At 41.2% G+C, this 58,656-nt stretch overlaps 2 protein-coding genes across 2 annotated transcripts; both read left to right on the plus strand.

Moving 5' to 3' along the window:
* Window positions 1–1,462: 1,462 nt before the first annotated feature.
* On the plus strand, window positions 1,463–30,326 carry nkd2b (NKD inhibitor of WNT signaling pathway 2b). The gene is made up of 10 exons (XM_034697863.1): window positions 1,463–1,780; window positions 1,889–1,915; window positions 2,029–2,120; window positions 25,362–25,422; window positions 26,092–26,219; window positions 27,892–27,987; window positions 28,160–28,301; window positions 28,567–28,624; window positions 28,754–28,878; window positions 28,997–30,326. The coding sequence occupies exons 1-10, from the start codon at window positions 1,756–1,758 to the stop codon at window positions 29,617–29,619; spliced, it is 1,377 nt and encodes a 458-aa protein (XP_034553754.1). The 5' UTR covers window positions 1,463–1,755; the 3' UTR covers window positions 29,620–30,326.
* Window positions 30,327–34,632: 4,306 nt separating this feature from the next.
* zgc:158766 (uncharacterized protein LOC100009641 homolog) lies at window positions 34,633–57,664 on the plus strand. Its single transcript, XM_034697014.1, is given in 7 exon segments — window positions 34,633–34,763; window positions 34,878–34,977; window positions 55,166–55,363; window positions 56,348–57,110; window positions 57,113–57,388; window positions 57,391–57,531; window positions 57,534–57,664. Coding segments are annotated over 4 exon segments (1,095 nt in total). The 5' UTR covers window positions 34,633–34,763; window positions 34,878–34,977; window positions 55,166–55,363; window positions 56,348–56,563.
* Window positions 57,665–58,656: the final 992 nt, after the last annotated feature.

The raw sequence follows: 58,656 nt of genomic DNA on the forward strand, positions 1-58,656 counted from the left end.
AAATGATTGCTGCAACTATAATAAAGTGGAAGAAACATTACAGACATATATTATTACATTTAACAAGGGTTGCAAAGGGGTGGAACATTTCAATTAAATTTCCGGGAATTTGGGAAATTTATGGGAATTGAGGGTAGTTAAATCGAAAGGGATCATATCCAAGCATAAATATTTGTTTTGTTAGAAGCAGACATCCATTCAAAATAATACAATTAAGACAGATGTATTTGTAAGTAGAACTTTATCAAGTGTTAAATATTTTATTGAACAATAAATTCTTTCATTGAAGAACAAAAACATGAATGTTTAGTTAAATATTACTCATCCCACCCAACCCATTCAAAAATAAACAAAAATGCAATCTCAACAAAGTCCCATTCAAAATGTTAAATGAAAAGGTGTCTTCTTGCATGAAATCTGGTTGTTTTAGTCAGGATTATGCTAAATAGATTTTCCCTAACTATATTTAAGTTCCCTATTAAGAGCCAACCTTCAATTTAGTAAATTCCTGGTTTATTCCAGTTAATTCAGAGATCCAGAGATCAGACTTGCAGAATCACTCCCGTGTTTTATGTCATTACTCAAGACACACTTTTACAGTGTGATTTTATTTAATTTTAGCTCTGATTTTAAGGGTCTGTTTTATAAGTTTGTAGGGTTTTAAAGCTTTTATTTCATTCTATTCTTAATCGCTTCATTTCGCTTTGCACTTCTTGTTTTTATTTCCCACTGTAAAGCACTTTGTTACTTGAATTGAAAAGTGCTATATAACCCTCCAAACATTATTCAATGGATTAATGAGGTCAGTTCATGTGCTCCTTTGGAGAAAATCACCTGTTCCATCAGAGGTAGCCCACAGCTGTTTCACAAGACCTGGGACCCCTGGATGGCCTATCTAGAGTCCGGTCAATACAATGTTCAAGTTATTGGTACTCGTACTTCATCTGTGTTCAAATATCAGCCACCTGTAGATGTGGGAGTAAAGTGTAAGGGGAAGATATGTATGTATGTGTATGTTACATTGAAGATTGTGGGTGCATCTCTCCTTGTAATGGCATGGTTTTGTTTTTTTGTTCTTTGTTTTTGTTTTTGTTTTTGTTTTGTTGTTGTACTCTATGGTGTTTTGTAAACTGTTTGTCCGAATAAGAATGAAGAAAAATGAATAAACAGAATTTTCAAAAAAAAAAAGAAAGAAGTATTATTATCATCATTAATTCCCATAAATTCCTGTTAATTCCAGTTGAAAGTTTCCAACTTTGAAAATTCCCAGAATTTTGCAACCCTACATTTAACTAATACACATTTCCAGCCACTTTTAATTGCAAACCTCTTCTTTATCCAATTATGTTTCCCCGTTTTCATTGTTTTTCTTTTTCTTTTATTTTGTTAAAAACCCCAACCGGAAGTACTGAATGTGTCGTGTCGGTCTTCACGCCCTGTGGTTTGTGTTGGGTTCAAAGCGCTTGAATTCCTCCTCAGTCGGACTTGAGGGCAGAGTGGAGACAGACGGAGAGCGCGTCCTCCTGTCTGCTTCAGAGCTCCTCATAGATCTCTTCTTGTAACAGATTGATCCTCCCGCACACAATCAGCTGATTCTTCAATGAACTCGCGGTTCGATTCCCTCCCCTTGGATGAAGTTGGAGTTTTCTTTTTGCAAAGCAAACACAATGTGACCATGCTGAGGCAGTGACTGTGTTATCCTTGTCCGATTTCGGAGTATCCGTATTGATCAAGGGAAGACAGAGGGACTTAAGAATGGGCAAACTTCAGTCTAAACATGGTAAGAATGTAGTAAATGTAATAAATTAATTCATATCTGTTATGATTTTCAGTCTAAGCTCGTACAGAAACTAACTGTTTGTTCTGCATCCCTGTTTCTGATCTGAAGCGTGTAAGCGCAGAGAAAACCCTGAAGGTAAAAAAAAACATTTAAAATAATAAACACTCATAATTAACAATCATGTGATTTAATGTGAGCTTTGAATTCACAGCTTACCTATTTAATGGTGTGTTTTCTTCACATCTCAGGGGACAGTTTTGTTGTGAACGCCTTCCTCCGGAGAGGGATGGAGGAATGTGAGAGGTACAGCGTGACGGATCACAAGCTGAAGAACATGCAGGTATCAGAGAGTTGATCTTTATTTCACATTTTTATTTGTCTTTTGTTAAAAGCAAGAACATATTGATGCTTTTTTTTTATTCAAGTGGCTGCTGGGCAATGAGAATGTGACATGTTTGTCATTCAAACAATGATTTCACCCCCTGTTGTGTTTAACACTCACACAAAGTAAAGTCACCCTTAGGTTAAAAAAAACCCTGTGCATGCTGTGTATATGTGTGTTTGCTGATGGTATATGTCTATAAAGCGCTTCAGAAGTTATCTGGGTGAAGCTGTTACACCCCCTCCTCCTGAAAGATGAGCTGAGAACCTCTCCACTTCAGGGGAAGCATGCTGTATTCACAGGCGTGTGTGAGGACATGCTGATGTCTTTGCAGAGCTGTAGCTTGTTGTTTTTTCTGTCGTGTCTGGCTCAGGCACAACGCTGCTGTGGTTATTCCCCTGCCAGCATCACTGGATGGGTTATGACAGCCATGAGCCCATGTGTGTGTGAGAGAGAGAGAGTGAGAGAGACAGAGAAGCGGCTTGGCACACACAGACTCGGTGGATGGAAAGGAGTCGTTTCTCAGACTGTGAGGGATATAAAGTTTGCTCTTGTGGCTGCTGGCATCATGACTCAGGGCTGTGTCTTTCTCCTCAATGCCTCCCATTCTGGTGCGGCTCCCTCTGTGGCATAGCATTACATCACTTCAATTAGTTCCTACTTTTAAAGGGGTCCCCGAATCTCGAGCTCTGTGGGAGAATCTGTGAGAAGTTCACTCAGAGGTGCTGAAGATGTGTGTGGTGGGTGGCTGTAATAGTGGAGGAGTTATAGATTATATCAGGGCCATAAAACGCCCACTCGTGGCAAATTAAAAGAGAACTTTACTCGGCTTCAGAGGAATCTGACTTCACACTCCCCTGAAGGGAAACCACCAAAGGCATAAGCTTGACACTTATTAGTAGGCGGGTCCCACCCTGACTTCTATCAAAGTCAGACTCCTGATTTATTCTGTGTCATTAGCTGGTTACATTACAGGCTCATTCAAGGACCAGAACTGGATAACTCATAATCTAAATATCAGGATCCCCCTTACATTTTCTGCTTTCTTTTACACTTGTGTCTGTAACAGCATGTGTCACCCCTGATATGTATGAGAAAATAGTAACATGAAATAATTAAATTTTAAAGCAAAACATCCTTGGTGTCTCATGTACTCCCATAGCTTTGTTGTTGGCTTATCATTCCATAAAGATAGGTTTTGGCTTCTTCTTATATATGTTAGAGATCTCCAGTAAACCAGCAAAACATTTTCCCATGTAGATTTTTGTATTGGGAAAACTAAGTTGTTGTAACACATTACTTTTGACTTGTTGAACAGAACTACATGACATCTTTAGAGAAAGATAATTATAATAACATGCTGTTACAAGACTCAAATTTTGGTCTTATAAAAACAGCAGACAAAAATAAAAATAATGCCGTTTTCAAAAGCAAAATCTAAGCCGTTAAATCTTCCTGCTTCTCAGGGTACATAGATTGAATGTGTGTCTCGCTACAGATACCTCCATCTTTGAATTGATTCATGTCTCTCTTACACCTCATATTGAGCAGCTGGTGAAGAGAAAAAACTGAAACAGGGTTTTTATTTTCAGGAATCAAATCCTGCCTTTCCTTTTAGTCCAAAAAGAGACAGGTAGCAGCTTCTTTTGTGTACGTGTTGGACTGTAGTGATGTCTTTTGTATTCACGCCTCTTCTCAGTGCTCTCATGCTCTGGACATATCGTGTCATGTAGCACCAAGGTTCATACCTAACTTATTACTGTTTGCTTTATGAACATGTTGGTTGGTCTTCCTCGTCTTCACGTAGACCAGCTTGCTTCCTTCTTACCTACACCAGACAGAAGAGTATAGGAGGAACTTAAAATCTTTGGTCCAGGGACCTTTTCTTAAGGCGTTTTTCGACCGCAGGAACTTTACCCCGGAACTAGGGACTTTACCCCTGAACTACGTGCGTTTCGACCAGAGGAACCAGGGTCTAAATTTAGTTACGGGGTAGATAATCTCCCCCCTGAAAAGCCCCTGCTTGGGGGGTAGTACTTTTCAAAGGTCCTGGGACTTTCAGTTGAAAGTAACAGTGTTTGTGGAGTTCACACAGTTGTTGAAACACAGAGGGAGTACCTGGGAATGCAAACTAGTTTAGTTATTTATTAAGATTTCAAAATATTATTTAATATAATTTTTTTTCTCCATATGTCACTGGCCTGATTTGCACAATCTACCCGGGACTTCAGCCCGCGGTCGCAACGCAGACAACAATGGGAGCACAGGAACCTTTTAGTTCAGGGTAAAGTAGTTCTGGGGGCTAAAAGACCCTGGAACTCTTGGTCGAAATGCACCTTTACTGTCTGTTCCAAAGCTCAAAACTGAGATGGGAAAAGACACTTCAGTTTGCTGCTCCCTTTACTCTGAGAAACCTACAAAAGAGCTGAAACTTAAGAATGGGATCTCATTAGATGCTTATAAGGTGCTTTCGGATGACTTGGAGGCAGACATATCTGGCTGTAGAAGTTCTTCTTGATATACCTGTGGTTGTGATCAACTTTTTTACTTTTAAATCTGTTGTTTGTGTTACAGACACCACTTGCAGTATGTTTGTATATATTTGGCTGCCTGTCTTGACCATGATGAAGATATTTTTAATCTCAATGAGTTCCTCAATGAGTTTTTCTGATGTTATATTATAGAGAATGAAATGATAATCAATTAACTTAAAGATAATTTACAGATTAATCAATAATGAAGCCCTGATGAAAAATATAGTGAACTGAATATATACTCTCTGGATATATGCTTAAGCAATATGGCTGCCTGCTGAAGTTCAGTGGCAGCCCCATTCATCAATCTAAAAAAAAGATGATGTCCCCACACTGTGAAATGCTGTAGTTTCCAAGAATGACTGTCATCATTAACAGATAAATCACAATAAGGGACAAAATGATCACATTCATCTTTGAACCCTGTCACTTTTGGCACACTGTAGTTAAGCCTCCACATCATCTTCCATCTTCCTGCTGCCCCATGATAGAAACTAATGACACCACTGCGTTTTTACATTTCAAATTTGACTCCAAAAACTCCCAGACAGGTCAAAAGTAATATGCAGTTTGTGTCAAACAGATTTGAAATATCACTGAAGAAGTACTCTGACTTTGAGCTACAACCTACGAGCTAAGCATACAGGTGCAGCTGATCAGACTGACGTCAGTGGGCAGCTGCATCACAAAAAGCCAGCAGAGCACTATTTTTGAGTGTGTGAGTTGCCTCAGACATGTGGCAGAAAACTTAGAAGCTGTCTCCTGCCTCTAAGACGGGGTTTCAGACCATTCTGGTGTGGCACTGCAACATTACTTTGAATAACACATTTAAAAGTCAAGTTCATTAAATAGAGTTAATTACATTCATTTATTCTCACATCAAGACACTGATAAGAACTGCTGTGCATCACTAATATGGGCTTGATAACAGTTTTGAAATGTTAAATTATGGAATTTAAAATATGTGATTACTCCCGATTAAAAACAAAATAATTTCACAGCCATGTTTGAAATCTAACAGACTGACTGAAGTTATCTCAGCTTTTCTGATTTGATTCAATGTTTATCTGTGTTGATGTGAATCAGGTTACACTTTAACATTTGCAGATGTTTAGAGTTTGGGCTTTTATGATTGGATATAAGAAAATATTAGTAATTGTGTCTTTTATTTTTTATTCATTTTAGACAGCTTTTCTTCTTCTGCGTGTTCGGGCGTGTAGTTGTCTAAAGAGAGTATTTTCAGTTATTCCTGGCTGTCTATGATGATGGTGATGATGATGAGCAGGGACCATTAAAATCACTTATGATTTCTTGCAGGAGGAGATTGGCCAAACACAGTGTTTAGCCCTGACCATCCCCCCCCCTCCTCATTGTCAAACGGGGGAGTAAGATTCCTGAGCTGTCTGGCTGTGACTTCAAAGCCCAGAGCTGGGAGTTATAAAAGAGCTCTGATATCAGTGGAGCCTCCAACCCTCACCCCTCTATCCCCTCACCATGTCATGTCCTGTCCTGGGGGAGGGGGGAAAGCACTTACACAGGCCCAACATCAGTTTGTGCAAACCTGTAAATCTTCTCAATAAAGCAGTCAGTGCTATTCAGCAACTCGTGAATGCTTTTGCTGCGCTTTAGCAAGAAATAACAAAGGATCAAAAGGATGCTAAGACATGTTTAAATATTGATATTGCTGCAAACCGTGATTCAAGATTGCAGCTGGCAGCTTGCCCTCGGCCTGTAATCCTATGGGCTCAGTAAAGTGTGGTTTGTGTGGCTAAAGAGAGCGTGATTCAGCAGGATGACTTGGCTCATCCTGGCAGCCCAATTTGACACTTGGTTGCAGGTGTTCAGGAGAGTCTTAAGGCTGGTGTAGTGAGGAAATATTCCAGGTGAGATCAAAGAGGCAGTCCAAAGTGTAGTCACCCTCCCCACCCTGTCAGAGCAGCCTCGTCTGGAGTTATTGAGTATGTAATGCAGAAAAATCCTAACCCTGTACTTATCCAAATAATGGAAGGGCTCTGTGAAGGTTCACTGTGTTTCACCTCTGGAAACATCAACACATCAGCAGTCCGAACCTCTCTCTCTCTCTCTCTCTCTCTCTCTCTCTCTCTCTCTCTCTCTCTCTCTCTCTCTCTCTCTCTCTCCTCTCTCTCTCTCTCTCACAGACACACACACACACTCACACAACCGCAGCGCTTCACTTCGGAGCTTCAAACAGACATGCATGGATGCCCAAATAATGACAGGCTAATTTAGCTTTTCAGCACCATCTTTTGTCTCAAAACTTCCCACAAACTTGGCCTGTGAAGAAGGAGCGTGTCAACATTTTAACCTCCACAACAAAGACCTTTATTATTCCACTTTCAAAGCCTTATAATATCACACTTGAAGTAACACAAAAAAAAGGCTCGTTTAGGGATTCATTTGCCAAAAGCTCTGAGACACAAATTTATTTTGACTTACGGAGAGTTACACAGCACTCAGCCCGCAATAATAAATTTACTTTAAGAGTAGAGTTCCCAAGCAGCTCACTAAACTAATTGTAGGCTAATGTTTTTTTAACATTCATTTGGAATCTGTGAATAAGACTTTCCCCTTATATAAAAATCCTCATTTGGTGATCCCGCTCAGAATGGATGTTATGTTTGGATCGTTTGCCTCTGCACATTTGGGTATATCTTCCAGTCCCAGTGTTCGTGTAGAGTGAGCCGTATTTGATTTGGATCTCAGGCTGGGATGTCTGTGTAATCTTAAGGCTGTGACCCTAAATGACATTTTTTCAGTACATGGCCACAAGTTTAAAATTGAGGTCATTTCTTTTTGAATCTGAACCAAAAAATGTGCATTCCCAGAAGTCTTCAGCAACATTTCCTGAACTTTAACCCCTGTGACTTTTAACCACAAAGGATGAGCTTCCCTCTTCCAGGGAGCGCTACATTTTGTCGGGGGGAGACAAAATGTTATGCTCATATATGTACTGCTTTTGAAGAGACTTGAAGGCATTTGGAGAGTTTGTTTTTTTCCACCTCTCTCTTTTTTTTCTTTTTTTTTGAAATTGGCTTCACAAGAAGGCGAGCTGTGAGCCTTCATCTCTGAATGAAAAGCATGTGGCTGGCATCCAGAACAGCGGGGTCTTTCAGCACGGCCCCGGCAGACATCTGTTCCTGGTTTGTACAGCAAAATCCTGGAGCAGGGAGGAGAGGGGCTGTGGTGGAAATGGGGTGGGAGAGGGAGAGGGAGAGAGAGAGGGTGGCGGGGAAAGAGGAAAGAAGAGGAGGAGGAGTGGGGTGTTTTCTTTTTCATGGGGGAGATATTTGAGGGGGTTGTGGGGGAAGGGGGCGTAATGAAGAGCCTCATCCGCCTCGTCCACTGCATTGTTTGGGGTGATGGAAGCTGACCATTGATCTCCCCTTACCCTCTATATTAACAGCTGTTGAACCTGCAAATTACAGACTTCTTTCTGTGTTTGTTGCCATTTGTCCAGAGCAAACATTCACCTCTCTGTCAGTGCAAACATCATCACCTGGTTGGCTGCGATGCTCATCACTTGTGCAAGATGCTTGTTTTACCCCTTCTTTCATGTTGGGGTGTTAAAGTGTGTATCACCACATGCCTTCATCACTCCTTTACTCTCTGTATGTTTGCAAGTAAATGACTGAGTTAAGTGTGGCCCTGGTCTAATGGAGTAAGACATGATAACACTGCAAGCAGATCAAATGTTTTTTCTGAGGGTATTTATACCGTCTCAAGTACTTTAAGAAGTTTGCACACTTTCTCCCATACCCCCCTGTGACCTGCACTCATGAAGAGAGTTATGCTTCTCTCTGGACATCAGGCAGAATCAAACAGCCATCACACATTGGTTAACAGTGATTATTTATCGCCAACCAGGGCCATATAACCTACTGGGAGGGGTTGGGGCAGAGTTAGCTGTAGGCAACTGGGGTTCCCTCCAACACTTATATTTGGGGGTTAAAAATAATAGTTTTTCACAGGTGATTGCGAAATCATATAACCATCTTAAAACCTTGGATATATTTGTTTATTTTGCACTTCAGTGTTGTGTTTTTCCAAACAAATTCATTACAACATATTACTACATTCAAATTTCCCTTCAGAGAACCGTATACCTTAAGCTTTAGGGCAGTTGCCCATATATCCATGCATCTTTCTCTTAGAGGAGATTGCATGAGTAGATTGAAACCGCTCTTCTGTTTGGTTAGTAAACATTTAGCTTCGGCTAGCAGCTAAGTTTAGCATAAATACTGAAAACAGTTATCCTGATTCTGTCCAACAATAAAATAAATCAGTCTTTGTGTTTTCCTAGATACGCTGAGACATTTAAGGCGTTTTTCAACCGCAGGAACTTTACCCCGGAACTAGGGACTTTACCCCTGAATTACGTGCGTTTCGACCGAAGGAACCAGGGTCTAAATTTAGTTCAGGGGTAGATAATCTCCCCCTTGAAAAGCCCCTGCTTGGGGGGTAGTACTTTTCAAAGGTCCTGGGACTTTCGGTTGAACGTTTGTGGAGTTTACACAGTTGTTGAAACACAGAGGGAGCTCCTGGGAATGCAAACTAGTTTAGTTTTTTATTAAGATTTTAAAACATTATTTAATGTATTTTTTTTTCTCCATACGTCACTGGCCTGATTTGCATAATGTACCTGGGACTTCAGCCCGCTGTCAAAATGCAGACAATAATGGGGGCACAGGAACCTTTTAGTTCAGGGTAAAGTAGTTCTGGGGGCTAAAAGACTCCGGAACTCTTGGTCAAAATGCACCTTTAGCTACTGCCCTCACTGTTGCTAGCTTGCAATGTAGATTTTCTTTTTAATGAATTAGCATTAGCAGAGCGACATAGACTCCTTGGATCCAACACACCTGTGTGCCACAGACTGCTCCTGTTAACCACCAACCAAGTACAAACTAGCTATGAGCTCAGCTAACTGTCTATTTACTGTATTTTTTTTAGTATGGTAAAGGTATGACCTATCCTATTCCAAATCTGATTGGCTTACCCATAGCCTGTCTAATGTTGCATGTGTGTGGTTATGCTGTAGTGGCATTTCCTCCACATGTTTAAAGGTGTGAATAATATGAAATAGCTGTTGCAGCTTAAAAGAGACATGTATATTTAGACATGAGAAATGACAGTCGCTCAGCTTCCTTCATCATTAGGACTTTTATCTGCAGACGTATTGAATAAAGCTCTTTGCCTTTGGAGCCATCTCTGTCCCATCATTGCTGCTTTGAAGTCACTCACTTCTTGTCACTGCTTTTCATGATATTCATGAGATATATATTTATGTGAACTTCAGAGAGATCAGCGTAGGTTTACAGGACCCCATCGCAGCAAGTCATCGATTATGAAACTGTGTGTAATTATCTCCTCTACCTGAATGGAGCGCGGGTTTTCAGTGACACCGCATGACTAGACGAGCACAGTAGCTGATGACAGCAGGGAGACCTCACTTCCCCCCTTCACTGGTAGGGTGCTGGAGGACTTCTGGGGGCAGCCCTGCTGAGGGTTAACGCTGGTCTGTGTCTTTGCTCTTGCTCCCTGCCAGGGAAAAGAAAATACCTGACGTTGGAGCCCAGTGCGCTTAGCGCTGACATTTTTGGCAAAGGCTGCTGGATCCTTGTCGGTGTTTGATCTTATGCTTCACCCAGCCAAGTAAAACACCGGGAGACTCAAAGGTTATTACATTTTAGTGTGTAAGGTATGTTTCCACATAAACCCCTGTTCCCCCCTCAGAAAGCTTTAGCTCTTTTCCAAGTGGACTTCATTTCGCAAGCTGCAGAGGAGCCAGGGGAATATCATATTTTTTCAGTTATGGTTGTTGGTGGTGTTATTATACGTTGTCATTTTAGGCTCTCTTAATTGATTATATTGTTTGAATTACATCTTAATAGAGTGTGATGCATGGTAAGAGAGGAAGTGGTAACTGGAACATTATCAGAAGAAACATTGCAGATCTTTTCTTTTCAGCGCTTTGTTGATGTAGAATTTGCAGATCAAACGGGAAACTGAATATTTTCTTGTTTGTTCAAAGTTGAAGTGGAGTTTGTCTTTTGGACACAAGTTTGTTGTCCTATGAATTCAGAGGAAACTTGAGACTGTCTACACAAAGGTCAGATGCTAACGTGACATATATTCCACAATAAAGCGCAGGGGAAACTAAATAGCAGTGTGCAGCACAATACAAAGATTGCCAGAAATGACTTAGAACATAAATCTTTGCCGTGAAGAGGTCTACTTTTGTTGTTTGCGTGGGGAAAAAAAACACAAAGGCAAGAACAAAACAGGAAAACTAGCGCCTCTTTCAAAGTTTAGGTGGTGGTGTGTTTTAGCGCTCCTTACTCACACACGTGTTCCGATAGCATGTTTTCGTTTCCTTTTGGCCTTTTGGTAAATTAAATTCCCCTTTGTGTGTTGCTCTTAAAAAAAACAAAACAAGCCTTCACAGTAACCCCTTAACGCTTCGAAACTTCATCCTTGCTCCACATTCCTGAACCTGACGCCCTGCTAGCTTTGAGACTGAAGAATGAAACACCACACACCACAAACCCTGCATGGCTTCCTGTATGCCTGACAAAAAAAGGAAAGAAGCCAAGCGGATGGCACTCATACTGCTGGCATGTAAGTCTTTGTTGTTATGTTGTGCTCTTACCGAACCTCTGCCTTTAAATAGCTGTTTACATAAAGATGTACAGATAAAGCATTCAGCTGAGGTGTGAGAATTTTATACTGAGATTAAGGAGTACTGCCATGTTTTGAGTGGTTAAGTAATACAAGGGATCAGTACCGTAAGTCAACCTGATGATCTAGGACCTTAGCTGTGCTCATAGGTGAACAGACTTTCCACAGAATCCTCGTCCCGTCTCCCAACTTCAGATGCAGGTTGCCATTGCAGGAGTTTTATCAAACCCACACCCAAACCCAGACCCCCGAGGAGTTAGGCATCTTCCTCTCTGCTCTAAGCTGATTTTTCCCCCTCTTTGGGACCCCAAGCCTGCACATGTGTAGGTATCGCTATTACTCAGCTCATAAAACGCCACAGTTCCATCTGAAAGTGGTTAGCTGTTGAAACACACTCGCAGCTTCAAAGCCTGGATCGGGGCTCTGCAGACAGCACAGGCCTGGCCTCCTTCTTCTGCACATCACATTCCTCTCTGATGGGGAATGGCTGCAAACTTGCTTTTGTTACACAAACCTGTTCCCGTCATCAGAACCCTCAGTGGGTCTCTGTTAAAAAAGACGTGGTTTATTTTTGTCAGAGGTGGTACATTTCAGGAGTTATATTTGGAGAATAATGATTGCAGAGCGATTCTACGTATGTGTTTAGAAGAACTAAGGATTCAGTGGATCTCACATTGTGTATTTATATACCCAAACACCTTTTGTGCTCTTTCTATATGCAACAGAGAGGGAGGGAGAGGATGAAACAGTGCTGAAAGAGGCCTCTGTTCTCATTTCCTCTGAAGGCAGCCTTCTTTTCTTCCCCCACCCATTTCTTTCCTGAGTCTGTCCACTTCAAAAGCTGACCTGGCCCTGTGTGCCATGTAACATGTTTACCTAAAGGCTCACTTCAAATAAACAGCAGTTCTCCTTGAGATGCCTGTCCCCCCCACCTCCACAAGAGTCTTTCAGAGACACCATCTGTTCAAAGGAGGTGCTTCACAAAGAAAACACACTCCTCTAAATCAGGATTTTATTCCTTTTTCAAGCTGGTGGGTGGCTTTTGCAGGATATGGCTTCATTAAAATGTGCTCACCAGAATGAGTGAGTTAAAAGCCGTGAAAAATCAAGTGTAAGGTCACCAATTTCTTTGTGAACTTCAGAGTTGTTTTTTCAGAATTTCCCGCTCGCCATCTTGTCATGTGCATGATTTTGTTATGCCTCGTCATGTTATTATGGTTGGGCAAAGTTTTTACTCTACCACTATCTGAGGTGGTATAAGTGGCGTAACCAAGCGGCAACCTCCGGTCTAAAACTATGAGTCCAATGCGGAAGTGCTAAAAACTGCAGTTCATCGAGGATCCGCTTGAGGCTGGCTCTGGAAGTACCCGAAGTCACATACACATGAATGGGAAAAAGACGATCTTTACAGCAGAAATAAACATGTTTACAGCCTGGTACAAAAGACGATGGATAGCTCATTTCTCGATCGGCACACACTGTAGGGGGGTGAATTTTTTTCTAACGTGGTACTTTCAAAGATATTGAGATTATGAGTCTTCCAATGAGAGGCACAGCTGACTTGATTGGCAGGTGGGAACACTGTAGCTGTTGGCTAGGAGGCTCAAAGCCCACCTCTTTACATCAAAATCGCTCGACAGCAGCAATATGGCTGCCACCGCCGATTGGCCTCAAAACACAATTCAGAAACCAATGGGTGAAGTCACGGATCCTACGTCCATATTTTATACAGTCTATGGGCGTAACAGAGGACAAACAGCATCTAAAGCCTCTTTCACGTATGTACCCCTGAAAATGTATAGAAAGTCTTGTTCACACATGTCCCTCACAGTGTGAAGTTTTCCCTGTTAGTTGAAGGGGTTGGTAAAGTCTTGAGAGGCAGGACATGACAACAAAAGCATGCTGTAGAAGCCACAGTGTAACGTTTACGATATAACAGTGGATGAGGCAACAGAGTCTGATGATTTATATAAATGCAATGTGCAGACATTCCTGCTGTTCTCGTCTTGAAAATGAAGTTTCTACCTATCCTGTTACATGTCACTCTGCAAGTTTTTACCAGTCGTGTGGTATAAACCTCATCACTTCACCCACTGCCACGTTCTCACATAACCTGACTCACCTGACTTCATGTGGACATTTTTGTAGGGGGCTAACAGGAAGAAATCAGAGCAAAGTTGTGATTACATTTTAGCTATTCACGTCCACAAATGCAGCAAACCCCTAATATTTGATGGAGTTTTGTGCATGTTTGAATACAGCTATGGTAACAGCAGTGTTGAAAGGATAGAACAGCTCTCTGTGTGTGCGTAAATCTTCCACTCTTTGTTTACTTGCAATAACTCTTTTGCTTCTGTAACGCCCTAACATCCCTGTAAAATCTCACTTTAGGACACTAAAATCACACCACTGTAAAAATGAGAAAGTCAAAGTCACAGTGAGGCTTTGTTTCAGGGCTGTATAATACGGACAATCGATGCACACCTTGGTTTACACAGTTTGCCACCTCTAAAGCATACCCTTTGAATTTTGTCTAGACCAGGGGTTCCAAAACTTTTCAGCCCGCGACCCCAAAATATAGATGCCAAAGACTTGCAACCCCCACTGTCTCTCAAAGTGATTTAATGTGGTTTCATTTAGCTGGTCTGCAGAAAATGACCCTACCTATATGAGCATGTGGCTGTGTTTCCTGTGCCGTTATGAATTAACCAGCTGCTACTGATGCTTGTGATAATTAACTGTTCACTAACCCTACACTTAGGAGTCATATGGCTAAAAAAAAGGCAGAAAACTCATTACATTTCATATTTTCAAGGTTTTATTTCAAAGTTAGCTACTATTTTTGTCGATATATTTTACTATAATGGATAAAATTTACTATTTTTAGATAACTTTTGTCATTGCATTTTTGTCAGTATTGTTTGGTTCACCACAAGTTAACAAATTATATATAAGTAATACAAAACCAACAAATAGAAGAAAAATAAATAAATAAATACAAATACAAACTTATAATAATAAACAGTACAAACAAGGATAAACAAAAGAAAACAAGGTAAATAAACAAAAATGAATAAATAATAATAATGCATATTTTTAGATAACTTAAAAAAAACTTTCTTGATGACAGCTCACGACCCCCCATTTGTGTCTTGCGACCCCCAAGGGGGTCCCGACCCACACTTTGGCAACCCCTGGTCTAGACCGTAAGATACAAAATGGGCTTCATCCTTTGTTGAAGATGACTGGAAACTAGTATCACTGACTATAACAAACAAGAAATGAAATTTTCTCAAGTGATTTCATTCTATTTAACGTTTTCCCCTGTTGGTCATTAGAAAGAAGGCAGCTTTGAGGCACTTACACATTGGCTTCCACTTTGAAACCAAGTGACTATGTCCTCTTCTTATCTTTGTTGAAAATTCAAAGAACAAAACCCCTTTGAGAAAACTGCTTTTGAAAGGTATAGACAGTAGACTTTCCTTCTTTCTCTTGAATAGCTGTCAGAGGCCTTCATGGCGTTTTCTTTTTCTTTTTTTAACAGGTACCTTTTTCTTTGTGTTCATAGGGGCTGACTGATCCTATCACTTAAAGAATTCCTATGAATCTAAATATCTGAACTTTGACCCACAGTGCTTTGAGAACTTCTCTATCCTGGCAATACCCGATTATCTACAGCTTTTAAGGTGTTATTGCACATCAGCCTTCTCTGCCTTTTGAAGCATCACTCGTCTTTGAAGAACTTTTATCAAACTTTTAAGTGTCACACTAATGCTTTCAAGTGGACTGCCTCCAGACGTACTTTGTGATAAAGAGCAAAACTCCATCAGACTTGTAGCTTTATACCTGAGATAAGATAAGAATATACAAGCAGCCAGGCTAAGCTAACTGAGCTCATGTTTAAGTACTCTTTCATATATAGCCTCACAGCCCTGGTTTCCAGTAATTATGGCTGTGAAAGCAGTAACTCTGTGTGCGCTCTGCTGAGCTGCCCTCTGCACCGTAGCCTTTTGATCTCTGCTTGTGCCATGGATGAATTACGTTGCAGAATTTCACACTGGGGAACAGTGTTTCAGACACACACAGCTAGTCTGTCAGGTCACTAAAGTGCACACATGGCAGTCCAAAAGGAAGAAGCACAGATGTTGCAGTCTAGCCGCCTGTGGCCTCAAATTTTGTATTTGGCATATTTCTGAAATGTGTCCCAAAAAAATGTAATTCATGGTTTACTCATAAGGCTCTGAAATCCTTGTCTTGTAGTTTAGTTTTCAAAAGAAATTCATCAGACCCTCATATCCTTTTATTTTCTGGACCAGTCATTTCCTTTGAGAATAATTCAATAGAAATATGAATGAGCTGCACATGATTTTGGTGCATCAGTAATGGGCTCATGTGCTCCTTTCCTTTTTCCTACATCTCATTTGTTCATACTTGTAGTGGGAAGTTGTGTCACATATGCCAAAGCGTTGCAACCAGTCGCCCTTTGGCAATGGTCCATTTGACATACCCAGGCTTCCTTCACATCATCCAAAGATCGTGGAGTCTCCTTTGCTTCCTGCACCCAGCAGGCGTGTATTTTAGGAATCCTCAGGAAAACACTTGGGGTTGACCCTGGGATGACCCCCCTGTCTGGTTCCAGGTCTGTGAGGAACTTCACATCTTGGAATTAAGCCTGTTCTTGCAGTGTCAAGAATTCTTGTGGTCTTTGAGGCTGGCAAACCCTACCGCACAGACGAGACAGCCAGTACCGCATAGTAAGAGAGAGTTACACAACAACACAGACAGAGGCAGGAGATAAAAGAGGTTCAGACACTTTCAATATGCAGCAGTTCTTTTTTTGTATGTCAGATTTAAGAGTGTGTCAAAAACTGTGCGGCAAAGCCAAGACACTTTTTTACCCTAACAATGTTGGCAGGATGGCCCAAAGCCTTAAATATATTTCCTCATAAGGAGGATCTGCTACAATTATGGAGACGAGTGGCGTCTCCTAGGACCTGAGGTTTGGCAAGTGTCACTGAAAATAGTCAGGCCATAGAAGATGAGTTATTAGGGGCTCTGCCCGTATGCTTGCCTGTCATACTTGGTTATTTGTTATATCCTGCTGCATTAAACTCTGTGTTTTTGCCGTCTCACTGGCGAGTCTGATTCTTTGTGAGAGCTAAATGTTATTAGTACAGAACAACAGCAGCCTGTCTGTTTGCCCAGTATGTCTCACAGATGGATGTGAGGGGAGTTCATGCTACATTACTGGCTGATTGGTCACGGGCGCAAAAGCACCTCTTATCAGGGTCAGTCATATGGATCTGTTCTTCTCTGCTTAAGTTACCCACAGGGAGCAGTAACAACTTGTGGACTGCAAAGCTTTGGTTTTGACCCTGAACCTGCTCTTATCCCGGTGGAAGACAGATTCAGGAAAACAGCAGGCAGCTCATTCACCAGACCACGACCCCTTGACAGCATGAGTGACTCAGATTTAAATGAGTAGCAAAAAAAGTCAGAATGGATTAGAGGGACAGCATCATTCAAGCTGTTACAGTTATTCCCAACAGGGGAGCTTGTACCCACAGGTCAAGCATTTTTCCAGAGGGTGTGAAAAGTTCATGTAACTCAAACAGAAAATGTTATTGGGCAAATATCCATACCTTTGAGGAGGTGGGGTTCTTTCTTAAGTTTATTCACAAGCCATCAATCAACATTAGCAGATTTAAGAACTAGTGAGCACACAGAACTGGTTATTATTTTACATTATTACCCGGCTTTCTTACTGGTCTTCCGGTTGTGTAAGAAGCTTGATTCTGATTGGCCAAAACCCCTTGACAACCCCTTGACAGTGGTTATTAACATTCACTAGCTAAAAGTAGCCCAACAGTAAAAACATTAGGTAACTGCTAATTAACTTTAGGCAGTTGCTAATGCATGTTGCACTTGAGAGTTGCTGCAGTCATCAAATAAGCACTCACTACAGCAAATTGGAAAGTTGGAAAGTAAGACGCGCTTAGGAACAGATGGGTGACGTCACAGATACTACGTCCATATTTCATACAGTCTATGGATAAAAGTCCCTGAAAAGAAGTCAGAAAATGAAGCAAAACTCAAAATGGCTAAGAGTGATAAGCAAAGGATATCAACTGCATTATAGTTTAAATTGGCCTGAAATCAAAGTACTAATTGTCGCTTTAAAGTGTAGTTTATAATCCATTCATCAGGACATATTTGAAACATGACAGGTGAAGAGGTACTTGAGCTCATCTCATAGAGCTCTGGGCAAAAGAAACCACTTTACATGTAAAGCTTGGGCAAAGTTGCTGCTCTTCCACACTGGCGCAGCTGTCCTTCCCCAACATGGTTTGTTTACATTTTTCAGTCACCCACAGGAGCACTGTAACGCCTGTAGCTCCACCAGCCTTCAACCGCAGAGCCTCGCCCCTATGAACTACCAGGCCTGGTTTTCAAAGCTGTGACTCAAATCCCTCTCAGCTTAACAAAACGATCAGTGAAAACAGTGGTGGTGGTGGTTATCTTACAGGTGAGAGCAATTATAACTGACATCTCAATGCAAGACAGACAGCTGGAAACCTGACACTGACTACAGTACACAAAAAAGAGCCCTTACAGGTGAGAGTGATTGTGTTGAAATGGTTTTCACCCAGCAAATACAGACAAGGCGGAGAAGTGTTTACAAAACCTTGACGACTGTAGCTGACAGACGAGTAGTTTGAAGAGTTGATTTATTCTGAACCCCGGGCTACATGAGATCATTGCAGCTGATCATTTTCAAATACCTCTCAGCTGGACACTTGTGGAGAGAACATGCCTTCTGAGAGGTGGAGAGGCTTTGGACCATAATGGGATTGGCGTAACATCCACCTCACCCACAACCTGGCATTCTGAGATCCTCTGTGTTGTTTAAAGGGCCTGTGGAATGTGGAACAAATCCCCTCAGCTTTATCGGCCTGGGCGCGCTCCCCATTGGCCGGGCTTAAGAGCCAGGGGCCTGCGCGGGAGCTTACAGAATTTCACATAGAGGCAAGAAACAGAGGAACATCCTGTTTCAGTCTAAATGCCTGTCTTACACTGGCTTTGATATGCCGTTGACCTGTGCACTTCTTTCTTGTTTGTCAGGGTGTGTATGTGTTTGAAATCTGGACTGTTTGAGTCTAGTCTAGTTTCTTTGTAAATCTTTGAAGCTTCTCAAATATGAAGACTTCTTACTTTCTTTTTATCATGTCACTATTAAGTATTTTTTTCTTTTGGCTGTTGGCTTGATGAAAAACTTTGTTTAGAGACCATAGACTATCAAATATGGAGGTAGTATCCGTGACGTCACCCATATTGCTGCTGTCGAGCGATTGTGACGTAAAGAGGCGGAGTTTGAGCCTCCTAGCCAACAGGTACAGTGTTCCCGCCTGTCAATCAATTCAGCTGTGCCTCTCATTGGAAGACTCGTAATCTCAATATCTCCGAAATTGCTACATTAGAAAAAAAATCACCCCCTACAGTGTGTGGCAATTGAGAAATGAGCTGTCCAGACTACACTCGTCTTTTGTATCAGGCTGTAAACATGTTTATTTCTTCTGCAAAGATCAGCTTTTTTTAATTGGTGTGTATGTGGTTTCCGGTACTTCCGGAGCCAGCCTCAAGCGGATCGTCGATGAACTGCAGTTTTTAGCACTTCCACACTGGACTCATTTTTAGACCGGAGGTTGCTGCTTGGTTAAGACAACTAGCATAACCACAGTACATGTACAATTCTGATAGACAGTTTACCTCACAGATAATTAGGTTAAAACTTTAATGCAAACTTTTAAGTCTGTAGATTTTACATGATGAAACCCAATTACCACATACACTTTCAAGATGGCATCACTTTTGACTGTTAATAGAACCCAATTTACTTACTTGAGCTGGAGCAGATCATTAAATGTTTGAGTTCATATAACACATGGCATTGGTCATATAAAAGTCCACACAGTGCCTATCCTGTTACACCATAAAGCCCTGTTACCCCTGAATCAAACCAGCACTCTCTCCATGGTCTAGTCATACAGCGTGTGGCACCACTTTTTGTGCATTACTTCATTGTTTTGTGTTGTGATACACTAATCCATAACAGACACTGTGTAATTATTTTTCCACTTACTAATAAGATACACAAATAGCGTTATGATCAACTACCTCTATGATTTCATTCATTTGCCTAACCCAGTTTCATGAGCGTCACTGGAATGAAGCACATGGTCTCATAGTCTCTACAGTAGCTGTCTGTGTGACAGCTGAGAGGACAGCTCTGTAACATCAGACTCATATCAAAGCCCACTTTATTGAAGGCAAGCTGATTACAGCATCGATGACAGATGCAGTGGGTCAGCCAGTGATGCTAATCTTTGTTTATGCCATCCAGCAGGTCATAATCAAAGTGAGGACAGGACAAGAGAGGCATGTAGAGTTTAGCAGATAGTCACTCCTGATTGAAGAGGAGCGGGTGACTTACGTCCTGCTCTTACATAGACAGACAAGCATGCTCATCTCTCCACACAGCTGTTGTTGTACTAGGACCGCAGAGGCTTCACCCCGGTGATTCATGTGCTGCCAAGGGAGAGGTCTTGCCTCCTGTTTGACCTCATAGAGAGAGTCCCGCTACCCTGAAAGGGCCATATCTGGGCCATCTCTGCCACATGGGACTGGTCCAGATGACAGGATGGCATTCTGCTCTGATCTCATTCCCATTCATTGAGAGACATTTAGATTAAAAAACACCCTAATTAGAAGACAAAGGCAGGTTTTAGCTGTCTTGCAATGAAAGGATTGAAAAGGTGAGGCTGTGGTTTTTGGGTCTGAACTTGAAAACACTCCAATCTATTATTAAAGGTCATTGGCTCAGTCATGATAACAGTGCACATAATGTGGAAACTATATAATGGAAAACATGCATTGTGCTTGTGTTTATGTCATGATCATGATGATCATTTCAAAGCAGGCTTTGTGACAGCCAGGATAGCAGGCTTCATGACAGCCAGGATAGGATAGGGCGGGATAGGAGAGGATAGGACAGGATAGGATAGGATAGGATAGGATAGTAAAGGATAGGATAGGATAGGATAGGATAGGATAGGACAGGATAGGAAAGGACAGGATAGGATTGGACAGGCTAGGAAGGGATAGGATAGTAAAGGATAGGATAGGATAGGACAGGATAGGACAGGATAGGACAGGATAGAATAGGATAGAATAGGATAGAATAGGATAGGATAGGACAGGACAGGATAGAATAGGATAGGATAGGATAGGATAGAATAGGAGAGGAAAGGATAGGATAGGATGGGATAGGATAGTAAATGATAGGACAGGATAGGACAGGATAGGATAGGATAGAATAGGATAGGATAGGATAGGATAGGATAGGATAGGATAGGATAGGAAAGGATAGAATAGGATAGAATAGGATAGGATAGGATAGGATAGGATAGAATAGGATAGGATAGGATAGGACAGGATAGAATAGGATAGAATAGGATAGGATAGGATAGGATAGGATAGGATAGGATAGGATAGGAAAGGATAGGGCAGGATACGATACGATACGATATGGAACAGTACAATACAATTTGATACAATATGATATGATATGATACAATACAATGCACTATTTTCCTTGGGGAGTTTGTCTTCGGCTAAAGTGCTGCATAAGCTCAGCTCCCTACACATTTGTACAGATTTAAAAAAAACACACAAAAAACTAACAGCAATCCGCATGCCAACAATTTTTGTCAGTATATGTGGAACTGTTTGTTTTTATATTGCTACTCAATACTTGCTCTGTTTACTCTGAGCCCCATAATTACTCTGACTTGGATTCAGAGCTGAGGCTTGATAAACCAAAAAGGAGACACCAACTTATTGTTCTTTTACTGGCTTGCGAGAGAACAGACAGAAGTTGTGCAACCGGCCTTTGCTCTTTAGCGTCCCATATTTCCAGCCCCAAGCACCCCCACCCCCATCTTTCTTTCTTCCTCTGCCTCTCTTTTAGTATAACCACTCACATCTGGTTTTGAGTCAAGACCAGGATGGTTTCTTGTGGAATGGAGGGCTTTTATTTCTCAATGGCCCCCTCTCCCTCTCTAGTTTCATACTGCGGTGAAGAGTTTGCAGTTTGTTTACGATTTGGTGTCCCTTTTCTTTGTATAGAGACTGCGCTCAGTTCTCATTTTCATCGCTGGGGAGCCACTCAATCATCCAGATCAGTGTCCAGGAGGAGCAGGACTGTTGCTTGGCTGGTGGTCATCAAAGTCCTCTTGTGTTCGCCTCCAAAGTGTCAGTTCCCAAATACATTTTACGTCTTGTTTACGTCCTGAAGAGCTCCTGTTAGTCAACTAATTGTTGTCTCCCGAGACATCAAATAAAGGAAATTACTGAGATAGTTTGTCTGGTTTAGACAAGAAAGTAACCAATACAACACAGAGGCATCTCACTTTTGGAAAAATAGAAGAGACACAAACATAGTTTTGAAAGTATAGCTGTGACACCTACTCTGCTTTCAAAGACATCTTTAAACTTCTTGCAACTTGACCTGAAAAGAAAGGTAAAATCAATATTTCAGAAAGCCAGAAAGCTTTTTGATTACACAAGGAAGGCTACAGACAATATCCTGTTTTTGTATTTTTTTTTCCAGCATGTTTGTAATTTGATACACATCCAGACATGTGATCAAGTCGGCGTATTTCATTACCTGAGGCAAGAGGAAGTGAATGAACAACACTTCTGTTAGCCTCACCTGCTTTTAAAGATGAGATTTTGTTTTAGGTCATTCATTTTGTTTTATGTTTTTTGACCCATAAACTTACAAAAACACAAATACCCTGCAGAAGGATTCAAAATGAATATAAAATAAAATAGGCCCTGCCGAGGTAAAGAACGACAAATAACTGCAACAAACAGCTGCCAAGTTTGAAGGCAGCCACAAAGAATTACCTCATAGTTCATACATCTACCTATGATGAAAATATTTTTGAAAAACATTCTTACATCTCATGGTTTAAAGAATGCACTAAAAGAAGCATGTGTGCTTATATTTAGGAGGTGAGCTTGACGGGGGGATGCAAGAACAAAGATGTGCAGTGTTTTCCAGTGGGAGGATGGGTGGCAGGCAGAGAGAGAGAGACTGCTGGGGGATGTCTGATGTCACCTGGTAGGGAGCTATGAAAGCTTCCCCTGGTTACCCTATCCCACATAAAAGTCTGGCAGTAGGCTGAGGCTTTAGGGAAGCTTGGCAGAACTGCTGCATTAAACAGGAACAAACATCACACACCTCTCTGTCTGTCTCTAATGTCGAGGCATCTCAGAGACAGAATCTGTTTACATGGAGCGCTGTCAGTGCTCATTTCAAAAGCACTGTTTTTTAAGACGAGTATCTAGTGTCACATGTGGTTTTCCATCTGCCTTCCCCCTTCCGAACATCACACACTTTTTTCTATCTGTATATCATAGGTTTCAGGTGTTCTCCACTGGTGGAAAACAAGACCCACTTTGCTCTAAAATGCTAACACATTTGCCTACAGAGCAGTTTGTGATCTGATAGCGAAAGAATGAGAGCTGCGAGATGCCAGAGCGCACTTAATTACACATGTGGTGGGCAGATTTAAGCCTGACACCGTGGGCGATGTGGATGTAGATGCCATGTGTTTAGACGTTAAACTGCAGTCTGCGGTCAGACCCAGCCTGCTCTCTCATTAGCTTCCCCAGAGGATGTAATGAGCGTGGAGCTGGAGGTGGAGGTGGAGGTGGTTTAGGTGGTAGTGGTGGAGTTGGGAAGCCATGTGTTCAACACAAGCCCTGCTGGTCCCCTCCTTGTGCACACAGCAAGACGTCGCCTCGTATCTGAAATTTTAATTAGAGACACTTTTGGCAGTTGGTTGATTGATTTGTTTCGTTATATTTAACGACTGCCGTCTTTCATTTCAGGTGCTCATACCTTGCTCTGTATCCTCATGGGAACGAGGATGAGAAGAATCAATGTGTGTCTTTGATGTTCCTTCAGCACAGAACACTGTGTGTGTATGTATGTATGTGTGTGTGTGTGTGTGTGTGTGTGTGTGTGTGTGTGTGTGTGTGTGTGTGTGTGTGTGTGTGTGTGTGCGAGTGTGTGTGTGCGAACCTCCTCCTTACATACTGCCCTTCATTAAGGGACTGCGGTACAAAGCGAGGGAGATAAAAGAATCCAGTGCAGAAAGGAAACAACAACTTGGCTGCAGAAACCACAAAAGATGGAAACTGTGTGTGCATTTTGTAAAAGGATGCATATGCGCTCGCCTGGTTTGCAGTGTGTGTGTGCTGCATGTTTGGGGCCCAGGGAGCAACGGTACCAGTCGTCCCCACCTTTCCCAGAAGTCTTTCAGTATCTGTTAAAAAAAAACACACCTCCACCTCCTGCTGGAGTTAGCAATAGATACAACATATCTCCCCTTAAACAAACCACATCCTCCTCAGCTTCTCCTCTTATCTGCTTCTCTCCTCTCCAACCTTTGTTCTCCTTATCTTTCCTTCCCTCCTTCCCCCCCTTTTTGCTCCTCTCTGTCTTCTTTATTCCTCCTGCTTGCTTCCTATTTCCCTCTCCTCCTACTCTCCCTAATACTCCCATTCCTTTACTGTTTTCCCTCAATGTCTCCCTTGGCCAATTTACAGAGGGGGTGTCCGAGCCTTGACCCTGACACTCAACTGGCAACCCACCTCCTCCCTCAGCGGTGAAGGTCAGGGCTAGATTACAGGCTGGAGGTATCATCCTCTGAAGTGAGGAATAATCACGGCCTGTGAGATTGTTAAATAGAACCACAGGCCCTGACGCTGTCATTACTCTCAGAAAGAAAGAAAGAAAGAAAGAAAGAGGGGAAGGGGAAGGAAAAGAAAGGAGAGGAGGAGGAGGGGGCTCGTTCACCTAAACGCATGCAGATGTTCAGACTCTGGCTTGAGCCTGGGCTCTGTTGAAGGTACATGGAGTTCTTTTGTTTTCTAGCATCTATCTGTTTTTTATTTGTCTCGTTTCGGTGGGCCTCCTTGATTCAATCTGGTGGGATTTTATTTCAAAGTGTGTGCGGAGCAGCTTAGAGTCCTGAGAATGACGTAAATAAGATGAATCATTTGTTGTTTAAATACTTGTGGTTTAGGGCCTGTGCTGCACTTAATTTTCATTGTTTCCACAATGCAGTTGTAATTAAAGAAAGGCTCTGTGTGTGTATGTGTGCACGCATGGAGGCCCAGTTGCCCCCGCCTTAGCATGCCTGTGCATTAGAACATATGTGCGATGCTTTTGAATACATTGTGGTTCTGTTTTATGCAGGATATAGATTATTCACATATGACAGTAAAGCCGTTCCACCCCTTCAACCTCTTTGTCTTGCTTTTGTTTTATGGTTGTGGAATTGTGTTTTTAATCAGTCCCATCCTATGTGCGTGGAAATTTCCATCTGGCAATTATTCCCTGTTCAAAATAAATACACATGTTACTTGGAGCTCCTTGTAAGCCGTGTTTTATACAAACCAAACCTTGCAGTGAAGTTTTGAATAAGAAATGCAGAAGAACTTTCAGTAAAATCTGAGCTTCTTCTGTCTCCTCCAAGTCAGGCAGGATGAGAATAAACAGACTGGAGAGAGAGAGAAAAAAAGCTCCAGTGATGAAGTGCATTATGGGTCACTTAAATGGATACAAGGGGTCAGTTTGAAGGGCTTGGAGAGAACTTAAAAGCTTGGCCGTGGTCGCCCTTGCTGTGTCCCAGACAGTGAAACACAATAAGCATGCAGATGTTCAAAGTGTTTGCCGGCGCTGGAGCCTCCAGCCCTCTCACTCTCTCTCATCTGAGTAGGAAATGCTTTAGCTGGAACTGTTTGTTTTCTCTCTGTCTGTGGTCTGAACTGTAGATTCACTTACATCTCTGACCCCTCCTCTACCCATGTCTCTCTTTTTCTTTCCTTGTCCCAGGGGTTTGCAAATGGTGAGCTGAAGGGAGGACAACTTGCAGATCAACACTGTCCCCTGGAGGGTAAGTTTGGAAAGATGTCATCTCACTCATTGTAAAGCCTTGTTCTGAAAAAGACCTTTGGTATTCCAGTTCTATAATAGTTTGAGATGTGATCTTGGGGTTGGTACATATAGATCTGGCTTTAATAAATACAATTCCTTGTTCAACTTGCAAGATGATTCCTGCAAAAACATGTCAGGTCTTGATAGGTCTTCACAAGATTATAGTCTGTGATAAGATGTTTAAAATATAAGAGTTTATTGCAGATATTTAGGGTTGTTAACAGGCTTCGGTTGGATAAAATAATACATATCTCGGGGCGCTGGTGGCCTAGCAGTCTAAGCACCCCACATACAGAGGCTTCAGTCCTTGTCGCAGGGCTCGCCAGTTTCGATTTCCGGCCGGTCGACCATTTCCTGCATGTCTTCCCCTACTCTCTACTCCCCATATTTCCTGTCTCTTTTCAGCTGTCCTATAAAATAAAGGCAAAAAGGCCAAAAATATAACTTAAAAAATACAATAAAATACATATCTTAATGCTAGAATTTCCGACATCAGGATGTTTTTGTTTCATTTTAGGGACTTTCTTTGGAAGTGTAGCTTCTAAAAATACACAAAATATTGTCTGAGTTCTGCAAGAGAAATCAGTGTTGTTGTGTTTAATTTAAAGGTCTCCTCTTGCACTTACAGTGGTTCTTCCTCCAGAGAAGGCTGAGGGTTGTGAGAGCTACCTGCGGTACCTGCACTCAGAGGACGGAGAGCGGGTGATCCTCAGGGACAGGACCAAAGCTCCAGGGAAGAAGCGCATCAGTCTGGATGTAAGTGGATCCATGACGTGGCAGCTATGCAATTTTAGATTTGTGCCTACATGCCCAATCCTGTACAACTTGCACTTTGATAAAACATGAATATGCAACAAGAACGTGGTGCTTCAAAAGAAGGGTCCAAGTTTGACTCTCCTGCACAACCATTTTCAGCAGAGAGTTGCATGATCACTTTTTTTCACATGTTTCTCATCCCCTCTCAAGACTCTGAATGTTTGATAACACTTACTGACTCAATGGCCGTTTGAGCTTGTGTGGTGTGCTGAAGACCTAGATGTTGGGTTTCAACACTGGAAAAAGCTCTGGCAACATGCAGCAAGAGAGAATCAAAGAACAAGAACAAGTGTTGCTTCACATCATGGGAGTTTTTTTTGCCAGGGTTCAGACAAAAGTCTCTTCTAAGACTTTTGCCAAGAGCCACGAGTGTTGTAACTTTTTGTGTTTCAGTGAGTGAAAATGATTTTAACACATAAGTAATAAAGTAAACAAGTCCATTATATGCCTTCACCCTGTGCTCAGAAACATCAGTAGGTACGTTGACACCACTCCAGACCATATCCTGATTGGATTTAGGGTCCAATAAATAGAATAAATAGATTATGATGTTTAGACTTGCACATTTTAAAGAACTGCTTGGATCTGCCCTTTGGTGCTCCCTCCTGGTTATGTGAGCTGAGGTGATATTATAGCACCATAAAGCACTGTGACTCTCCCTGGGGTTGATGCACACTGCCCTTCACACAGTGTATGCTCTCCTCGGTGCCTGCAGCAAGGTCTACAGCCCAGATGTTTATTTTTACAATTATGACCATGTTACCAGATACGTGTGAATCAAAGCTGCTGCCAAAGACTTGAAACTGAGAAGAGTTGTGCACCCCTTTTTCCTGGATGAAGGTAGAAACACAAGGTCACAGTGGCTGAGCTATTACTTTTTTTCTGTTTGCTCACTGACAAAAGGTGAAGGTTTCTGAGAAGTGATCAGTTTACATGTAAAAAACGAAGGAAATTCTCATTTCTGCTGCCCTGCTACTGACATTCAAGCATTTGTCACGTATTTGAATTGTCCTACACTTGGGGCTTTTTTGCATGGGAAGGCAGTCTTGAAATAAATGTACTGATAAAGTTATTGTATACATTTCATTCAGATTTGATATTCAAGTTGTGATCGGCAGCGGCAGCTCTTGTACACTACATTTTCATGAAAAATAACTAAACTTTTTTAAACTCAAATTTTGAAAGATGTTCTTGCAGTCACATGTACTCTGCTGCCCCCCTTTGTAAATGAAACTGCATTACTTCAAATACTGTTGAAGTATTTTGCTCATTGATAGTGACTAAATACTGAGAAAAAACATATAATTTTGATGATTATTTGTATTGTTTGAGCACTTTTGAGAACTCCAAACTTATGAAGTGCGCAAAACCAAAAAAAACGTGCAAAGTCAGGAAAAAGCCCTCAGATAAAAGTACGTTTTGAGATTTAAAAGTTGTCAATCAGTCTGAAGACTTCATTTTCAAGGTATTCACAAACGCTCTGTCACCTGAAGTTTTCAGCCGTGCCTCAGGAGTACATGAAATATCTCTACCTCTGAGATATCCTCTTGTGGCATTTTTCAGATAAGATATGGATCAAGTATGACGTTTATGTATTTGCTCATATCAACAGGACTTGGAGTGTGACGTTTCCGTGGAGGATGACAACCGTCAGGAGTGGATCTTCACCCTTTATGACTTTGACAACAGTGGCAAAGTTACAAAAGAGGTAAGAGGTGTGTGTGTGTAAGCTTTGATTCACGTGTAGTGCTGCTTTTAACCATCTGTGCTTCTTCATGTACCTCTTGTTTAGTTGTCTTCAGTCATTCTTCACTTGTCACTTGTTATTTGCTAATTTGTCAAAGGTCAGAATCAAAACTGTGCTTTATGTGTCACTATAGGACATGTCCAGTCTGATGCACACCATCTACGATGTGGTGGATGCCTCTGTGAATCACTCCTGTAATAATAAGAGCAAGACTCTGCGGGTCAAATTGACCGTTACTCCAGAGCCCAGGTGTCACAGGAGAGAAACAGGAACAGGTAAATGACAAAAAAGACAGTGTTCAACCTCAAACATCCTTTAAAAGCCCAGTAAGCTCTGTGCCAAGAGAGTATTTCCTCTGTGCTGTGGATTTACTTTTTGATTATACACTTCTGAGGCCAGTTTAAAGACAAGTTAGCAACAGTGTGACAAACATTATCCATAAAAATGTGTTGAAATATAAAAAAAAACCAGGAACCTAGCACTTTACTCTTTAAGTATCGATGTTTCTGAACACTGATCTTTTGATCTTTGCCTCTTTAGAGCGTTGTCACCAGGACGAGGGGCGTTCAGGTGACAAGCGGCTGTCCTCCTACACCAGGTGAGTGCCCACTCGATACCCTTGTCCTATAGGCTGCCCTTGTGTATTTAAATAATCTTTCTAGATTTAATGCTCAATAAGTATTCTCATTTATTTGCTAATAATGAGGTTTTTTTTATCATTTTGTAGCAAAGGTCAGAGCAATGAAGCCCCGGCTACTGAGGGTCAACATTACTGTGTGGATGAAAACACAGAGAGAAGGAATCACTACCTGGACCTGGCCGGTATAGAGAACTACACCTCTAGATTTGAAGGTTAGTTTGTTTGTATTCAGTTCTGAATGCAGACTTTGTGTATTTTGATAAGAACTGAAATATGTTTTAATCATGTTTGTATGTAATTGTGAACCTGTGCTGTTTCTCTGTTCTTAAGGAACAACCCCTGAATACCCGCCCCAGGAGTCTCAAGGCCGGAGCTCCCAGAGTCAGAGCCGCTCACGCTCACAGGAACCAGAACCTCAAGTTATTCATCAGCGCCGCTCACAGATCATCAGTGACAGCTACAACCCCACAGAGTCTCGGAGCAAGGGTACGCAGTTCCTCAAATCCCCAAAAGGAAACTACAAGGGGGGCGGGGGGAATAATGGAGGCAGTGGTGGTGGCAAATCCACCAAATGTCATGGCTACCACCCGCCTCTGCAGACCATGCTACACAGTGGCAGCGCGGCAGGACACGGGGGTCAGGATGTGTACCACTTGCCGCATCAATCCCAAAACTCTGGCCACCACCAGCACCCTTTGCAATACAGTCACAGCAAGCGCCTTAGAGCCAAAACCCGGGAGGCCCCGTCCCCATCCAAAACCCAGCTGTCCCCTCAGTCCCATCTACAGCAGCACCCACCTGTGCCCTCTGCACTGCCCAGTCTGGAGAGAGAGCAAGTGTCTGGGCAACCTAACAGCCCGGGGTTTGTGGTTCCTGTGGTCCAGCGTCACGAGCACCACCACCACCACGAACACCACCATCACCACCACTACCACCATTACCATCAGACATGACCGCTCTCAGTGTGCAGTCACTGAAACTATACAGGACCAACCACAACCAACAAGAAAGACTCAACATCATCCCACCAGAGTTTCTCACACTCTGTCCAGGAAGTTGTTATTCTCCTCTTTTAAGCTATACAGATATATCCTGAGATGAGACGTACTGCGGATGATATTGGACAGGGAGGATGTTTTTCTGAAGTGTGGCACAGTTTATACGTTTTTGTAGATTTTCTGCCGGGACTGCTAAATTGTAACCAATGTCAATCTGGACGACATATTCCAAAAAGAAGTAGCGCAGAGAACTTTTGACATTACAACAATACTTCCCCTCCTGGTGCTGTTGAATAAAGTCTCTTGAAGCTATTGCCTCAAAGTAGGTGTGTTGTTCTGGGTGAGAGCTTTCCAAAAACATGGATCTCAGGTGTAATGGTGCTGCTGCTCTCAAGCTTTTCACAGAGGCTTCTCACTTTAAGAGGCCTGAAGTGGACTGAGGGGTTTCCTGTTAAGGGTTGGGGGGTGGGAGGGAGTATGAAATCACCACTGCCAGTTTTAATGCAAAAATATCTAGCTATATGTATAAAAAAATTCTATATATGTAAACACATTTTACTGTATAATTATTATGCTGTATATGCATATGTCATCATGGATATAATTATGCATATATGTATTTTGTCTTTTATATATTTTAATAAACGTTATATAGTTCAATTATATTACCTCACTGACATTCTGTTTATTTCTGCTAATAACAAACTTGATCATGGTGTGTTTGCTGCCACAGTGTGGATAGAAACACAATAACAACAACAGCAGCACATCGTCAGCCTATTAAAATAATGGCCTAAGTCATTTTTTGACGAAAATGAATTTTTGGCCTAAATCATCTCTTGATGATTCTGGCCACCTCTGGTAAAATTGTCTTTCGGACAATGGCCTATGTCAAGAGGGTGACTTAGGCCATTTTATTCTTGTCCTAAGTCAAAATGTTTGATTCTTTAGGATGAAATGTCTGACTTGGGCAATTTAACAAGCTTTCATGATGGCAGCTGATTCAAGAAGCAACAGAATCTAAAGTGCAGAAGAAGCTCTAAACATGATTCTTGAATCGGTTTCTACCAGTGAATGATAAGGTTTACTATTGACCTGATATTTGTTCAATTTAGGTTAGAGTTATTTGCGTTTTGAGTTTGCTTTATGGAATTAAAGGACAGTTAATAGTCAGGTTTCAAAAAGTTGTCAAAACTGGATGTTGGAAATGGGTTACGTTCAATAAAAAACAGCAAAGAAAACCTGGAGAAGTGAGGAAAGGGACTGTCTCCTGACCAATTTGATTTACCTGATATTTGTTCAATTTAATTCAGGGTAACTTCAGTTTTGAGTTTGCACTATGGAATGAAAGGGCAGTTTAAGCCAGGTTTAATGTTGCCTGAGTCGCACTAGAATGTTTGAGAATTGGCCTAATAGTCACTTTATTCTTTAATGTTACATTATGGACACACAACCTTCTATGTATGTCAACAGTCACCCACTGTCAAGGCATTTTTGATTGAAATGATTGATAAATATCATATGCTCTGTATTTGGTAAGGTTTCTTTGTGTTTTCCCAAAAATTCAAAAAAATGACTTAGGCCATTATTTTAATAGGGTGACGACATAAACAATCATTCAAATTGTATTTATATGTATTCATTTTATTTGCAAATGGATTATTACCGTACAATACTGAACATAAATGTTACCGTTTGATGAATTTTATCAGGGCTACTTAAAAGCTAATTTACATCAGTTACTTGTAAGGACTTAAATATCAAAAACATGATATTACAACCTGATTGTAACAATAGATTGTTTTTTTGATCATTTGAAATGACAAGAAATTGCAATGATGCTATATCTGGTTTTAAGTCATTTGATTAGAAGGTGTAAGATCAACACTAAAACTATCCTGTTGTCTTTGGCCATAGAGCTTGAAAAAGCAGCATGCAAAGTGATTTACAGCTAGAGCAGACACATTTTAAAGTGACTATCACCGACATGATAATACTGCAGGAAGAGCTGCTCAACCTAAAGCAGTGCTTTCAAAAGGTGATGTATAATTGTCTGGTCACGGATGTGAACCTGTTTATGAAAGCAGAAGTGTCTTACCTATGTCTGTTTAAACTTCCTTTTAATTCTCTGAGAAAACAGAGCACCCACTGTGTGGTCCAAAAATATAAGGAAGTTAAAACCATAACACAAACCTTAGCTTCAGTGAAGGCTGTGTAGATTTTCCCAGCAGACCTCACAGTGTGTACTTATAACGTTCCCCCTGGTTGTTCTGTAAGTAGAAAGAAGCCTTGGGACCAGACTGAAGCCACAGGGTAGTGCTTTCAATTGGCTATAACTGGTGCAGGCAGCCGATGGCCCCCTGTGTGTCAATTAGTTTGTAGTAATTAAATTAGGGCTCCGAGAAGACAGGGCCTGAAAGTGAAGAAATAACGCAGGGCTAGTTCACTTCTTTTTGTGTATTTTGTGTCTTTTATGTATGGTACATTTAACAAAGAAATTTATGTTTTTTTGTTTTTTAATAATTAGTTTGTATTACTTGAAGTGAAAAAGGAATGAATGTTATTTCAACGTAATTACAGCTTGACAAGTGTGTACAACATTATGACGTTAAGGACCCTGAAAACTAACTAAGCTAAATGATCTTTAATGAGTTAGCTACCTAGCTACTCTGGAAAAAAGGGCCCCAAAAGTAATTGTCCCAACATCTATTCACCTGGACAATTGAAGCAAGTCATCAGTCTGTGTTGCGTCAAGTCAAGTCCGCCACTAGATGGCAACAAATAACCATCAATGGTGAATAGAGGCAGTATCCTGTCAAAAGTTCTGAATTTATGAACAACACTCCATATGGAAGTAAACATACTCATTCTGCAGAATGCCCTATTTCAAAATCAAAGATATTATTGGTGGATTTAAGAAGGTGAAGGTACCAGGTGTCTCATACATGTACTACACCAGCAAGGCAGAGGAATCTGCTGTTTCATTCAAAGTGACTGAATCTCTTTTAATTGAAAAACAACTGCTAAAATTTGAGGTTCTCACGATACCAATTCAAATGCCTTTGATGTAGCCTAAAATTGCACATCGTATCAGCAAATCTGCACCCAACCTATATTCAATCCCCTCAGATCCCCTTAATATTCAGGACCAGAATCAGAACTACTTCATTTCTTCAAGAGGGAAATTCTGTGAGTTCTATAAGTTTCCCTAAAATTGGACTGATTTTGTATTCTATTTCAAAGTATTAGTTAGCAGCAATAATGGAAATCATGGCTGCCACTTGGAACTACTGTTTTGACTGACAAGAACTGAACTATTGAATAAAAGTAAGCAACTTGACAGTGCAAGCGTGGAAGGTAAGGTTAGTAAGATTTGACAAAGAGAAAGCAAGAGTTTTCCTGTTAAACATTTAAAGGCTTCCTTTTTACATTTTCAAAAGTATATATAAAAAAGAAATGGCACAACACAAAATGAAGTAGGCTGTTCTCTAATCTATAACTCGTAGTACCTGGTCAAAACAAGAGGGGCTGCTAACTGTGCAGCTGCTAAAGTTAGATTAGATTGCTTCAAATCACTTATCAAGTGTTAGCCAAGGATTTCCTGAGCACTCATGGTCATCAAGGGTAAGTATTAGAGCCCTTAAAAAAGAAAATTACATTCATCCCAGTGGTATTAAAGGGGACATAAGCCATATATCAGAAATGGTAAGGATTTAAGTATCTTCATGCATCTGAACATGAAAAACTAAACTTATGAATTGATAAAGTGTCAAACTGTGGAGTCTGTCAATCATACAGACTTCAAATCAGTTGAGACAAAAATAGACAATTCTCAGTCCAACACCAAATGCTATCTTCACAAATTAGGCTTTAATGGTATTATTCTAAGTTTCTTCCCTCAGGGGGCAAAAAGTTCAAGAACCACTAGAGGATTAGGGCAACTTAATTTTTTTTTTTTAACTATTGTTTTTATGAGAAAAAAGTCAGAATTCAGAGATTAAAGTTAGAATTCTGAGATACAAGTCAGAATTCTGAGATTAAATTCAGAATTTTGAGAAAAAAAGTCAGAATTCTGAGGTTAAATTCCGAATGTTTAGATTAATTTCAGAATTTTGAGATTAAATTCAGAATTTTGAGATTAAATTCAGAATTTTGAGGAAAAAAAGGCAGAATTCTGAGATAAAGTCTTTTAAAAAGGGACTAAAAACGCTTTTATTTCAGAGGGATTTTTCCTAGTTTTTATTTCCCTGGTTTTATCCATAGTTTATATCTGACCTTCCACAGTGTTTTTAACAAGTGTCTGCATTTTACTTTGTTTTAACCCTGTTTTTATTCTTACTGCCCCTTTATTATGCACTTTAGCACTTTGAGATTTGCTCCAAATGTAAAGTGAGAGATAAATAAAATGTATTATTATTATTATTATTATTATTATTATTATTAATAATAATAATAATAATAATAATAATAATTCTGAGATTAAAGTCAAAATTCTCACTTTAGTCTCAGAATTCTGACTTTTTTTTTCTCAGATGAATAATAATAATAATTATAATAAAGTTTTTTTTTTCAGTGGCCCAAATCGTCTTCCGTATGAACGCTTAAAATCAGTCATTTTGAAGCAGACATGTCAGGTGTTAGACATGTCAGGTGTTCTCATCACTGCGGGAGGTCAAGTTGAGCTGTCACTATCCTAAACGTGCCTGTCACGTGACCATACGTAAATGCGTGCAGTCTACCTGTAACCTGTCATTCAAGTCAAATCTTGACAAGAGCGTCATAACTCCAAAGATGAACTCTAAACCTCCTCTATGCCATCTTGTTTCTAGATGGTTCAATGTCTTCTAAATGTTGTAATGATAGTTTCTTTGTGTCGACGCCTTTTTTTTTGTAAATTGCCAGACTGCCAGCTGAAAAAAAGCAGCATTCCCTGCTCCGGTCGTCAGGGATTTAGGGAAGGACTGAATCCGAGCCCCGACTGGGACTAACAATGGCAGCTCTGAAAGGCGAGGGGAGGGTCAGACTAATGCAAATATCCACTTTGTGCGCCTTGGAGAGAACCTGCACCAAACACTGGCAGCTACCATCTTCCCCGCAAAGTGAGTAACAACTTAAGACGCTTTAACTTTAAAGCAACTTTTGGCATTTTTGTCGCCGTTGTTTTGGAACAAATCGCGGAGCACGGACTTCACATGGAGGCTTTATTGATTCAGCAACAAGTCGGCAAGCGGAGAGGAGACTGTTTCTGGAGACAGTGCACTGGAGCATCTCCAAAGTGGACCAAGTGCACCTGCTGAGGGAGAAAACACAGAGGTAGGAAAGGTATGACGTTCATAGGGAAATGTACATCATTAAGTTCTGTAAATTATATTATTTTCCCTACAAACTTTGTAAACTATCTTCCAAGTTCGAGAGAAGTTTTCCTGTCTTTCTTTACATTCCTCTGTACTTCTTTTCATATCTGTGTACAAAGCTTATAGTGGGGCAAAAATCTGCCAGCTTTCTCCTACAACAGTTTTGTTTGACCCACCTTTTTCCCCTTCTGTGGGCTTATTTAGTGCGGCTAAGCCTGCCTCAGGAAAACGTGATTATCCTCAGACCATCGATACGCTGGCTTTCATTCAAGACATGCATGAGAAAGGCTTTGCAACATAATAGATCAGTGGGAGCCTGTCTGCTTGTATAGGCGAGGGGCAAACGCAGGGGAATCTCTCTTGAATGTTGATATTGTTGGGTGTCCATGTGAGGGAGTGCAGCAGATTGTGAGAAATATTCAGTGCAAAAAAAATGTGAGATTGCTTTTGAAGTGGTGACCAAAAAAAAAAGTTTAAGTCAAGATGAAGCAGAAATAGCACAGATTGGTCAACTTTGAAGCCCTTTTTTATTTTCATCTCTGCAACCTGCAGCTACTGCCAGCGGTGAGCAAACAGCCATGTAGTGAAATGCTACTGTAAAATCCCAGCATATCCCCCCAGAGAAACATCAAAGCTGACTCAACATGAGGCCTTTATCTGAACAATTGCTCCATTCTCCCCTGCACCCCAACCCTGGCCACCCCCACAACCCCCTATTCCCAATTTCCACTTGATTAAGCCCTAAACTGAGCTGAGTTGAATCTGGAGGGAAAATGGTTCACTAATTCTAACTCTCAGATGTGACACAAAAGAGGAAGGCTGTTGTCTTCATTCTAATACAAGTTTCTCTGCGTGATTAAAAACCATAATGTTTGGACAAATGTAGCCAGGAGAAGTGACTTACCATGCTCAAATGTATCACTGCAGTTTTTTAAAGATGTCTGATGGATCCACTGCTCCTTTGGGGAGATAGATTAACTTAAAGCCACCACTTATTAATATCATGTAAGCATAAAGCTGGTTTGAATGTTTCCACACGACAAAGACAAAGCCAGATGTTTGTAATCCAAGAACGTTGTTAGGCAGGTGTCACATCCATAGAAATGCATTAAAATAGATTGCTACAGGTTGTTTGTTTGAATGCACACACTACTTTTCAGGGGTTGTTGTGAATGCCACCAGTGCAGTTTATGACATCTCTTTACAATGCAGAAAAACAGCTCTGACCTTCCTCTTTGAAGGCCTTTTTGACTGCAGGAACTTCACCCCGGAACTAGGGGCTTCACTCCTGAACTACGTGCGATTTGACCGGAGGAACCAGGGTCTAAATTTAGTTCAGGGGTAGATAATCTCCCCCCTGAAAAGCCCCTGCTTGGGGGTAGTACTTTTCAAAGGTCCTGGGACTTTCGGTTGAACGTAATGATGTTTGTGGAGTTAACACAGTTGTTGAAACACAGAGGGAGCTCCTGGGAATGCAAACTAGTTTAGTTTTTTTATTAAGATTTCAAAATATTATTCAACATAACTTTTTTCTCCATATGTCACTGGCCTGATTTGCACAATCTACCCGGAACTTCGGCCCGCGCTTGAAACGCAGACAACAATAGGAGCACAGGAACCTTTTAGTTCCGGGTAAAGTAGTTCTGGGGGCTAAAAGACACTGGAACTCTTGGTCGATAGGCACCTTAAGTGGCTCTTTATTGTTGTTTTGGAAACAAAAACTGCTCTGCTAACATACAAACAATACAAACAAACATATCCTGCAGATTTAGAACATGGTAGTATGAAGTTGAAATCAATCTAACTGTTGGTTTTCTTGTGTTTGTAAGTAATAATCCTTATTAGTGAGTAAGCAGGAGCAGTCTGCAGACAACTGTACACATTCTCTGTCTGGTGGTGAGGTTGCCGGGCAATGTGAGCTGCTGGATGAAGGTTGCTGGATGGCTCTTTTGCTCCCTCAAGCTGCTCTAACCATTGCTTTCTGTCTTGCAAATCCCCCCTCCTCACCTCTCCCTCTCAGCCTGCCTCTCCTCATCTGCATACTAATAGATGAAGCAAAGGCTTACTATACACCAGGACTGTCAAACGGATTATTAATATTCGTCACTTTTATAGTGTCTTTGCAAGGAAAGAAGTTTATGGACACTCCAACTATTGTTGTCTTTTGAATTTATAGTTTGCAGTAATTTGCTGTGTCGAACACAGTAGACAGTGAGTCTACCACTGTCTCTTAAATGTTGAATGTGCTCCATTCTGCTGTGTTCTGCAGGCTTATATAAGTTTATATTTATTTCACAACCAGAGGAGGGCAGTGTTCAAGTTCTGTAGAGCAGGGGTTCCCAAACTTTTCAGCTAAATGAAGCCATAAGATATTGGTGCCAAAGACTCGTGACCCCCACTGTCCCTCAAAGTGATTTAATGTGGCTTCATTTAGCTGGTCTTCAGAAAATGACCCTACCTATATGAGTATGTGTCTGTGTTTCCTGTGCCGTTGTGAATTCACCTACTGCTCCTTATGCTTTTGATAATTACCTGCTCACTAACCCTAAACTTAGGAGTCATCTGGCAACAAAGAAAGGCAGAAAACTCATTAGATTTTCTATTCTCAAGGTTTTATTTCAAGGTTAGCTACTATTTTTGTAAATATTTTTTACTATAATGGATAAAATGTACTCTTTTTTTAGATAACTTTTGTCATTCAACTTTTTTTATTGCATGTTTTCAGTATTTTCTTTGTTCACCACAAGTTAACAAATTATATATAGGCTAAGTAACGAAAAAAACCAACAAAGAGAAGAAAAATAAATAAATACCAAAAATACACACAAAAAAATTAAATAATAATAAACAAATAATAATAATTAACAGTTCAAACTAAAAGGAAGATAAAACATGAGAAAACAAGGTAAATAAACAAAAAAAAACAAAAAACAATAATAATAATAATATAATAATAATAGTAATATTAGTAGATATAGATCACTGTAAAAAACATTCTGGAAGACATCTCACGCCCCCCCATTTGTGTCTCGCAACCTCCCAGAGGGTCCGGACCAAGCGGCAACCTCCGGTCTAAAAATATGAGTCAATGCGGAAGTGTTAAAAGCTGCAGTTCATCGAGGATCCGCTTGAGGCTGGCTCCGGAAGTACCGGAAGTCACATACACATGAATGGGGAAAAGACGATCTTTGCAGCATTAATAAACATGTTTACAGCCTGGTACAAAAGATGAGTGTAGTCTGAATAGCTCATTTCTCAATGTCCTCTCACTGTGAGGGGGGTGAATTTTTTTCTAATTCGACAATTTCGAAGATATTGAGATTACCAGTCTTCCAATGAGAGGCACATCTGCCTGTGGGAACACTGCGGCTGTTGGCTAGGAGGCTCAAAGCCCGCCTCTTTACGTCACACTGGCTCGACAGAAGCAATATGGCTGCCGCAGCCGATTAGTCTCAAAACAGCTCTTCAGAAACAGATGGGTGATGTCACGGATACTACGTCCATATTTTTTACAGTCTATGGTCCCGACCCATACTTTGGGAACCCCTGCTGTAGAGAACCAAACACTTAAAAGGGGTTCATGTCCTCGTAGCTGTTCTTGTTTTCATGTACTTTGATTAAAATGATGGTAAATTATCCTGGATAGCTAAAATCACTGAAACAGTTTTCCAAAATTCAACCTCTTTAGAGAGCAGAGTAGTTTCTGGTTTATCCACACAGAAACTGTAAACGGGTAGAAATGATTACTCTAACAACAAGTCACAAACAGTTTAGTATATGAAAACATGCGCTCTCATTGTCCAATAGAGGCCAGATACATTGACAGTAGCAAGATGCCACAACAGTGGCAACAAAGAGAATGGTATGGTTTTTCCCCCCTTTAAAGCTCCTGTGAAGAGTTTTTAGTTGTTTACGAAACAAACTTTATAATGACCTTCAAAGACAAACATGACCATCATTGACAAGATTGAATATTTCTATATAAGTGATTGACTGCATGCTGCCACAAAGAGTCTGTTTTTAAACTTCTCCCACAGCAAAGATTCTGGATGAATGATAGGTTTGACTTTTAAAGAAAGGTCTGTTCAGAATAATAAAGAAACAACTTCCTACACATGTACAGGACAAAATCAGCAAAGAGATAAGATGTACAGCTCGGTGCACAGGGATCACTCAGTTTAACACAAACAGAAAGTTCCTCACAGGAGCTCTGAAGTAAGCTTGATTAGGAACAGGTACATGAGTTATGTTTACATGTGAATTTAAACTGTAAAGTTTGAGATGGTGAAATATGATTTTTCCATTTTCTCACAAATGAATATTACGCTTTAAATTATGTGTAAATTTCGGTATATATTTCCATGAACTTATTGAGACCAGTAAAGTAAAATAAAGTGGAAAAGAAACTCTTTAAGTATGAAAACTCAGCATTTTTGTCATGAAGGGGTTCCTCAATGACTGAATTCCTCTTCCTGATAGGCCCTATCCTCCAGAGACAGGTCTAATTAGAGCAATGGAAACAGGAAACACCCCGCCCTCCCTATCGTTTTCTCTCTCTCACTCTCTTCCTCTATTTCTCTGACTCTCTCTCTACCCCCACCTCTTTCTGCTAAGAGGTGCAGTTTTTTTGCCCAAATGATCAGGTGCAGAGACATGGAGTAAGGCCTGTAATGAGCCCTGTGATGGTTATCAGTGTGTCTTACATCCTCAGATTTACTGGAAATGAGGACATGTCTTGTACCAGACTTTTTTTCTTTTCCTGAGAAAACTGCATATTCATCATGGAATGTTTGTGGAGGTTCAGACCTTGTATAGTGACTTTTGTTGATGTCAGTATTTATGTTATAAAGATGACCAACATGTTCAAGCCTTTGTTTGGAATATAATTTACTTTTCCTATCTTTTATAAGATTACTAGCGCCTGATAACAGAAAAAAAATGTTTGACAGTTTTTTTTGGAAAAAAATCTAGTATGGATTATTTAGCTTTGTTAAACAGTAAAGTCACAAGTGACTGAAAAGGCAGAAGCAAAATGCTTATTTAAGCCTAGCTTACATTTTCTATCTAATTAAGCTAATAGCTTCCAAAGTGTAAGGAAAACAACAACAACCAAACAAAAACAGGTCAATCATAAAGACTTAAGGACTTCAAAAACTAATTTGCAAGCCATTATTTTTAAAACCAAAAGTGAATCACAAGTTTTTAAAGGTTTACTGGCATCATTCTGCAATTTAATCCAAAATTAAATTAGATAAAACAATATTGTTTTTCCTTTTACTTTCAAATTTTCTTTCTCACTTATTTAGCGGCGCCCCTAACATTTGCCTATACTGCCTATGCCACGGGCCGGCCCTGCTTCAGTGCTTAAATACCACTGGGTAAGAGCAAAATTGTAACTAATACAACTTATGTAAAGGCCTGGTAATTTTCTTGTTATCCAACACATCACAGATGTGAATCCTGGAAATTCTGCCTCTGTATGAGGACACAGGGTCAGAGAGTTTTGATCCAATAACCATAAAGGACAGTTTTCATTGATAAAAACACAGAGAACACAACCTTATCACACATTTTAGGAACAAGTACCACCAGTTGTTGGGTATCTTGGCTACATGAAACACTTTAAATGTTGGTCAATCAATCAATCAATATAGCTAGTATGGTATTAATTGTTATTTTGTGACAAATGTCAGAAATATAAAAGAAGCATACGTTATCATCACTAATGTGACATTAACTGTTAGTGTTCTCTGTCTTTACTTGGATCTTTTTGTATTAATGGAACACTCAGCTTGGCTTAACTCACTTCTTCAGCTTTGACTGCCAGCGATTGACTTCATGTGAATGTTTACACACCTTTGGTAGTTCAGCCCAATGTGAGGGAAGTACTTGAGGAGCCTCTGATCTTTCCTCCTTCCTCTAAAGATTAGAGAGCCTGCACAGACCAGGTGTACAGTTCAGACCAAAGACCTCCCCTTCACCTTGGACCGCATGAGCAATACCCCTCATGCACCATACTGTTCTGCTCTGAAGTTGTACAGATCACTTTCAGCCTCTCTTGACCAAACTTAAACAGTCTCTCCTTCCTCAAGAGTGAGAAAAGTTAGCCTTTTTTATTGATTCAGAGGAGTGGCTCCCACCTTTCCTCTGCCTGGTGTGGAATGCACACCTGGAGGTGTTTGGTGAGTGGCTCTAGTAATCCATAGAACAATGCAGGTTGACATCTGGTGTGTTCAGAATCACTGGAGGCAGTTTACCCTGACAGGTGCTGCATTGTCTGTGTGGATCAGTGCGGCTGTGATCCTGTGGATCTCTTTTATTGTGACAGTTATCTTTAATCCTTTAATTTTATTACTGATGGAAGAACAGGGAGTCAAGAGGGTCCTTTGAAATGGCAGAAAAATGTGACTAAATGATGCAAAAATACTAAATCTCCCAGTTCAAAGTTTGTAAGAGTAAATACATTAGATATTTAGGGCCAGAAATCACAGGTAAAGGGCAGTTGTCTAGACTTTGTTGACACTGTAGGGCCTGTGGAGTTGCACCGCTCTCTGCTCCCCTCACAGTGTACACACAGGAGGGAGATGGGTGCAGATAAAACGACTGGGTTACGCCCTGCCGAGGAATTGAGATGCCTAGGGGGGCGGGAAACTTTCTGCCTGGCTGGCCCTTAATATTGTGATTCTCCTCAGTCAACAAAGCTGTGCGTTTGATGGAACATGTCAGGTTCCTCCAGGACTCACTCAGGGGGCCGGTCCTCAACTCTAGTTGGACAGCTGTCAGCCTTTCAGAGCCAGGAGAGCCTGCTTCTCCTGCTGCATGTGTTGTTGTCGGAGACTTCAAAGTTGGAGACCTAAAGAGAGGTGAGGGCTGATTAAGCTGCTTTGGCTGGGATTAATTTGGATTTTGTGTCGTGATGTTAAGTGTCCAGTGGTTTTCTGTCAGATCTGTGAGGCATTGTTCAGTCTTTGTGTCATTTGTTCTTAGAATGAAGCTTTGGAAAAGTGAGTTTGATAATCTGTCACATGTGACCTATGACTAAACAATCAGGTGAACTCTGATAACACATATTTGTAACTTCTTGAAATGTAATCATTTGATTGTAGGAGTTTCCATCATCTTAATACTGAAAATAGACAACTCATTCCAGCAATGTAATGGAGTTTAAAAGCATGCTTCATGACGTAGTAAGAAGGTCTAAAGTATCATAGGATGTATGTATAAATGCTTGTTGAAACAGATATATGGGTGCGTGAGTAATCAGGCAAGTCTGCACAAGGATATTAAAATCTCACATTAGTGTTTTTAATATAGGGAACATTTTCCATGGCTTACCTGTTCCCCTGACCTGCAGCCCTGCAGCACAGACCAGATCAGATCAGACAAGATCTGATCTGATCTGATCTAATCTAATCTGATCTGATCTGATCTGATCTGATCTAATCTAATCTGATCTGATGGTTCTGTGTTAGGGATCATTCAATAAACCATAACGCGCTCCCATTGACATTTCATGGTATGGACTTGGTCAGACCGAGCATGTCCTCTCCTTGACTCCATGATAACTCGTTGAGGGAGTTGTGATGTGGGAGCCGCTTCTGTAACTCGACCTTGCCTCCTCCAGCCACCTGTGCTCGCGTGCCCAGAGAAAACACTGGCCTTTGTGTTGGAGTGAGACGTCCACACGGCGGGGGGCTGAGGTACATTAGGGCAGCTATGACAGGTGGCGTTCTCTCCCGGCTGTAAGGAGCATGGACATGGTTGGAGGCTGTTGGTGTAACAGCTGCACCACACTGCCATGGAGGTCGGGTGAAATCTTTTCTCTGATAAAGACATCAGGAAAAAAAACCAAGCAGGAAACTCACCTCCAAATCTGATTTAAGAGGCATTTGTTTGAATGCATCATCGTCTCTGTGCAGATTTGGGAGCAGTCTTGCGTGGCAGTGGGAGGTCGGGGGGTTGGGGGTACTATGTGGGTGTTTGTGTTTGTGTAGCTGTGTGCATTTGTGCAGCAAGGCAATCAATCTGAATGCTGGAGCCTGAAGTGTGCATCAGCAGCACAGTGTCTGTCTGAGAGAGGAGGAACAGTTCAGGACCAGGCCCCTGGGACTGGTCGGGGAAGGGGCAAAGGGGGCAGTAGCTCTGCATGGTGATGTGATGTGAGTTCTCGTGGCTGTGTGAGGCAAACTGAAGGAGAGGGATGACTTCTTGTTAATATGGAGTCAGCTTCTCTATAGACCTGTAAGTATGAAAACCCTCTGTTCCTGTATTTTGTTTTGTTAAAATTCAGAGGAATTGGAAATGGGTATTTGGGATCATGTTGGATAATGTTGGTTGGTAAACTCGTGAGTAAGAGAGTGTATATCTGGTATAGAAGTGGAGTGTGGATGTTTGACTTGTAAAAAATCTCTTATGTATTCGTTAGAAGGCAAAATAGTCGTATTTAAGGGTTTCAAGTTGTTCAATGTGACTTCTGCTGTTGTTCTCAGCCTTGTTTCGTAGTGTATTGAGCTTTTTTGAGTATTGAACTGATGGTGGGACAGAACAAAACATTCCAAGAAGTTGCTACTACCATTTCTTCATTGTTTTTGAGAATGACCTGCAGCCCTGAGCTGTAGCAGATCAAATCGACTCATTTTGGATGGATTTTAAAGTTGCTGTAGCTTTTAAACATGATGATTGCTGTGACAGATTGAGATATCTTACTTGAGTTTAGGAGGAAGAACAGGGTTGAAGTTTAAAGAGTTCATGACAACTGTGTATTGGGTGGCCTGGGTGGCACTGTGAGGTTGGTACGAAGTGATGTAGGACCAAGGTGTCACATTCCACAGTTTGGTGTGTGTGTGTAAGAGTCTGTGTGTGAGTGTTGATGTGTCAGGAATGACCACCCATGTATTTACAACAGCATACATTTAATCTTACCTCGTCTAAATGTAAGACCTAGTTAAAGCCTTCACTGAATTTTTCCATTTTCTGGTGAACAACTTTTTTCGTGTGTGCGTCCATCAGAAATGGTCTTCAAAAATCTTCAATCTTAATCCAAACAACCTCAGCATCCGTCCTCCTCCTTAAATCTGTCCCATATTTTTATCTGCAGAGTTAAGGTCAGATATGACGATGAGAAATGATGAAGCTGCAGCTCTCATGTCATCTGACTAATTTGTTCCCTTGGTAGCTTTATCAGACGGTGTGTGGCCCCTGGGACGGCCCTATCTGTTTTCACAGATCACATAAATATTGTTTACCACAATCCTGCGTAAACAAAGCTATTTTAAACCTCATGGAAAAACAACAGGAAAAGTTTAATTTTTGCAGTTGTGCAAACATATTAGCATAATTAGAGCTCGTGGTTTACCAGCCACAACTTTACTGCTGTCAGTGTAGATTTTAATCAAAGCACATTGTAGATAAGAGCGTAAGAAGCCCACAAATGGATCTATTTGTGTTGTGCATACAGAGACATTAGCATCATGAAGTCAATCTCAAACATGAGATTTGGCTCCAGAAAACATGTTGTTTACTGTTTATCCAGCAGGTCTTATTCCTGACATAAAACATCAGGGATAAAAACACACACTGATCTTCACAGAGGAAACTCATGCCCAAAGAGGACGTATAAAGAGCAGTGGTGGACAAAGTACACAGCTTCATTACTTAAGTCAAAGTATAGATACTCCATGTGAAATATTACTCCAATACAAGTGAAAGTTGCTCTGTGAAATTATTACTTGAGTTAAAGTACTGAAGTACTTGCTTTTAAAAATACTTAAGTATTCAAAGTACTTAAAACATCTCGAAGCGATATATTTTCACAATACATAAATGCAGTCAAGAATACATAGGAGTACATTCAGTTACATCATGTTCATCTAGAAAACATTACTTGACATCTCTAAAAACTATACCATGGAATAAAAACAGAAACTAAGTTACTAAGTAGTAAGTTGATCTGGCATTGAACAAATGTTACGTAGCTCAACACGCTTTCTCAGGTTGGACAGTGAATGTTTGTATGTTTGGGCAGAATGGGAAACGGGGAGAACATTTCAAACGATACGTATCATTCTTAATTTCAAAAACCTCTAACACGGGCTGAAGATATGACCATGGGTGCTCAGGTGGAGACTTAAAGCCATCATTACCACCTCTAAATGAACTGCCTGATCTGAGTGAAATCTTCTCTGTGTTTGCTCCACGTTCAACCGTGGAGACGCACGATATACAGGTATGGCTAAACCACAGAGACAAACAGAACGGACACATTTTACTGTCTTAGGGATCAGATTTCATAAAAGAGAAGGAAATTCATGAGCTGACTTCAAATCAAAAGTAGTGAGTAACTAGAGCACTGACAGAAATGGAGTAGTGGAGTAAAAGTAATAAGTTCCCCCCAAAAAATTGTACTCAAGTAAAGTACAGATACTCAAAAAATGTACTTTAGTACAGTACTCAAGTAAATTTACTCTGTTACTTTCCACCACTGATAAAGAGGAAATGAATGATGAGTGATGGTTGTTACATGGTCAGACGAGTGACACAGTTTGAATATCTTTTAATAGGTAGAAAAATATCAACTTAGTGTGAGACCTTAAATAGCTTCTGTCTTAATGTTGTATTAAATAAACAAAGTAAAGAACTAATTTGACATTTCAGCTGTCAAGAATATTGATCACAAAGAAAACAGACCATTACACCAAATCTACTGCGTGTGTACCATATGGATTTGGTTTATCCATACCACTTTATATTACTATGGGCAGTGTGTCTCCATCTCCTCCTATTGAGAGATGTGAGGCCAAAACACTGCCTGACATATTGTGCTGGTGGAGCAGCAGATGGAACAAACAGCCAAGCTTGTAATGTCCTCAGAACTTTTGAAAGTATATTTTTAATGATCCCTCAAAATGCATACAATTTTTAGAACAGTTTTGGCGGCTTAGGGGGTTTAGATACTGGTCGTAAAACACTGTCCCCGTTGCGAGATCCTCAGGGGATCTCTCTTACCGGACGTTCCCCCACATTTCCCATCGTCTCTTGTCGTCTGTCATCTTCACATCATTTAAACCTGCAAAACAACTCTCCATGCAGCCATGACAGACAGGGCTGCAGCCTCAAGATTGTAAAGGACTGACCAAAATGTGCTTTTGTGGGCACCCTGCATCTTGAACATGTGCCAGCCTGGGTCATTTGGAGACCTGAGTTGAAACTGTTTTAATGCTCATGTACCATCGTTTCAACCAGATTAAATAAGCAAGAAGTAAAAAGAAGGAAATGGAGGGAATGCAAAGGCTCAGAAGAAGAAAAACTACCCTCTCATACGGCAAAACCAGCCCAGTGGGACAGAAATTATAGACTCAGGCATGGCACAGTCGTTATGGGACTTGGAGGGAGAGGAGTGTATATTTGAACGGTGCATATGTGTGCGTATATTTATACAGCAAATTACACAGTAGATGTATCCATAAGACTAAATGTAGATCTACTGTATATATTACAATACATGATGTTACAGTTGATACATTATCACTCTTTATTTTTCTACCACAGCAGAGTATGTGCGGCCCACGAGTGACTGCAGCCAGAGACAGCGTGTCCTTCCCTCTCTGTCAGGCCATTGTGATGTCTGCGTCTCTCTAAATATAAACCAACCCAATTATCTATCCTCACTGCCTTCTCTGTTTACACAGGCCGGCTTAATATGATCTTCACATTTTCACACAAAGCGTGCATTCTCACAGAGCATGTTTTCCTGAACAAGGATTTCCTGTGTTTAGAAGGAGATGGGAAGCTCACAGACTGTCACTTTGCTGCATTCCTGGGGTAAAAACACGCTCGGCGCTCCTGTGTTTTTGTGTCTCGTGAGAGTTTTCAGATGTCATCTTTAAGGAGAGTGATCTAATGAGTTTATTGAAGTCAAAGACAACCTGTTATGAAGCATTTAAAGACATTTCAAGGATGCCGTGTTTGTCTTATGTAACGGGAGGATGTCCCACATGTGTCAGTGGTTTAGGAGACAGCCAAAGGATTGGGTTTTTCCCTGACAGTTTTTAAGGGAGCACCATTGTAGTGATTGACCTGAGCCACCAATCCTTTGCTGATGTCTTTCTTTCTTTTTCCCTTTGAAAAGCAGCAGAATAAGCTGAAACCCTAGTCCATTTGTATTGTCAGGACAAAGAGAGACCTTTGCAGCAAGAGGGGTGGAGGGGATCTGCTGGTGGAGGTAGGGGTGCAAGGGGTCAGGGGGGCAGAGAGGACTGTCAGAGTCCAACCCCTTGCTGGGTGGAGGCTTGGGGCGATGGTCAGGTAGTGTTTTTTTTTTGTTTGTTTTGTTTTTATTTCTGAATGAGCAGCCTGAAGTTGCAGCCGTGTGCATTATCACAGCTGGAGGAGGCTTCAGTAGCAGAGCAGGGGCAGCAGCAGGGCGGGGGAGGTTATGTTGTAGGGAGGGAGGGAGGGAGGGAGGGTAAGTGACGGGGAACCTAGTGCTTTGCCTCTCTCACGCTCAGACAGGAGTTTTAGTCTGCTCCAGCTGCCTGCACCGCAGCACACAGAGGGAACAGAGGGACAGAAAACACACGGGACCTGTTGATATCACAGCAATGACTCACAGAGAGGATTTTACGCTGGATTTTAACGCTCAGAGTTCATGACACATATCATTTGTTGTGTTTTGTCTGGTGCATAAATGATGTCACTGGGCAAAATGCACTCCAGAGCAAAGTCCCGGAGTTGCGACAACTACCTGAGTATTAAGGTACGAGCTGGAATTATGTGTCTGAGACCTTGTGCAAGTTTATTTTTCTGTCAGTGTTTTATGTTTGTTTACTTCTTTTGTGTTGAGGGTAAACCTGGCTTCATGGGTACCTTAAGCAATTGTGCGCTGTGTGTTTGTGTGTATACTTGTGTGTGTGTGTAATTGTGTGCATTCACGGGATGGATGTTTTTGTCTCAGCTTGTAGGCAGCTGATATTTTGACTTCTGGCTCTCTAGCCAAAGCATAGCAGGTAGCTGTCAATGCATGCATTTAGTGAGAGGGTAATGTAGTAGAAGAGTTGCGCTGATCTGGCACTTTATTGCTGTTGTCATACAACTTTAATTCTTTCACTTTCAACTCATTGCCTCCCTTTTTTGTCACTAAAAACATTCTCAGATGATACATTTTTAGATTTTTTTGACTGCTACTCTCAGATACATGCCTGTTTGTAGAACTCTGTGTTCACTTTGGAGGCCACTGGGAGTTTTGTTGTAAAATAATAACTCCTCAACAGGTCTTCTTCCTGTTGGTTGTCCATTACAACTGAATACAGGGAATCTCTCATTAAAGACAAATCAGGTTAATTTCACGCATATTTTCATTTTTGGAAACCTCAGCGTTTGTGAGATTCTAGCTGCAGAAAAACTCAAAAGATAGTAAACAAGATTTGATGAGCCTTCTATATATCGCTTCAAGGTTGAGTCAAATACACAAGTTTGTATCCTCACTGATAAGTCAGTTTCCTTTATCATTCTCCCACTTGTTTTGGTATGCACTGATGCTATATTTACCCTCTCTGCCCTTTGTTAGTCTCCTTTGTCTCTCCTGTCACTGCTCATCACTGCTCTGATTGGCTGAAGAACCCCCATTCTCATTTTCTCTTCTTGTTGGGGAGTCTTACACAAAGACCTCAACAAACATATGAATTTGTGTGTGCTATATGGAGAACAACAAGTATCTGTAGGGTCAGTGAGGTCTATCAGGGCTGCTCAAGAACAATATCCTGTCAATGTTGTTTACATCCTGTCGGACAAGGTCATTAGTTTTAGACTGACCACATAAATGAGGTCTCTGATAACCAGCATGGGAATCTATAAGATAGTTGTCCCGTGGGGTCGTTTGTTTTTCGCCTTACTTAAGAGGGAAACGTACAGCTAAACTTACAAGTTGGCCTTAAAGTATCTCTAACCTTGATAACCAACACCCTGGTTCCTCTTAGCACAGCCTGAGGGACTGTAAACGCAGTGTAAAGGAAAATCTTTTGCTGTAGACGACTGGGTGGGCCACTTTATCACCACCAGGCTTCCATTATTGTTGATCCGTCACCTCAGGCCTCATTGTGTTTGTCTCACAGTCAGTGCAGGTCTCTGAGGGTTAAAGTTTATCTGCTGAGATAACATTATAGCTTTTATTCTGGTGTCTTTTTGTAGAGCTATTCTAATATTGTACTGTTGTCTGATGAAGAGATTCCACTAGCATTCATACACACATAGATATGCAGCCTTGATGTTATTTATGTGCATGTTCAATGCAATTCAGTTAGATTTTCAAATGTAGGTATGTGATGTGTATGGAATAGGGTTGCAAAGGGGTGGAACATTTCTGGCAAATTTCCACGGGAAGTTAAGCTGGGGAATTTTGGAAAAATTCGAAATTGGAAACTTTCCATGGGAATTACGGGAATTAATGGGAATTGAGGGTAATTTAATGGAAAGGTATCATATCCAAGCATAAATATTTGTTTTGTTATGAGCAGACATCCATCCAAAATAATACAATTAAAACAGATTTATTTGTAAGTGGAACTTTATCAAGTGTTAAATATTTTATTGAACAATTGATTCTTTCATTGAAGAACAAAAACATAAATGTTGAGTTAAATATTACTCATCCCCCCCCCCCCGACCCAACACATTAAAAAATTAACAAAAATGCATAGTAGCAGAGGTGAAAACGTTTGTTAAGGTGTAATGTGAAAAGAAAAATGATAAAAAAAAAATAAAGCTTCTGCTAAATTAAATTATAAAGGGCATTATTTTGTCAAAACAGTGTTGCTTTCCTTACATTTATACATCATCAGTAAGTTACTGATTTTCCCTCATTGATAAACTCATTGTTGCTCTTGCTTGTGAGTTTTTAGATCCAAGTTTTGCTCCCTAGGTACCCCACCTTCTCTCCTCACGTTCCCCCCTCTCATGAGATAAGTTTCCTTTGGTTTGGATCAAAAGCTGAATCAAACTGCAGGCTCAATGTGGAGGTCTCACTAGGTTCCTTTGTTAGAGCCCTGGCACCTGGCAGTGGTGTAGGTCTGTTCAACCTGTAGCCTTTGTCAGCCTGATGCTTTTCAGGCTGTTAGCAGGTTGGTTAGTGAGCAGTCTGTATGGGGGCTCCAGGGCTCTCCTGTTACACTCCCCTGGTGGCTTCATGCTCCACTGGAGGCCTGGTAGGCAGAGCCTTTTGTGTCCCTGACCCACTAAATGTGTCAGTGGCCACCTCTTGCTCACTCTCACTCTGTCTTTGTAGGTTCCTGGCTCTTTCTTTCTTTTTCCTTTTTTTGCCAAACACCATACTACTTTTCCTCTCCTTTTTATGTTCCTCTACTTGTTGTGTGATGAGTATAGATGGCAATGAAACATTCTCCCCATGCATAGTTGATATGTCTTCATGTTTTTTGTTGAAAACACTTAAAAACACTTGAAATAGCTTTTCAGTTGCCTAGAAACTTCCCTTTGCATTGTAATAATTGTACCCACCTCAATCCTGAATACACCACAATATACAGTATCTCAGTATAAGCAAATCAAGCCTCTTGTTAGTTGCCTGTTGCACTGAAAGACCAATCCCCCTTTGTTGAGAGCCTACTCTCTGGTTCTGTTCAACCTCTGAACAGCTGGTTTACTCATGGCATAGACAAAACCTTCCCACCTGGAGCTTGAAGCCATTAATTACCACCTCAGCCTTCCATCACAGAGGCGGCCGCTCACAGAAACCTGGCATCAGAAAGGGTGGGACTTCCCAGTCTGCTCCTGTCCTGTCTGAGGGTCTGAGGGCTACACATACACAACCATACACACCGCATTCCTCTGTGGTTTAGAGCGGATGGGGAGCTCCGCTTTGGTGGCTGAACTCAGGCGTTCTGCTGAGACCTGCAGATATGTCACCCACTTGCCAGGTGACACTTTTTTGAAAAGCTCTCTTGACAAAGGAAAGCTTTAGATTGTATTTTATACCTTGTGTCAGATATTATCTACAGGCTGATAGTGCTGTGTATATTTTCCATTTATTTGGATATAGACATGGTGTTAGGGCCTACTTTAAAATCAAATTACACCCACCATATTCCCACAGTGTCCATTCCCCTCCACATGTTGCACTTCAGGTGGGAGGTTCAAATGTTGTTAGTATCATACTACTTCAAAGTTTGCAAATCACTCAGAAATCTAACACTCATTCTAATTAACTTCTCCCCAATTCATCAAGAAGGAAAAATAAAGCAGATCTAAAAAATACTTGCTGTCAGAATACCAATGAAGTTAGCATTAAACAACAAACTAGCTACTTTTCCAGTTAGCTTTGCTGGCTTTCTTGCATTTGCATGCACAAGTGACAACTTTCTGTGCTTAAACAAAATATGCCAACATAGAGGTGCAAAAAATTGCCATTTGAGTCTGGTTCTAAAAGCTCAGAAAGCAAAATGAACACTGATGTAAAAGTGCACACTTTTACAGCAAACTGAAATATGTTTACAGCCTTGTACAAAAACCTATTAGTCCAGATAACATCCACACTGTATGGGGGACTATTTTTAACTCATCCGTTTTGGTTTTGTTACAGTTCAGAGTTTTGCATTCATTTGCATAACTTGAGACACAGCTGATCACTCTGACAGGCAGGTCCGTTGTCGCTGTGAGCCAGGAGGCTAAAGGCCTGCCTCAACTTCACCTCTTTGCCTGATGCTAGGTTGATCAAAAACCATGTTGAGTCAGCTTTTCCAATATCTTGACCACCCTTATTTAGATTTATAACACTTCTTCAGAAACCTATGGATGATGTCATTGAGACACAGTCCATAATAATACAGACTATGTATATGCCTTAGTGTTGTTTAACACTATCTGTGGGTTACATTAGCATTCAAACCAGCGGGAACCTCGGGTCTAAAAATATGAGTCCAATGCGGAAGTGCTAAAAATTGCAGTTCGTCAAGGATCTGCTTGAGGCTGGCTTCGGAAGTACCAGAAACCACATACACACCAATTCAAAAGAAGTGATCTTTACAGCAGAAATAAACATGTTTACAGCCTGGTACAAAAGACGAGTGTAGTCTGGATAGCTCATTTCTCGATCGGCACACACTTTTTAGATTACGAGTCTTCCAATGAGAGGCACAGCTGACTTGATTGACAGGGGGGAACACTGTAGCTGTTGGCTAGGAGGCTCAAAGCCCGCCTCTTTACATCTTAATCGCTCTACAGCAGCAATATGGCTGCCACCGACGATTGACCTCAAAACAGCTTTCAGAAACAGATGAGTGATGTCACGGATACTACGTCCATATTTTATACAGTCTATAGTTCAAACACTTCTGAGCTCACACATGTTGTAATCTGCGAAATGTTAATAGTTAGTTATTGTTCATGGTTTTCAGATATGTTGTTTCACTTCAATATGGCTTGTTGTTGTCCTTCTGTATTTTCACTTTTAAATATTTTAAGTTGGTAATTTCTATACAAATAGTGTAATTACAACACAATTTAATATTAACCACATTAGGCATTACAACCTGGAACACAGCAGTAAAATGTAATAATAACACTTGAGCTTTCCAACCTTGGCATTAAAAAATGGCCGCCCTTTAAATATTGTCACCAGACAGCTCCCCCTGTACAACATGTGATTTACATTAGAGCTCAAATATCTGATCTGCTGATTGAACTGTTCTTGAAAACACCCTCTGTTACTACCACAGCCTTTTTTAATGCCTTGGGAACCTGAAGAGAAACTTGCTGCTGTGCGCTAACTACAGTATGTAGCGAGGGCTTTCCTCCCATTGTTAGCTTTCCTCCAATAAAACACCATGTTATTCTTCTCCCCCCGGGTGTAACAGTGACTAATGCCCAGAGACATTTTTGTCTCACCAAAAGCAGGAGAGCTGCTAATGGAGGTGGGCGTTTTGTTTCAGGGCACAAGCACTGTACAGCACATAGCACTTAGAGAGGCGGAGTGCACAATGAGCGCCTTGTAGTAGAGTCGTGGCATGTGTACCAATGCGCTGAACTGTACTTGCTCTCCTCTAATTGATGGTCCTTAGCTGCTTAGATAAACAGGACAGATCTTACAAAGGGTGAACTACGGGCTGTCTGACAGGATAAATTCCCCAAGCAATATCTTTTTCTATGCATCTTATTTTACACACGTGTTTTGTCATGCAAATGAAGCATAGACATTCAAGTGGCTGTGAAGAGCTGCGTCCTCGCCCCCCACGTTCCTCTGTATGGTACACAGTTGTCATAGTGTGGGACTTTCCCTGGAATTGCTGTCCATCTGTGTGGTTATCATTGGAGGCTGATGTCTCTATTGCACAGCTGTGTTCCATTCGGGAAAGACAGATAGCTCAGGGATGTTTGGCCTTGGCTCTGACTGCTCAGAGGGGGGGTCATAGCCTGAGCCGTGAACACAGCTACAACACAAGGTCAACCTCATCCAGGACTGCTTTGTTGCCACAGGTCCCAGCTCATACCGGGAGAAGCTGTAACTATCAGTGTATGACATGTCATTTGCTTTGGTGCGGACAGGTGGTGGTGGCCTGGGTCATGAAGGGGTCAGTTAATAGTCAGTAAAGACATGGTTGTTGTTAGTGGGTATCACTGTACAATCCCAGTGACAACTGGAGTCCAGTGTGGACTTTCCAGTTCTGCTGTTTGTGTCCAGTGACCGTGACGTCACTCCCACCAGGTGTTTCCCCTCGCTCTGATGGAAAGGCCATCATGGTGGTCATTTCCTGTCATGTTCAACTTCCTGACTGTCTGGCTAAGTTGAATCATGATCAGTAGACACAGTGCATGTGCAACCCCATTTTTTAAATCCATTTCAAATACACAAACTATGAGGAAATGACTTGTTATTTAGTCAGACGTGCAACTATTTTTTAAAATTATGTATATATATATATATATATATATATATATATATATATACATATAACTTTATTTATATTTTTTTCTTAATTTTGAACAGATATGTACACATACAAAACACAAACATGTACATCCCCAACATCCCCCAAACCACTCAGCACTCGAAAGGTTGGAAAACAGACAGGAAAAAGACAAATGCAGGTAAAAAAATAAATAAATGTTATATTAGTAATAGTAGTAATAATAATAATAATAATAATAATAATAATAATAATAATAATAATAGCAGAAAATAAGCAAAATAAAATGTAAATAATAATAAATACATAGAATGAAATATATACAAATAAATAAATAAATAAAAATAGGAGCATAATGACATGGAGAGCTTTCAATTCTTATTCCCACACAGAGTAAAGAGCAAAGAGCTTCAGGAGACTCAACATTATGGTAATTGTGAAAAGGGAACAGTGAGAGTAAAATCTATAAATGGGGCCCAGATAGTGATGAATTTCTGACGACTTGGTTCTGTTGTATCTGAGTTTTTCTAGAGGAACTAATGACAACATTTCTTTGATACTATTTTTACTTTTTCATGAACTGATCACAAGGTTGACGTTTTGAATTAATATCATGCCTATAGTCAGATTGATTGCCATAAAAGGTATTGGTAAAAGTACATTGGCTTTGTTAATTGCTAATTAGAAAATGTTAGCATACCTTACTTTGATTTGATCTATGGTCCACATGTGGGTGCTAAACATAAGCATCTTAGCATTGTCAATGTGAGTAGGCTAGCAGGCCTAGCCATAGCATTTAGCTCAAAGCAGGTCAGTGCCATACACAGCCTGACAGAGCATTTCAGTAAACCCTTGTTGAAGTAACATCCCTGCTGATCCCTGAGTATTTTCAAACTTTCCTCAAGTCTTTCCTTTTTTATCTCTCAGAGTTTTTCGAATGTTTTCAAAGATGATGTGTCTTCAAATAAAACAAAGTCAGTAAAAAAACAGTCTTTGGCCAGGCTCTCTACAGGCCGTATTCCCACCAAGTTGTTAAAATCCGATGAAGTAGACATTACTTTGTTTCAAAGCGTCACAAGCCAAATCGGTTTAGTGGTTTTATGCTCTAATGTTTTGGGAATGTCTTACAAGCAATGGCTTTGATGTGGCTTGATCCGTCCTGTACTCATGACATATTTAGCACAACTTTCCCTGTTTCAGGATGTCCAACCTAATCCAGCTCTTTTGTTCCCTCAGGACGCTGAGTCTTTGGACAGCTGTATCCAGAGCACCTTGTCTGCCTTGTACCGACCCTTTAGTGCCACTGCTGCCACGGTCCTCTGGCAGCTCTTCAGTGTGGTGGAAAGGCAGTATAGAGGAGACGGCCTCCGCTGCCTCATTGACTTTTTGCTTCCCACCAAGAGGATCCTTCAGATCATCCAACAAGAAACCTCTGTGAGTTGTTAACATCGAAGATTTATCTTGAACACATTGGTGATATTCTACAGTACAGATAGATGTTAATCTTTATGAAATGAAAAGTTGAAAAACAGGCAGCAAGGACCCAACAAGAGGAATAAACTGAAACATATTTTAGTGGTGATTTAGTGTGTCAGGTCATGTTGACTCAAATTCTGCCCGAGGCAAACTTAAATCATTGAATAATACTGAAGGGATGAGACAACATGTTTGTAAATAAAGAATGTGAGAATGTGTGAATATCTTGAGTGGGAAGGTCAAGCATCAGATTGAGACAGAGTCGAATATTGTTTGGAAAACAGGCTGAAAGCCGATATTTTTCTCTGAATAGACAAACAGAAGGAAACTGTAGTCTGACTGAAAGGCTGCCAAAAGGCCCAGAAGTGAAACTCAGTACTCTCTCACATACGCTTTGATTGCTCTGTGTAAGGACTCTGCACTCAAAGCTCTGAAACTTAATTCCTCTGTATTCATCTCTGCAGTGATTACACTGTGTCGATAGCCACAGTGCAATAGTTTCTCCTAAGCCTAGCCCCTGAGAAAAGCTAGTGCTGCATGAGAGTCTTTGTATTGTAGGCAATATGAGAGGCTTCAGAGAGAGATCACATCCCTGGCCTTGCTTTGACATAACAGAGGAAACACGCCACCTCTTGAGATCAGTTTCTTTGCTCTTAGGGTTTGTTTTTTACTACGTCAGAGTGAAGATTTGCGATGTGGTTGCTGCGAAACCAGGCCTGATCAGACAGGTTTTCCTGTAGCTTAACAGTCACTGACAGTGATTCATCTGCTGCGTACAATGAAACATCTTGCCTCTGCATTAGAGTTAACATGTGCTTGAACACGGCTTTGCAGGTGTCAGTTGTAATGATGCAAGTCGTACCACAGCTGAGCCATGACTCACAGAACAAAATATATTTTTTATGTGAGAAGCAATGACTGACTTCTCTGTTTTTCTCTCAGGTGAGGTTCAGAGGATTGCTGTTCTACCATGAGGGCTGGCCTCTCTGCATCCATGAGAAAGTCGTCCTCCAGATCGCCCCTCTGCACAAAGTGCGACTAAAGCAAGGAGACTTCTACCTACAAGTAGTTCCTTTAGGCCGCAAGACTTCTAAGCTCGTGATAAAATGTTTGTCGGCCAGTGGGCAGGCCATTACAGAAATCCCCATCGCAGAGAGCATGTATGGCAGCGTCTTCACAGCTGAGTTCCTGCAGAATGTAACACGAGACAGAAATCTGCATCCGCTACAGAACTGTCTGCTCACCACCGGTAAGGCCGTGTTCAGGACACCGTGGAAGAACGTGGTCAACCCACTTTTTGTCAACAGCACCTCAGACGCCATCATGCAATGCAGCAGAGGTGGATTCCGCAGCCAGCTCAGCACCTGCAGCACGAGTGGATCCACAGGGACTTTGGACAGCCACCGTAGCTCCAGAGAGTCCCTGCACTCTCAGGGAGACTCCATCTTCTCTGAGCCTGCCTCCCCAAACAGACACAGCATGGAACCCAGCAGTGAGACCCACAATGTCAGTCCACCAGCCAGCACTACTCCCTTGATTAAAATCGAAGGACCCACTGATGAGGAGCAGATTACACAAGGGAGCAAAGAAAGCACTGAAAGTGAGCAAGGACTAGGGTCCAAGATGCTCTCTTTTAGTACGGACCTTAGTAATCCGGGCCCTCGACGCCGCCTCCCAAGGGACTCTGTGACATTTGAGAGCAGGAGACTTTCAGGAAGTCCTACATGGAGGCCCTGCAGAACCCCATGAGCCTCGGGGCCAGCTCTGAATCCATTCTTGAGGAAAGCTCAGAGCACAGTGCTAGACTAAGAGAAAAGACAGTCACACCGGGCAGCAGCCCTGAAACCCGGACGTCCTCCAGAGACCTCTTATCTCGGAGGCTGGGTAGCCGGAGCTGGCTTAGTAGTGACGACTCAAGGCCCAGTACACCTTTGCTTTATTTACAGAGGGGGCTGAGGAGCGCAGAGAGGCGGGCTGAAAGACGTTCAAGTCACTGGAAAGAAATAACAAGGCAGGACAGGTTAAAGGTCACAGAGAACGATCCTCCTCTGGAGGCTCATCCCAGCATCTCCCCAAAAAGCTGATGAACGGCTACACTCTTCGCTTTGGGAAGTTGGATCTTGAAGCAGCTTTCCTGGTTCTGAGAGGAGGAGCAGCAAAGAGGGAGCCAGGTATGAGATGAAACTTCAAAACAAGATGAACGGTATAGGATTAGAAGCTTATAGATTGAACACCAGCAGTGTGTGCAGTATAAGCTGACTGAACGCCAAATCTATCACACCAGCTGAAAACTATTAAGCTTCTTAGGCTCAAAGCACCCTTCATAAAGAACCTATAGGATAAGTTGTATTTATGTAAAATACCTGTAAGGTGTTATATTCAAGCCCCTTTGATAAATGCAAAGCACTCCTGAACATGTCCAGACATTAACCCTGTATGCTATATGTGAAAGGGCAGCTCTGGGCAACGTCTGGACCTGATTGTCATTGCCATTGTCATACAGCTTTACTTTGGTAAAGTTTTCTAGTATAACTTATAAACATGTGCAAAATAAAGTTCTAAAGTAAAACATTTTTGGCATTTTTGCCTTTTTAACGGATTGGACATCTGTAGAGAGACTCCACCATTTTTAGGATCGGACAGTGGATAGAGCAGGAAACCTGGAGAGAGCAGGGAGTGACATGCAGGAAAGGGGCAGCAGTGTGGAATTGAACCTAGGCTGCGCTTGAGGACCATGGCTTCTGTATATGGTTTGGATAACTGAACCACCAGGCCAAACCAGTGCCCCAATTAGGCATTGGTGAAACCTTGTATTAATACATTAATTTATCAGTGGGAGTTGGTGGCTTGGGGACTGAGTGCTGCCCACAGAACAGTTAAGGAAATTGTTAAGAAACTGATAGACAGATGAACACATTGTTGGTTTTGGTCATTATCAACACAATTTGTAACAACTTATTTATGTAGATTTATACAACAAATACATTTTGTTGCAGTGATGTTCTCCTCTTAAGGATCTGAAACTAGTTCTTCCTTTAAAAGTCTGGTCTCCTCCAGCAGTGGTTGAATCATCGTTATAGGACATGACGTGTTGGTTCTCACTTTTCAAATAAGACAACCTAAGGCTGTGAAAACCAAGTTTGACTCAATGGTTAGATGATGTTGGTATCTCATCAGGGTGTGTAATCATACCCTGCAGCAGGACTGGTTACAACAGTTCATCAAATGACTGCAGCTCACAACAGCTTCAA

This window comes from Notolabrus celidotus, chromosome 12, assembly GCF_009762535.1.
Source record: "Notolabrus celidotus isolate fNotCel1 chromosome 12, fNotCel1.pri, whole genome shotgun sequence".
In the NCBI taxonomy this organism is placed as follows: Eukaryota; Metazoa; Chordata; class Actinopteri; order Labriformes; family Labridae; genus Notolabrus; species Notolabrus celidotus.

What these genes read in the sequence shown, in the direction of transcription:
- nkd2b (XM_034697863.1), top strand. Translation starts at nt 1,756, where the DNA reads ATGGGCAAACTTCAGTCTAAACATG. An exon ending in GCGCAGAGAAAACCCTGAAG is followed by an intron (nt 1,916 to 2,028) that starts GTAAAAAAAAAC and finishes TTCACATCTCAG; the next exon opens with GGGACAGTTTTGTTGTGAAC. An exon ending in ACAAGCTGAAGAACATGCAG is followed by an intron (nt 2,121 to 25,361) that starts GTATCAGAGAGT and finishes TCCTTGTCCCAG; the next exon opens with GGGTTTGCAAATGGTGAGCT.